Source organism: Apodemus sylvaticus, chromosome 2 (assembly GCF_947179515.1).
Source record: "Apodemus sylvaticus chromosome 2, mApoSyl1.1, whole genome shotgun sequence".
Lineage (NCBI taxonomy): Eukaryota > Metazoa > Chordata > Mammalia > Rodentia > Muridae > Apodemus > Apodemus sylvaticus.
In genome coordinates this window covers 81,780,122-81,852,210 of record NC_067473.1, presented here as the reverse complement: position 1 = coordinate 81,852,210, position 72,089 = coordinate 81,780,122, and the positions used below count along the sequence as shown (strand labels likewise).

Below are 72,089 nucleotides of genomic sequence, written 5' to 3'. Positions count from 1 at the left end.
TTGTAGAAATAAACAGTTTGTAGGTTTTAAATTGAAAATTGTCCCTTTAAGCTACATGTTTGTACTTAAGATACAAAACTATTAGTCACTTAGAAACCAACTCACTTCAGGCTTTCTGTGGCATAGAGGCACCACATTTAAGTAACTTAGACCATCATAACTTTTGATCTCCTACTTTCTAATTTATGAAATAAGCTTTTATAATAAAGGTATGAAAGTGGTATATGTAGGATTTGATACTATGCCCAGCTTGAGGTATAGCAGCCTTAGGATATGCCTGCAAATAAAGAGAAATATTAGAATTCTCTGGGGGTGTTCTTTTAAAAGCTTGAGGTAGTCAGGGCAGGAATACAGGTGCTAGGAACACCTAGAGAGTAAAGCATTGTACTTGAGTACTGTTAGCTCGGGCCTTACAGTGTAGGAGACTAAGCCCAGAAAAGCTCCAACCACTGAAATGCCACACCCCATTCCTTGGCATATTTAAAGCCTATCTTAGAGTTTCTATTGCTGAGGTAAAACACCATGACCACAAACAACTTCACTTTATAAATGTATGATGTAGGTAAATCAGGACAGGAACTAAAGCGCAGACCATGGAGAAGTGCTATTTACTGGCTTGCTCATGGCTTGCCCGGCCTACTTTCTTACTCAGTTCAAAACTACTTGCCCAAAGATGGCACAGTGAGCTGGTCCCTCCCTTATCAATCAAGAATATGCCCTACAGGCCAATCTGGGGGGAGGGGCGCATTTTCTCAGGTGTGTTTCCTTCTCAGATGAACTAAAAAACTCACCAGCACACCATTGTCTCTTGGAGAATTTTTCTATCTGGGTGTGGTTTTGTATGTCTTTAAGCAGCCGTAGGTGAACCTTGGGAGTTCTAAACCAGCCTGGTTTATGTAATAATGAGTTCTAGTATGGCCAGAGGGATCTTGTCTAAAGCAATAAAACAACTTTCAAAATTTCTGTTTGATAAATAACTGGGGGGGGGGGGCTATAATCTGTACCATATAATCTATCTATTTAAAAGCACAAACGGTTGTGTGTTTTCTAAGAATACTTAGAGTTGTACAACCATTACCACAGAGAGTTGGAAGATGTTTCATGGCCCTCATCCCAGCAGCCCCCCTGCCAAGGGCCCCTCATTGACCTCTCACCACACTGAACAGATTATCTAGAAGTCGTCTTGTGCTCTGTATCTTTACCCTTGGAATAACGCCAGGGCTTGTCTCCAGTTTACAAGGCTTGAAGCGTTTGCTCTGCTTGCTTTGCTAGCCTAGTTGGCTCGCCACATCAAAGGCTTTGCTTATCGGCCTTATTTTTTCATACAGTTGTTTTGTTCATTTTTTTTTTGTCTTAAACTAATGTTATATAATCAGATAGCCGAAATAGTTTGTGCTTGCATTCACTTTCACTCCCCAAAAAGCCCTGTTTGGTTGGCAAATTGTGTAACAACTCAACAGATTAAATTCTGTTTACATTTGGGGTAACTTCCTCAAGGAAGCATTAAAAGAAAATGTATCTTAGCCTGCCTCCGTAAACTCACAGGACTAGCAGGACAGAGGGCATCTATTACCTTTATTTAAATTTAAAATGCACCACAAATTATCTAACATTCATCAAGCTGTTATCATTACTTGTTTGACTTGCCTTCCCCACAATTAAGATGCATTTGTGTCTAGTTCTTTTCTGTCTTGGAATTAGAAATTAGTATTGAGATGTGTCTGATAGTATGAAAAGAGGACTCAAATTACCCCTAGATGAGCTGCCATTAAAACAGAGTGAAACATAGGAGCTAGAGAGGTGACTCAGAGGGATGCAAGTTTGATTCCCAACACCCACATTGTGACTCACAACTTCTGTAAATCCAGGTCCGGTGGATCCAGGACACACAGACTGTACAAACACACAGGGGCAGGAAAAAAAAAAAAAAGGAAACATGAAATTACAAAAGAAAAAACATTAAAACCCCCTGTGGGTTAAAATGGTGGCCCACATCTGGCCAGGGCTCAGGCCACTGGGCAAGACGGACACGGGAAGTTTGACTATGCACACCCCACAATGCCCGGTGTCAAGCTGTGAGAAGCTGCAGGACCCTCTTGGGGTGGGGGGATGTGCCGGAGTCGGGCTCTGGGGTCCTGGCCTGCGTGGAGGCCCAGGGCTGTATCCTCTGTGGAGAGGCTTGGGACATTGCCCTATGTGACTGATGGCCACAGAATTATGGAGAGCTGAAGCCTCGAGTCAGGAGCCTAGTGTCTGGAATAGTGGCAAACAGCCTTCTGTCCCTTGAAGGTCACCAGGGTTTAAACCTTGCTCAACCAGAACACAGGCTGCCTTGCATGTTCCCACAACCCCCTAAGCTTCTCATATCCCATATTAACAGTAAAAGAAAAACCACATGATCGTACTAATTAGCACAGAAAAATAACTTGACAAGCCCCAAGTCCATTTATGATAAAACTCAATATGGACACGGTGGCACATGCCTATAATCCCAAGGCTCCTGAATATCAGGCCAGCCTGGGCTACACAGTGAAACTTTGTTTCAGGAACAAAGAACAAAATCTAAAGCAAAATTTCAGCAAAGTCACAAATAGGAAAAATCTAGAAAGCAGCAATGGTGGAAAACTTATACAATGAATATTTAAAAAAAAAATCAAAAACTACACAGGTTTTCTACTTTGGTCTAATTGGGTCAATAAGCATGCCTTAGCCTTGAGAAGAGAACAGCATTTTTCAACCTTTTGGGGATGGAACAACCCTTTCACACGGGTCACCTAAGACCATCAGAAGACACAGATATTTACATTACAATTCATAACCGTAAAATTAGTTATGATAGCAGCAAAAATTATTTTATGGTTGGGGGTTACCAACATGAGGAACTGTATTAAAGGGTTACAGCATTAGGAAGGTTGAAAACCACTGGTTTAGAAAGAAATCAGTTAAGACACAAGAAACAACTGCCCAAATTTACTAATCAACTCTGCCTACCCACAAAAGCTACCTGCTCTTTATTTCTAGACATTGTATAATAACCTGGTACCTCAAGACACATCTAAGAAGATCACTTACCTAAAAGACCTTCCCAGGGCCAGCAGGTGGAAGCCATACCACTGACCAGTCTCAGGAGCCCATAATGGAAGGAGAGAACTGATTCTTGAAAAGTTGTCCTTTGGCCTCCACATGTATGCTGCTGCATGTATACCCACTTGTTTGAAGTGATTTTAAAGGTGAGGCTGGAGAGATGGCTTAACAGTTAAGAAACACTGGTTACTTTTGCAGAGGACCTGGCTTTGATTTCCAGCACCCAGGTACTTTGTAACCATAGCAGCTCCAGGTAGAGGGGACCCAAGGGCCTCTACTGGGCACCAGTCAAGCCTGATACACTTACATATGTGCAAGAAAACACTCACGAGAAAAGGGGCTTAATTTTTTTTTTTAAGAAAAAGCCTGTGCTATGTAGGAACACAAGTTAGTATGACACCCCCACAAGGATCATAGCTCCAGAGAAATTAAAGTGGATGAAATGTTAGAAAAAGAAAACACTTTTTAAACTCAAAGGCAAACAAACAAAACCATGAACATCATGTACAAGAGAATTGTAGAACTCCAAATACATATGATGAGAAAAGATGCTCACCAAGACAAGATAGTCAAACTACCTGAAGGTTACTACTATAAAGAATGACTTTTAAAATCTCAAATAGCACCAAATTACATTTAAAGGCAGCACTGTTAGACTAACGAGATTTTCCAGCTGGAATCCTGTAATCCTAGAGGAAATAGAGCATATTCAAGTCCAGAAATAATTACCCAGCGAAGTTAACTTTAAGAGGTAAAAGAAAAAGACATTCTAAGATAAACAGGAACTGGGGGGAATTATGACTACCAGACTGCCATTACAAACCATGATTAAGAGAGCTCAAGATCCAGAAGTGAAAACTAACCATCTTAAGTACATGAAGGTAAAAATCTCACTAGAAGAGTAGATACAGAAACAGAAATGGAAAAGAATCAAACATCTGTGACAGTAAACTATCAAACCATGGAGCTTAATAACCCAAGAAAAGAACAAAGACTATGCAAAGCAGTCAGAAGGAAACAGGCAAGTGACCCTGAGTCGATACCTCTGGGGTCTGGATGAGCATGTCTCCTACACTTACATATTTGAATGCTTGGCTGCCAGCTGGCGGAACTGTTTGGGAAGGATTAGGAAGTGTGGTCTTGTTGGAGGAGGTGTGTTTTACCAGGGGTGGGCTTTGCCATTTCAAAAGCCCATGTCTCTCTCCCTCTCTGTCTGTCTCCCTCCCTCCTCTCCCCCATCCTCCCTCCCCCCTCTCTCCTCCATCCCCCCCATCCCCCCCCCCCTCTCTCTCTCTCTCTCTCTCTCTCTCTCTCTCTCTCTCTCTCTCTCTCTCTCTCTCTCTCTCTCCTTGCAACTTTAGGATCAGATGTGTGCTCTCAGCTACTGCTCCAGTACCCTGCCTGCCTGTGTACTGCTATTCTCCTCACAATGATGATAATTCACTAACCCTCTGAAACTGTAAGCAAGCCCTCAATTAAATGCCTTCTTTTGTAGAGTTGCCTTGGTCTTGGTGTCTTTTTATAGCATTAGAACAGTAACTAAGACAATACCATTCAATAAGTGGATTAAATTCTCCACATAAAAGACAGATAGTCTGAGTGGATTAAAACAAACACAGAGTTTCAGGTAGCTCAGCTTTCCCTGAGAGCATGGGTTTACTCTCCAGTACCACAAAACCAAACATCTATAACCTCAGCACTTGCCAAGAGGGTTGCTGTGAGTTTAAGTAACCCTAAAATACTACCTCAAAGAAACTATAAACAAAAGTCTGCCAAGCCCCAATAGTATGTTTCCTATAAGGAACTCGTTTCAGTAGTGAGAACACACAACTAGAAACAATAGAAAATGATTTTCTAGGAGTATGACAATTGACTCCTAAAACCAACAGAGCAGCCACACTTTCTATCTGACCAACAGATCTTAATATAAAATGAGAGACAAGGACCACCAATGAGTCAATTAATCAAAGGTAACAGGAGCAGAGCGTGGTGGCTCATACCTGTGAGACCACATGCTCAGGAAGCAATGTAGAAAGATCGCAAGGTAGGAGCTAGTCTGAGCTGGATAATGAGTCCGTAATAAATAAAGATATAATGGTCATAAATCAATATGGACCAAATACCAAAACCATCACACTATGAAACCTGAAGACAGAGGTGTGAAGATAGTGTGTCATGGTATATGCCTGCCCATGTGTATTGCACTATTTTCATAATAGTTAAGATGCAGCGTTGGTCAGTCTAGGTACAAATAAATGAACTAAATGACTAAAAAACAAATAAATGACTAAAGAAAACATTTCATATATACATAATGGAGTATTATCCATAACTTGCAGCAAAATGAATTGACTAAAAGATATTATATTGAGCAACAATAAAGACTCAGAAAGAACAATATTGCATGTTCTCTCATATGTGAAAACAAATTTTGAAAATAAACCTGAAAGTAAATTGCAATTACTGGGCCTGAGGCATAGGGCAAGAATGGAGTAGGATCAATAGTTAGATATCATCAATTCCATGGTACATGCCATATATGTGCAGGAATATATACAATTCCAGGACATAAAATTAACATATGCCAAAAAATTAAAAAGGAGGCCCTACCAAGATGGCTTTGTAGGTAGAGCCTGCAGGGATGACGACCTGAGTTCAGCTCCTGGATTCCACTCCCAGGAGGTGTCCTCCGACTTCCCTCCACATGTGTGCTGGGTCATATGTGAGGAACTCCCCGCAAATTGAAAGAAACAGTGAAATTCTCTTTCTTACACTGATGGAGCATGTGTGGGACCATGTTTCCAACAGTGTCTAATGTTGCTAAAATGACTGCATGTGCCTAAGGACCACTGAAGCCATAATGGTACCAGAGTAAAGCGTGGCATGCTTATGAGGATACCAACACAAACCCACTGCAGTGCCAGCCATGAAAATACAACATGGAACCAGGAAAGTTCAGCACGCAGGAAAAGGACGCAGAAGGAGTCTAAGTTTAAGCTAAAGTGTTTCAATCAAAACACAAACAGCAGAGTATTGTAGTTACACAGCCTGGGAGTGTAGTGGGCTGCACCAGGCAGGTTTATGTAAACGCTTCCTAGTGCTGGCACAGTAACAGAGTGATTCTTCAGAGAACATCTCCATCCCTAAGTAATATGCTTTGAATTGGTAAAACCTGAAAGTCTGCCCTAGCATTGGGTACAGACACATAAGACAAACCTTTAAAAGGTGGTTAAACAGCTAAAATACCAGTAAATATGTGGGTATTAGCTTATTTTCTGATCAGTGTGGCCACAGGACCCAACAGATAAGAATCTCTGCCCCACACAGCAGGGAAGGCACACACAGCAGCTGGACCCCATAATGGGCACTCCCTGTACCCAGAGTGTGTCACAGGAACTGAGGCCAGACCATGGTCACCAGAGGTCATCCATCACTAGGAATTCTCATCATCTAGACCCCATACCACCTGAAGTGGTATTCCTATGGTCTTCCAAAATACAAGTATCAGCTGGGAACAAGTATTCAAAACAAGAATCTGTGTGGGGAGTGTTTCCGATTCAAACCTCAGCAGTGTAATTCCATTTAAAGGAAACGTTCAGAAAAGGCAATCCATGGACAGCACTGGCGGCTGGCAGGAGTTGCTGGGAGGGAATGACTGCTAGGGAACACAGAGTTTCCTTTTGGAGTGGCAGAAGTAGACAGTAGTGATAGTTGTAAATCTTTCTGGATATCCTGGAAGTTATCTTAATTTTTTTATTATGTTTACTTATTTATGAGTTGGGTGTGAAGGTCAGCTTTGTGGCGTAGGGACTCTTCTTCCACATGGGTTCCAGAGATCCAACATAAATGATCAGGCTTGCCCTCAAGCTGAGCGAGCACCTTCCTGTCAACTCATTGTACATGCTCCTATAAACTATTTTTAAAAGGTAAAATTTACATACCATAACTTTATGGCATATAAATTATATTACAGTAAGATATGGTATTATATCTAGCAGCATGAAGACTTGGAAGAGTTTGCTATTTTGTTGCTTGATAATATTCAGAAATTTTCATTTTGAAATGTAAAAATATTTATAAAAAACCTTCATCTTGGCCTGGGTGTGGTGGTATATATCTTTAATCCCAGCACTGGGGAGGCAGGGGCAGGCAGATCTTGGTGAGTTTGAAACCAGTCTGGTCTACAAAGTGAGTTCCAGAACAGCCAGGGCTATTACACATAAAAACCCTATCTTGAAAAACAGAAGGCAAAAAAAAAAAAAAAAAAAAAAAAAAAAAAGAAAAGAAAAGAAAAAAAAAAACAAAAACAAAAACAAAAGAAACAAACAAAACCCTTCATTTTTGGTGCTGGAGAGATGCTCTACCAGAGGATTTTGGTTCAAGTACCATCCCGACGCTTCAGTGTATTTTGGTGTAGTGAAATACACCTGTAATCCCAGCACTTGGGACACAGAAGCTGGAGTAAATTTGAGGCCATGATGGACTATATAAAACCCTGTCTCAAAAGACAAAACAAACAAACAAACAAACCAGTCCCACCCAAATCCACCACATGAAACTGAGCTCAGAGTTCCAGAAACAGCTATCTGAGCAGAAGCAAAGCAGCTGTTCTCCATCCCAGCGACCTGGTGGCTGCAGTAAAGACTTTGCAGCCAACCAACCCTACCTGTACTACCCACCCTTAGCTACAAAAACCTCAGCTCAAAGCATGTGCTCTGTGATCTAAATTCTGTTCATTGAGTGACTGGTTTGCACATCCCCATCATGGCATGACCAGAACTAGAGATTTCACGTCTCTGACATTAAATAAAGCCTTCTCTAGCTACTTGAAATCATCTAAATCTCACCTTTTATTATTCATAAAAACTTTTTGTTTTTGTTTTTGCTTTTTTGGAGACAGGGTTTCTCTGTGTAGCCCTGGATGTCCTGGAACTCACTCTGTAGACGAGGCTGGCCTCGAACTCAGAAATCCGCCTGCCTCTGCCTCCCAGAGTGCTGGGATTACAGGCGTGCGCCGCCACCACCACCTGGCTCATAAAAACTTTATTTATCCTTACACTATCTAAAACATCTTGGTTCACTTGGAGACTACTATGTGCTATAAATTACAGTATTTATGGACATGCAAATATTTTTTGTTTTTGCTCATATAGAAACATGATCATTTTTCATTATAGAAGATAAAGATTTTAAAAAATTATTATGTATACAGCATTCTGCCTGCCAGTATGTCTGCAGCCCAGAAGAGGGCACCAGATCTCATTTTAGATGGGTATGACCCACCATGTGGTTGCTGGGAATTGAACTCAGGAACTCTGGAAGAGCATACAATGCTCTTAACCTCTGAGCAAAAACAGAAGGCAAAAAACAAAACAAACAAACAAAACCCTTCATTTTTGGTGCTGGAAAGATGCTCTACCAGAGGATTTTGGTTCAAGTCCCATCCAGAGGCTTCACTGTATTTTGGGCTTGCAGCCCGAAGACAAAGATTCTAAATATTTTTTACCTCATGCTTTAGCTTGTATCAGACTATCATACTTTGGGCTGTTCTGGGTTAGAATGTAAGGTATTTTATTGGTTCAAAAAATACTTTTTAAATTTTATTTTAGCATGTGTGTTGGTACTCATGTTCTCATGTCATGGCATAAGGGAGTCAGTTCTCTACTTCCACCATGTGGGGTCTGAAGACTGAACTCTGGGCATCAGGCCTAGCTATTTTGATGCTCCTAGTTTTTTAGTTTTTGAAATAGGGTCTCATGTAGTCTATAATGGTCTTAAACTTCCTCCTACTCCCATGTCCCAAGTGCTGAGAGTACATCCCTATATTTTATGTGCCACTGAGACTCAAACCCAGGACTTCACTATATATATATAACCTCAGCCCGGAATGTTTAATTTCTAAAATAGTCATTTGATGCTGCCACCATGGGCCATATTGATATGAATGACCTGTGCTGCCATCTGAGACCTTGGTGATATTCAGGTCCATGATATTCAGGTGCCACCGAGAACCATGTCTCGGTCCATGGTCCTACTGCAGCCTGAATCTTTGTTGATGTCTGTGGCTCATGTTGCCATCAATGGCCATGAGGGTGTCCATGGTCATGCTGTAGCCTGAAGCCATGTTGAAATCCATGGTCTGTGCTGCAAACTGAAACTTTGTTGATGTTCTTGGCTTGTGTTGCACCGAGGGCTATGATGGTATCTGTAGCCTGTGCAGGACATAGGGCTGTATTGATGTCTGTGGTCTGTACTGCCACCTGAGACCATCCTGAACTCCATGGCATGTGCTAATGCCAGACACCATGTTGATGTCTGTGGTCAGTGCTATTGCCAGAAATCATGTGTAAGTTCATAATCCATTCTCTCACTGGCTGTAAAGGACAAGGAAGCTACTTTTGCCATGGTATTGATGATTACAAACTTACAATTGAGAAAGAGGACATAGAAGACTTCAGTGACAACCTCTAGCCCCACATGAAAAAAAATGTAATAGCCTAGACAGTAAGCGAGAATTCCTAAAAGTTGTGATAAAGATGGTGAAATGTCCATTACTGATGGCTTCTGACTTGGGGGCAGAGGGGAAGGACTCAGTTTTCTTGGAGTCAGTCACCAGGAGTTTGACTATACCCCAGAGAGTATATGAGCAACAAATTGGACCTATACTTTTTGTTTTTGTTTTGTTTGGCAGAAGGGGAGATCGGGGAAGGTCACAAGGATAGGGTTGAGGACCTGGGGGGACTGAGAAGTGAGAGTGCTCAGGGTATAGGATGTGAAATTCCCAAATAATCAATGAAAACATGAAAAAGTTGTTATTTGAAGGCCAGTTCCATGGCTCAGCAGATAAAAGAACTTGCTGTCAAATCTGATAACATTCTGAATGTGATCCTAAGAACTCACATGGTGGAAGGACAGAACTGACTCCTGCAAGTAATCCTTGCATCTCCGCATGCATGCTCTGGGACACACACACACACACAGTGGGGATGCTGTGGTTTGGGCAGGGGCTCCTGGGTAATATAAACTGAGCTAGTTATAGAGAGCAAAGCCAGTAAGCAGTATTCCTCCACGGCTTCCAGGTGGATATCATCACAATGGCAGGCTATGGGTAAGGTCACTCAGCAGAGTGGCAAGGGTTGCGGGTACAGTGATCTTAGTAATCTAACATCCTCACCGGGCCCATCTGTTTCACTTCTCATTCTTGCTATGCTGGGGACCAAGGTACACGAACCCTAGGCCGCACTTAAATGATGCCCAAATCACAGCATCCCCACTGCTGAATACTAAGGAATGTTTACAGTCTTGTACATCTGCAAATTTTCCATGTCTCAATTGGAAAAAAAAATGCACTTAAAAGGTTGTTGAAGACTCTCTCTCTCTCTCTCTCTCTCTCTCTCACACACACACACACACACACACACACACACACATACACACACACACACACAAGCATGTAAGATTAAATTTGCATGTAAGATTAAATTTTCTAATTCCTGTTTATCCAATAATTTTGTGAGACAATGTGTCATTATGTAGTCCAGGTGTGGTGGTATTAAGTTTGGCGCCCCACAGACTCATGTTTGAAGACTTAAACCATTGCAAGTGGCACTATTAGGAGGTGTGGCCTCATTGGAGTAGATGTGGCCCTGTTGGAAGTGTGTCACTGTGGAGTTGGGCTTTGAAGTCTTAGATATATGCGGGAGCTCCCCCTCATTGCCTGCAGATCAAGATGTAGAACTCTCAGCTCCTCCAGCAGGAAATCAGCCTGGATGCTGCCATGCTTCCTGCCATGCTGATAGTTGACTGAACCGCTCAAACTGTAAGACAGCCCCAATTAAATGTTTTTCTTTATATAAGTTGGCTTGGTCATGGTGCCTCTTCATAAAATAAAACCCTAACGCATCTAGCTTTAAAACATCTAGCAATAAAACCCTAAAGCATCTAGCTGACCTTGAACTATTCTCTGGACTCTACTGTGCTGGGGTTATATGGCTATACACCTGGCTTTTAGCCTTGTGATTTTAATATTAAAAGACTGATTGAGCTGTCAAAAGCCTACCTGGGAATTTCCATCTCACAGGCATGTGGTGTGAGCAGATGATTTATCTAGGGCAGAAGTTTCAGTTTCCAAATGGATGGATGTTACTGAACAAAGAACCAATTCAGGCCATGGCAGCAGAGAATAGTGCAACAGAACTTGCCTCAGAGTTCTATGAAGTGCTCAGCAACTGCTTTCTGGGGCAGGGCTGGCCCAGGCAGGTGGGAAGGTTACTGTTCCTCTTTGTTCACTCATCATTCTATTCCCCAGAGGAAGTACAAGCTCCTGCTTAAAACAGGCTCATGGATCAGGTTGGCTAGAAGAATCCAGATGTTATAGATGGACTTTTCACATATGCAAACTAACCCCAGGGTAAAGCATGCAGAGTAGGTTTCTTTGAGCACTGTGATTGAGCCATGTTTCTAGGGTCTCTGCTCTGCTAGAGACAGTAGCTGGAGCAGTTGCTTGGGCCCTCAATATGACGCCCCCATACCTACAGTGACTTACAGTGCCTTTTCATTAGTCACCTTACTATCTAACCTCTGGTGAAATTTAAGCCATGTTCTCACAGTGACTGGATTTTGACCGAGAACAATTGTGGGAGTTTTGTTTTGGGGCTTATTGTGTTTTGATTTGGTTGGTAGGAAGCTGAGATTGGGCCAGTAAAAAGGCTGTAGTGGATGAATTACAGATGCCAGCTGAGAAACACTGAGGTCCATAGTTCAGTTAAACATGCTGTGGTGATCAGGCTCCTGAAGAAGCTCCCGAAGATGCTGCCTGCCCATAGGAAGCCCTGTCACCTTCCAATTGCTCACACTCACCAGGCTGAAGGGATTCTCCTGGTCCTGACTTGGCCTTAAGTTTTTGGCTTTATTTCCTTTCTGACCCTTGCTGCCACTCTGAACATTTGATTTCTCCGAGACAAGCTGCTCCCTTGTTTTCATTTGTGCTGTTTGCATAGCTCTGGGGACCTGGATGTCTTCCAAATTCATCTTCAACTTCCTCCATGCTAAAACTCACAACCTTTAGGTCTCAGCTTGGGCTCATGGGACCTAAGTGTCCCCGATGCCACCCCCTAGGAAGGAATGTTGGTTCAGTACCCTGGCTTTCAGGTCAGTATGCTCTACCTTCTGGCAACTGGCAACCTAGGGCAGAAGCTATATTCTGTCAGAGATAGTGAGTGCTATCCTGTGATATACACGACACACAGAAGATAATCAAATACTCCACAGGGAAGGCAGAACACTATAATGCAGCTTGAGGGACTCAGGTGATATTAACAGTAATTTCAAGTGGCCACAGATTATAGACATCAGTTTCCTGGGGGAAAATTGAGTCTCTGGTACAGTTAAAAGGTCGTCAAAGTTTGTGGCTGCCCAGGACAGGTTTGGAAACACTGGAACCACTGTGAGACTACTTGACTTTGAAGGCATCAGCAAAGCGGAGTACCAAAACAAGGTCCCTTCATCCATCTCTACAAAGTGGTGCTGAGGTAAGACTTTGCCAAGACCTGAAACAAAATGAGACAAATATGGTTAAGTTAAATGAGAATATCAGTTAATATTTACAACTGTAAATTTACTGTTTTACTTAAAGGCTTCTCTTTAACTCTTACTCTGATTTTATTATGCTTCTCTTATGTTTTTGCATGAAATGTACAATGATGAGAAGTTAGCTTCACAAGAGTTCTTCCTTGAAGAAATAAGCAGCAGCAAGATACACTATCCTTGTACATCTTGATTTCACACAGCTCTAACAAAGGAATCCCGGGTAATCCTGAATGTGAAACACAAGACTAAATAACTTCCAACACTGTAGAGTATCTTAATGATCTTTCAGGGAAAGGGTTTCTTAAAGAAAATACAGAGTCACTAAATGTAGTTGGGTAAATGTAACTAGATTAAGAATATTATTCATGGGCTGAAGAGAAGGGTCAGTGGTTAGAAGGGCATGCTATACTTGAAGACCAGAGTTCAGTTCCCAGCATCCACTTTAGATAACCACCTGTGACTCCAGCTTTGGGGGACTAGATTCCCTCTTCTGGCTTTGATGGACATGGCATTGTGAATACCTACCCCTCAATATGCACATGATTAAAAATAATTAAAAGAAAAAAATAACTACTCTCAAGACATTGTGAAGAATGAATCATGGGAATATTTGTAAAACACAAAGTGATAAACAGTATGTAGAACACATACAGCCATGTGTGCTATAGTTAAACAATCTTGTCCTGTTGTGATAGTAAGTTAATCTTCCAGCGGCTGTGCTAGTGCTTCTCACTACCACCCCAATGTTGTGGATTCCTGAATGAAAGACACACATATAGTCTTATTTTTAATATGCCCCTAAGCAGACCAAGTATGGACCATTCCCACACTTCCACATTGCTAAGGCCTCCCCTCCATTACCCCTGAATTATTACTTACTAAAATCTAAATTCTATCTTTGTTACCCTAGACCCAAAATGGGGGAGGGGAGGGGCCGCTCTTACACGGCCGTATGCTCTCTCTTCTCCAGCTCTGGAGCCCTATCTTCCTAATTCCTCATCATGGAAATTCTAAAACCTTCTTTCCATGGTTCCCTTGCCTGGGAGTCCTGCCTCTGTCTCCCTGCCCAGCCATTGGTCACAGGTAACTTTATTTACCAATTAGAGCCAACGGGGGCAGGGACCCTCATCGGCTTTCAGGGAGAAGTTAGGTTTCCCTATGATTTGGGGAGGCGAATTAACAGAAATAGCATTAGAACCAATCTACAACAATTTACCCCTTTCATCCATTAAAAAGGCCTTTTCTCTCAGATATACATTGAACACGGTTATAACAGTTATGTAAACTATAAGGTAAGATATACACTAATAACATCCAGTCCATTAATTTTGTCAATTTAGTACATTACTACAACATTTATCCTATCTTAAGGAGTATATAATTTTCTACGTGAATTCTGGTTTGATTTTAACTTGTATTATAATCTGAAAAACCATCCTTTTAAATCTAGATCACCTTCCTTAGGGCTAAACAATTTAAAGGGCACACTCATACAAGCCCAGGAAAGGGACATTTATCTTCTTATTCCATGAACAAGTTACAATGGAGCCATGGTGCACAGCAAACATACTTGGAATCCTCAGTGTAAGATTTTGAACCTTACCAGTCCAAGCGGGAAAATGGATTGCAGTAGTGCTGTTTTCTTCTTCCCTGGCCTTGTCCATGAAGTGATTACATGAACAACCTCCTTAGAACTTGTGTAGCATTCCTTCAGAGTCCCCCAGATGCTATATAGGGCTCTTTCCACAGAGGTCACAACTAGAAAGCTGAGGTTCCACCATGAGTAACATCAGGAGGAAGCTAAGTTGGGTGTGGAGTCCTTCAGCTCACCTATGTGCTGCTTTCTTGACAAATGAAGAACACACTGTTGCCCAGTTGTGAAGGCCAGAAATCACACAGACAACACGCAGTTAAGTCTAGATCAACAGCACGTGTGCAAGAGAAACAGGATAATTTTATTATCAGATTTTCCTTAAAATAAAGGTACAATAGAAGCTCTACAGTTTAGCATAATAAGACATGATTTATAACTTGAATATGTTTTAAAAAAACAAATGACAACAGAAATGAACCAGCACAAACTACAGAGCTACTAGAGGAAGGAGAAGCTATAGCTAAACTTCCTTACAAACTATTTTCCAACCATTAAGTACCTTCACCAAGTCATTAATCAAATGCTTCCTAAATTTGGAAACAGATGATCAAATGGACTGAAACATGTAATGCGTAATCTGTTTTTTCCAGCTATACAATAACAGTATTTCAACAAAATATGCTTTAAGCAGTTTTCTGAAAACTTCAATGACCTTTTCTGGCTCAGTACCTGACTTGAAATGTTCAAATGTTTATATTGCACACAAAAGAAACTTTAGCAGCATACTATGTGCATGAGAAGCTGATGAAAAATAAGATTGGAAACCCCCCTAAATTGTGTTCCATTTACATGATTTAAATATATAGTTTTCTATATCTTTAATTAGTATAAGTAAAAAGGTAAATTTCTGAACAGCACAGAAATACAAATGTATTTAGAGTTTTACAAAATATATCCAACCCCTTAGACATGCACAATCTTTTAATTTTGGAGTGTTATACTATATGAGGGAGCCAGTTTCTTCTTCATAATGTAGGTAGGAAGTCATTTTTTATGAAGTTTTTGTATGAAAAATAAAAACACATTCCTTTTTTCTCTAAAAAACATTTTGTGGAATGTTGGAAATTATGGACAATTCCAAACTAATGAAGTCAGAAGACATGGAATGAGAAAATCCTAGTGGCACATTATATTATGAGGAATGATGGTCATCTTCAAGTGATTCAAGGAGCATTCTGTCAGAGTTAGAGGCTACCAGGAGATGGTGTGGAAAGCCATGAATGCTGGGCCATTTCTCATTAAAGAACCACAGTGTGCAAATGTTTCAGGGATCTTAAGCAATATCCCAATACATTAACAGGCTGGTGTAGCTAGTATCACATGCAGGAGCCAGCAGTTTCTGTTCTAACAGGCTGCCCTTTGTAGAGGATGCAGCAGACACTGCCTGTGGGTATAAATCAGGACACTGACCTGCAGGACTTATAAACTTATCAACATGGAAAGAAGAGAGGCCACTGGCTGTTAACTCCCATAAAATTTTCTCTATAAAATATATAGCTTCAATAATATCTACCTACCAAGAAAAGAATGTTATAGCTTCACTTAGAAATGTAAATAGCAGATTACAATTCTAACTTCTGTCTAAATTCATGCCTTTAGTAGGTTAAATACTGATGTCAAAATATTCTCCATTCAGACTTTAAATGCCCTGTTTTCTCAGCCATGTAACAGTTTCTCATTTCTGTTTTACTAATTCGCTTTTTCCTTGAATTTCTAAAGAAACATATTCTAAAAAACAGTTAACTGCTTAGTACAAAACTTGAAAAGCAGAAGGGCTGAGGAAGTCCTGTCATGCACTCTACTTTGCTGCCCAAGAAAGCCAACTGTTTCTTATTGCAAAAGGAGAGAACTGTTTTCAGACTTGTGAGCTAGTGAAGGATTTGGGGGTGGACAATTCATATTGGTTATAAATCAGATATACACATACAATTGCTCTACACCTGTTACATGCAGCTTCGAAATTTCTATTCTACTCCATAGACTTACAGCTTTAATCCCCTCCCTTATCTGTGTCATTGTCATTACACTACAGTTATAATGGGCTTCCTCAAAACCACCTGAACAGCAGTGCAACTACCGCCAATGTTTGCCTGCTGAAAACCTGAAAAACGTTGATTGATTTTCACTCCCTCAGGTCTAGTTACACTTCAGTTCTTAGACACAAAGAGCATTGGCAATTTTCAATAGCTACATCTCCTGGCAACAGTCAAAAGGCTTGGTGTTGGCTAAAGGGCTACCATGCCAGCACTGGAGGGAGACTACTCATCACAGTTGTCTAGCTCATTGGAGCCTGCAATACAGACTTCACCTGTGTGGGCTCACTGGCTGTATCTCCTATTCTCTATGACACTGGCTGCTGCTTTAGGTGATCCCCCTACCAGCAACAAAATGGCCCATGGCCCTTGAAAAGCAAACATTTCCAAGAACCTGAAGGAAGCAGATATATGCTCTTTTGACCATTCTAAGATGTTTTATATTCCCAGGTAAGTTATTTTATGCTAACCAGTTAAGTGACCATTTTCAAGAGTTAAGTTCTAACTACATTAAAAGAAAGTTCAATTAAAATACACACTTTTGCCTGGCACAGTGGTGTGCTCCTATAATCCAGGTAAGACAGGAGGGAGGACGTTGGCAATTCAGAGACCTATGTAGTGAGACTGTTATACATACACAGGGGACCTATACACACTCAAATGGGGACCGTGAAACAAACGCAGTTACATTTCCCCCCCAAGTCTATTTCAAAGTGAATGTTACATTGCTTTTAAGTGATAGCATGCATTTCCCCAAGTCATACAAACCTGGTGCACACTAAAGAACAAATCATTATCTGACTAACTTAGGCAGGGCTCCTAGCAATGTCAACTACCATGGGTATATCAGCATACTGCAGCCGCATAAAATGATATCTAACAATGAATTCTTAATAGTCTTAGCACAACATTTTGTGCCTTTCAGTTTTTCTCTTCTTCTCTTTTCAAATATTTACTGTCCAAAGAAAATTAATGGTGTTCTCTCATTAACCAATTAATTTGCTGTCACTAGATTCTCTCAAGTTATTATGCTCAATTTGAAGTAGTTCGTATTTTGTGGGTTTTGTGTGAAAATCCAACTTGCAAAGTTTTAAAAATATTGAGTTATGCCCTATCTTCTTTTTATAGTCCTTAGGGAATCTCATAGAGGATAAATGAAATGTAACCAATGTCTTTAATTAGGCCCCTTACTTTCCCAATGCTTGTTAAATCACATGTAGATATAATGGTTATTCTACATGCCTTCTATTACTGAAAAGGTAGACTGTTTCCCATAAGTACTCCCTGAGAACACCCATTCAGGATCCCCTGAAAGGCAAATGACAGTTATACATGACAAACATGAATTAAATGAGAGGCTAACAAATTCATGCCTGTGGTAACATGAAGTCAGCTGTACTGATTTACCAAGCAAGTGACTCCTGGCATGGGTGTGAATTCATTCTCTTCCTTCTTACTGTTCTTTCATTTGAGGTGTGTGTCTTTGTCTGTGTGTGAATATAAGCATGCACACATTGCCTACATGGAGGTCAGAGGACAACTTTCAAGAGTTGATTCTTCCTTTCCACATTGCTTTGAAGCAGAGTCTCTCATTCTGCCAATCCATTGTTCACTCTAGGCTTTCGATATTCTGTAGGATTCTCCTGACTGCCTCTCTCCTTATTGTGGGAACACTGGGATTACAGATGTGGCTTTTAAGTGGGCTCCAGGGATCTGGGCTCAGGCTGTCATGCTTGCACAGTAAGCACGTTTCCTCACCAAATCATCTTCTTGGCCCACTTCTTGTTTTCTAAACGTGAACTAAGTCATGGTTTGTATTTAACCTTTATTGGTCACTCAGTTTTTCTTTAGAAGGTAGCAGACCTGACTAAAGAAGGATTTTCAGTCAGGGAAGTAGGAAGGCCAAGTGCCTTTGAAAAGCTCAATGCAGAACAAGACTAAGAGAATGCCTGTGGATCCATCCAGATCCAATGGACAACCATTTACATGAAAAAACAAGGCACATATTTTCGACGACAAAGTGCTGATTAAGACAGCCACATAACTGGAGTCCACTGAGCTAGCATGTGAGCTAGGGTTATCAACGTACTGCCCTCCAGACATGTGCCAACCCTTCAGTGCTGCCGAGTCACCACTGCTGCTTCCTTGCACAAGCACTGCCAGTAGGAGAAGCACAGGAGCATCTTTGCTGCTTCACACCAACTGTGACAGGAAGACATTCATGGAAAATGACATCTTATCCTCAGCTTTCCCCTCTTGACTTTCACAGCTCTGGGAAGTGAGCTGGTATGTTTAGTGGGTGGAGGATTTCCTCTAACCCCCCCACAGAAGTCCACCCTAGAGAACTCAAGTCTGGAATGCATAGTTTCTACACCTTACAAGTACATTTTAGGGCTAACTTCAGAGATAGTGAAATAGTAATATAACTTAATTTTAGTCAATATAAATTACAATGGCCATCTAAATATTTAACCAGCAAAATAGAACAAAATAAACATATGTAAAAATTCTTCTAAGTAAACAAATGTACAATCTCAGAACTTAAAATTCACTAGAAGGTTCATTGTGTCCATTAATTAGGCTCAGAATAAAGTAAAAGTAGTCAATTTAACCCCGGACCTGAATAGCTATTCTGCTATGGTTGTGATTTCATCCATCCAGCATCCTGTAACTCTCATTTAGATAGAGTGCAACGTCCATGTAAACAGTTTGTCATCTTGGTCCCTGGGTATGGACCTTTGGATGGAAGAAGAAACCCTGGGTGCAGCAGATGGGGAGGGAGCATTACACTTCAGAAAACAAAGCAGCTTCCGCTGCTGGGCTCAGGGCTTCCCGCTGGGTGGCTCAGGGAGACTCTGAGGGGTGGACGTGGTGAAAGTAGATAGCCATGAAGACATAGCTGTCTTTGCACTGGAAAAAGCTCCTCCAACTGATTGGCCTGTGTGAAAAGGAAAAACAAAAGGAAAAATGTACGAATTTAATAAAAGGTTTAAATTTTTTGCATGCTGGGAATAGAACATAGGCAGGTCCTTTAATACTGAACCACATCTCCAGCTTATATCTAATATTTTGTTAGACAATGAAAACCCAACAAACATCAATAAGGTTAACTCACTGAAACACAGCAAAATATGTAGTTACTTAGACACTACTTACATTTTTAGCTCAGAATACTATCCATTTGAGTGTCTTGAAAACTGAGCCTACACTAGGTACTTTGTGGGGGCTGGTAACATACTTTTATAGCCACAGGACTAGCAACTCTGACTATGATCAGAATTATCTGGAGAACTTAAATAGTTAAATATACAGCTGGAAAGATGCCTCAGGAATTAGGATTGTTTACTGTTCTTCAGGACCAAGTTCAGTTCCTAGCACACCTATCAGGAGACTCAAAAATTGCCTTTAACTCCAGCTCCAGGGGGTCCAATGCTTCTGGCCTCCATGATTACCCACACATACATGCAGACAGAACAAGCACACAAGTTCTCTGAACCTACTTATATAAGAAGAATAGTACTATACTGGAAGAGAGACTTATAGGTCTTGTCATGTTGTTTTTAAATAGTATTATCTTTGAAGTTGTTGAAAATGTGAGATTATTGGAGTCACTGCTGTTAGAGAAAGGGGGCATAGAAGAGACTTGTATTGCAATTTAATTAACAGCAGCTACACTGTAAACCAAATATAGTTGTCCTTCCTGCCTGTGGTTTCAGTTCCTACACTTGAGTTCCCTGTCGTCTGAATCTTCAGACAATAATATTCAGGTGATAAATGTTCAATGGAATATTTAGAAATCAATCATTTATAAATGATAAATTTCAGTCTGTTCTAAGTAGTGATGGCCTATCACACTATCCAGTTCTGTCCCTACTCATATCTCCTTTTGTCTAAATGTATACATGCTTCTGTTCCTGCCTGCCAATCACTTGGTAAACAGATTCATTCCCATGGTGGTTTTCATTAACTTGACTGAAGTCTAAACAAATCTGGAAAGAGGGAATCTTAATTGGGAAAATGTTACAAACAGACTGGTCTGCAGGTAAATTTATAGGGCATTTTCTTAATGATTAGTGTAGGAGGATTCAGTCCACAGTGGCTGGTACCAATCTTGGGCAAGTGGTCTTGATGGTGTAAGTAGGCTGAGCAAGGCACTAAGCACACCAGTAAGCAGTGTTCCTCCATGGTCTTCTCATCAGTTCCTGCCTTGGCTTCTCTGTCCTAACAAACCTCTGTAAGTCAAACCCCTTCAACTCCAAGTTGCTTTTGTTCATAATTATCACAGCATTAGAGAGCCCTAAGATACCTGGTATCGCAGTGTCTATGTTCCAGTAACCCTAAAGGCAAGAGCAATGGAGCTGGCAATCTGAACACACCAAAGAAAAACTGTAAAGTGATTTCTTTAAATGAAAAAGTGAAAAAAAATTGAATGACAGAATATATTCATATAACTTTACTAAAATATACTGTTATAACTGTATCATTCTATTATTGCTGTTAATTTCTGTGATTAATTTACATGTTAATGTTTTATCACAGGTTGAATGTGCAAGAAAAAACATGGCATGTCTATAGTTTTGAGTATCCATTGTGATTCTCTGAATAGATTTTTTTTGGATGTGGGGGATGCTACTATAGTGATGCACATATCTTCACCAAAGCTAGTTTTTTCTATTAAATATAAGAATCCAAAATAAATCAAATGTATAACCATACATACATATATATCAAATTCCATTCCTCTGGCAATAAAAAGTACCTAGCAGTAGGGCTATGAGTTCTGTGTCTTTTAAAAGGAGTCCAAAGCATCCTTTCACCAACTCTCTGTAGGTGTAAGGAATGGTAGTTACCAAGACCATTAAGAGGCATTCTTATACCGGGGGTTCTGAGATGTGCTCAATAAGAGTTAACAGAGTTCCCATTACAGGTTAAACATAAAATGTCCCACACGGGCTCATTTGCTTGAATACTTTGTCTCTGCATGGTGGTACTGCTCTGGGAGGTCAAGGTCTAGAAGAAGTGAAGCTTTACATGGGTGTCTGAAATTGTATCTATTTCCAGCTCCAACTCCTGTTTCCCAAACTACTAGGATATAAGGAGGAGCAGCAACATGCTCACACTGTTATGAATTGCATCATGATTTGCTGACCTGATATACTGTGCCCTTTATTCCCAGTACTTGGGAGGTTGAGCAGGTAGATTTTGAGTTCAAGGTTAGCTTGGTTTATATAGTAAGTTCCATGTTACCTGGGGCTCCAACAACAAACAAGAGGCGGGAGAGAGGAAATAGGGAATTTATTCAGACACAACACAGAATAATCTTCAAAAAATTTTGGGTGAAAAACTGCTAGGCACAGAATATATGTACATGCTATGATTTACCTAGCTTTGGGTATCTGGTTAGTACTGGCCTCATAAAGTGAGTTGGAAAGTATTACCTCATTCACTACTTTATTGAAAGGTTTGTATTCAATTTATGTTATTTCTTCCTTAAATGTCTAATAGAATTTCAATGAGAAGTTTGTAATCTCAGCACTTGGGATATTGAGTCAGGAGAATCTGGAGTTTGAGACTAATCTGGACTTCAAATGAGACTCTATCTTGACAAGCAAAAGTGTGGGGTTGATAAGAGAAGAAAGAGAGGCAGGGAAAGAGAAAAGGAGGAGGAAGAAGAGGAGGAACGAAGAGGAGGAACAAACTTAAGAGCCAAGCCAACATAAATGTGGATTAAATTTGAAACCTTGCACCACATTTTAAGTTCTTCAGCAGATCTAGAGCTATTCTGTTTTTATTTTGTCTATCTGTACTTTAATCCTGGCTATCTGTAGTGTCTCTTTTTATTCTTCTACTTACTTAGAAAACAAATTCCTCTTTTTATTTTAAAACTGAAAACTTTAAAAGTCCCTTTGTATTACTATGTGATCCAGAAATCTTTATAACTTTATTGTAATGAATTGCACACTGCAGACAGAACATGGATACATATGACAAACAGCTCCTGCAGAGGGTGTGACTTACCCACGGCTTTTCCTGTTTGTACCACATTCCGGCTGGTTGTGACCATGACACTGCCAATTTTTTTGCCACGTTCACTGTTCTGAACAGAACTAAGAAAAGAAATACAATTTTTAAAAATCTCAAACATTTGAGAACGCCCATAACCAGACCACTCTATTATCATCCCAAATTAGTATTGGGAAAATAAAAAGCAAAATTATTATGAATACCCTAATGTATTTGAAAGAACACAGAAATGAGGTGAGGTGAGGACAGAAAGATTTATAGCTAACTCTCCTTGACAGACATGGTTTCTGAAAGAATATCATCAAAATAAGAATGGCAAGCCCTGTTATTATTTCATACTATTGTGTATGGACAGAGTTTTCATTTTGAAATACATGCTTTTGAGCTACAGAATTTTATACACACTGGGTTACTATTTGGAACACTAATCTATCAAGTAAACAAAATACCCAATTGGCAACATATGGCAAATTCTCAGAAAGAATAATTTCCCTTTGTTTTCTCTAAGTACTCACTGTGAGAATCTGAGTTTCATGTCTGACACCGAGTACTGGCCTTGAAAAGGATGGCTGTAAAACAAAGCTTAAGTTTATATTATGAATACATCAATAATGGTACAAAAAGCAGTCACATGAACTGTTAGCAAATCTTTTGGGAGACACAAGTGGACACGGTGCTCTGAAACTGACAGTGGGGCCCACTCATCATTCTGTATATGAACTCTCCAAGTGACTCAACAGTTTTGAGTTCTATCTTCTCTCCTTGTGCAATGAATGAATGTGGCTAGAGGTGGACACATGTGTACTAGGGGGCGGAAGTGCCAACACTACTCTGACATAGGGATTACTTCATCTGGAGTAGGGACCAAGCATCAGCCCAACTTAAAAATTCATCAGGAAATTGGGTGAGTAGCTAATTTAGGCCACTGTCACAACTTTATCTTGATCCTAGTCACCCTGTAAATATATGGCATTGGCCATAAAAATCTGCTAGTGAATCAGCAAAATCTGTAGTTTATTATAAAAGCAACTCAAAATGTAGAACTTAAAATGGCACTGTCGTTTTTTGAGAATTTCTGCTACACCAAAGGAAAAACATTTTATTAAAATCAAAACCCAAACCAACCAAACATATGACTTAAGCATAGTTAAGACTGGAAGAGAGAGGTCATAAACGACTCTTGTCTCATACTCAGGGTCACTCTGTCCTGTGTTACAGAGAAAGAAGTTCATAGCTACTTACAAAATGCTATACTTTTGTCAAATGACAGTAAAGTGCTCTGGGTCAAAGTAAGCATATGAAACAGTTCTTCCTTTTATGGGTCACAGGACTAACCTAACTAATCATACAAACGTGCTGTGCTTGTAGCTGCCTAGCATGTTCAAAGCCCCAAGTTCAGTGTCAAACACTGCAACATCACAAAAAACATCCCTCATCAGTCGTTTTTTTCCTATTCCCCAAAAAGTTTGATTTCAGGAATGGGGCATGTCTGATGCTTGGTAATTCGTCTTTAGAAGCTAAAAAAAGTGTCAGGTAGATTTCAAGGTAATTGGTTTGGAATGTTTCAAATTACACTTCCTGATAATGAAGACCATCATTTTTTTTTCATTTCTTATTTTTAATCTGGTAAAAATGTTTAAAATATGATTATCGTGACTCCCTAATTACTACTCTAATGGGCATCGCCATCCTTGATCTTTTCCCCTTTTTGTTTTAAAAATGTAAAAGCAAAGTATCTTTTTTTAATATGTACTTTTATAAAAATATTTTTATTTTTTGAAATTAAAATATAATTTTGTTTTTCCTTCTCCCTTTTGTCCCTTCAACGCTTACAATGTAACTCACCTTGCTCTCTCAAATTCACGCCTCTATTTCTCTAATTGTTGTTACATATACATAGATAGATACACACACACACACACACACACACACACACACCTTACCAGTCTCTATAATGTATAATGCTAACAGAAACTGAGGAAATTCAAAAAATCATCAGATCCTACTACAAAAGCCTATACTCAACACAACTGGAGAATCTGGAGGAAATGGACAATTTCCTAGACAGATACCAAATACCAAAATTAAATCAGGATCAAATAGATCATCTAAACAGTCCCATAACCCCTAAAGAAATAGAAGGGGTCATAGAAAGTTTTCCAACCAAAAAAAAGCACAGGACCAGATGGTTTCAGTGTAGAATTTTATCAGACCTTCAAAGAAGACCTAACACCAATACTCTCCAAACTATCCCACAAAATTGAAACAGAAGGAATACTACCCAACTCCTACGAAGCCACAATTATGCTACTACCAAAACCACACAAAGATTCAACAAAGAAAGAGAACTTTAGACCAATTTCCCTTATGAACATCAATGCAAAAATACTCAATAAAATTCTTGCCAACCGAATCCAAGAACACATCAAAACGATCATCCACCACGATCAAGTAGGCTTTATCCCAGGGATGCAGGGATAGTTCAATATACGGAAATCCATCAATGCAATCCACTACATAAACAAACTCAAAGGAAAAAAAAAACACATGATCATTTCATTGGATGCTGAAAAGGCATTTGACAAAATTCAGCATCCTTTCATGCTTAAAGTCTTGGAAAGAACAGGAATTCAAGGCCCATACCTAAACATAGTAAAAGCAATATATAGCAAACTGGTACCCAACATCAAATTAAATGGAGAGAAAGTTGAAGCAATCCCACTAAAATCAGGGACTAGACAAGGCTGCCTCCTCTCTCCTTACCTTTTCAATATTGTACTTGAGGTACTAGCTAGGGCAGTTAGACAATATAAGGAGGTCAAAGGGATACAAATTGGAAAGGAAGAAGTCAAACTATCACTATTTGCAGATGATATGATAGTCTACCTATGTGACCCAAAAAATTCCACCAGAGAACTACAGCTGATAAACAACTTCAGCAAAATGGAAGGTTATAAAATCAACTCAAGCCTTCCTATACTCAAAGGATAAGCAGGCCAAGAAAGAAACTAGGGAAATGACACCCTTCACAATAGCCACAGACAATATAAAGTACCTTGGTGTGACTCTGACCAAACAAGTGAAAGATCTGTATGACAAGAACTTCAAGTCTCTGAAGAAGGAAATGGAAGAAGACCTCAGAAAATGGAAAAATATCCCATGCTCATGGATTGGCAGGATTAATATAGTTAAAATGGCCATTTTGCCAAAAGCAATATACAGATTCAACACAATACCCATCAAAATCCCAACTCAGTTCTTCATAGAGTTAGAAAGAGCAATTCTCAAATTCATCTGGAACAAAAACCCCAGGATAGCTAAAACTATTCTCAACAACAAAAGAAATTCTGGGGGAATCAGTATCCCTGACCTCAAGCAATATTACAGAGCAATAGTGTTAAAAACTGCATGGTATTGGTACAGTGACAGGCAGGCGGATCAATGGAATAGGATTGAAGATCCAGAAATGAACCCACACACCTATGCCCACTTGATCCTCGACCAAGGGGCTGAAAACATCCAGTAGAAAAAAGATAGCCTTTTCAACAAATGGTGCTGGTTCAACTGGAGGTCAGCATGCAGAAGAATCGAATTGATCCATCCTTGTCTCCTTGTACTAAGCTCAACTCCAAATGGATCAAGGACCTCCACATAAAGCCAGACACTCTAAGCTAATAGAAAAGAAACTGGGGAAGACCCTTGAGGACATTGGTACAGGGGGAAAGTTCCTGAACAGAACACCAATACCTTATGCTCTAAGATCAAGAATTGACAAATGGGACCTCATAAAATTCCAGTCTGCTTTTCAACCCCCATAACTTTAGTTTCTTTATACATTTTTTTTTTTTTTGGTAACTTCTTTTAAAGTCCTGCCTAGCTAAACCTATGTATCAGCATTAGGATCTGCAGAGTTGGTTCAGGTTAACAGCATCAGGAGCAATGACTGAGACAGCTTCACATACTGGAAAGTTGACTAATTAGGATAACCCAGCCTGTAAAAAAAAGCCACCTCTCACATCCCTGGCAAACCACCTCACATAAATGTATGCCTCAGCACTCAGACCTTGCAACTGGTGAGGTAGACTTTTGAACTCTTAGTTCTTTCATTTAATAGCACTAAAATGTTGTGTACTTTTTAATTGTTTTTAATATACTCAGATGGCAATATAGATTTTTGCTATAGCCAAATATCACCAAAGTTAGAGTTGAACCTATTCATTTTCCTTGAGAGATAATATAAAGATAATAATAGACTTGTCCGCCAAATTTTCTGAAACTATGTTCCCTACCAAAGGCATCTACAAGTTTATATTGTTTAACCTGTACGTCAGAAAGTGTGTGTTTATCTTTTCTAGCATCACTTAAATCACATCTCTACTTTAGCTAAAAACAATAAACAATAGCTGCCACATAACATGGTGTTGAATACTAAGTTGATTCTGTCCATTTCCCACCAAGAAATAAAAGTTCAAAGTACAAAGAAAATAGCCAATTTACGCTTATATCATTAAAAGTAGTATTTAAGCCAGGAGTGGTAGTGAACAACCTTTAGTCCAAGCCCAGGGAAAGCAGAGGCAGGTGGTCCTCAGTTTGAGGCCAGCCTGATCTACAGTGAGTTCTAGGTTAGGTAGGGGCTACATAGTAAAACTGTCTCAATAATAGAAAGGCTTTCTTTGTAAAGGAACCATCTTCCATCCCATCACGTCTAGGGGAATTGCTTACTTTGGATTTATCTCTGAAAGTGCTGGATGCTTATTGCTGTTCCATACCCTGTAGTTGTGAGTATTCTTCCAGGCAGCAACAAAAGTTGTTCCATAGTCTGATAACATCTTTTCATTGTCTGCCAAGAAAATGATTGAAGAAAAGTTAAGCTGGATCACAGACATCTGGGCATGAAGATTAATAACTGTAAAGGGTGAAAGTCCCTTTACATGTTTAAGTCCCATACCCACATTGTGGGGACATAGCCTACAGATGTAAGCAAATTTGGCTTTAGCTCCAGAAACCCTGTTAAGAAGCTATGAAGCCCTTGGCAAGTCACTTAATCACTCAGAACTTCATTTTCTTAACTGGGAAATAAGCAGATTGAGCCAAACATTGCCCAAGGCTCTCTACAACGCCAAAATGTTTCCATGTTTTCCTTACTGTTACAAGGATCAGATAATTTATTAAACAGAAAGTCCAGACATGGCAGTCAGCAGACATTCTGGCTCAAGCACATGGTGAGGCAGTTAGAATCTCCTCCCAAATGTTTAAAGACGTTAAGCACAAGCAAGTAAACTACTTCTTTTACCCATGCTTGCTTTCTTTGTACTTTGTCTCAGTATTTGGTGCTTCATTCTTGAATTATTGAAGCATTGTACTGTCAAAAATACTTAAAACAACATAGGATTTTCACATTTATGCTCTTGGTTATATTGATACCATGGGGAAATGTCAACGAACATTTCTTTTGCTTGGAAGGACAGAATAGGTCTGGAGAACTGATTCAAGTGGCTACTGCCTTACATTTACACACATGAGGCTTGCTCTTTTGTTTTTGACACAAAGTCTTTCTGTGCACTCAGGCTGGTTTTGAACTCTTGTGACTTTTCTGTCTTGGTTTCCTTCTGTCCCAGCAGATGGTATCTGAGGTGTGTGCTACCATGTGTGGCTATGTTGTATGCTTTTAAGGTGAAATGCCTGCAGTAGCTTTTTGTTGCTAGGAAAGGACCAGAAGACACAGGGTTCCATTTCCAGCATAAAGGTATGCTTCCCTAAGATATTCCTGCAGCTTAACCTCCTCTGCTGGTCATGCATAAGAACGGGCTCTTGAACCAGACTGCTGAAGCCTCTCAACCAGATGGATGACCAAGTTACAGAGTATTGTTTTCTGTCTTCTGTAAATTGTAATTTCTGGGATTATTATTAAGGCCAAAATTAATTACTAGCTGTAAAGTGTTCAGAACATACCTTGCATGTATTATTATTTTTTTTTTAATTTTAAAAAAGTTGGGCTTTCTTAAGATGGCCATGGCTAAGGATAGATGTGTCTTAAAAACTGCTGCTGGAAAAGGGTGGCAGCTCCACTTAGGGTTTTCTGAAGCAGTGTTTGTGAAAAAAGTAGATTCTTTCAAGAAGCAGCCTGGTTCAGGCTGTATACAGATACAGGGTTAAAGAAGCTGGGTGAACAATACCAGAAGTATACATTTATGGAACTCAACCCTGCTCAAAAAAAGGAGGCTGAAAAGTCAGATTCCTGAAATACATGCAGAAGAAAATGGAGTCCACCAACTCAATGGAGACCAGATGCTTACTGGCAGATAACCTGTACTGCAAAGCTTCAGTTCTTCCTACTGATAATGTGTACCTGTGGTTGGGGGCTAACTTGAATATGATATTGATGAAGCTCAGGCACTGTTGGAAAAGAATTTATCAACTGCCACAAAGAATCTTGATTTTCTTGAAGAAGACCAGGGTTTATAATTGGGATGCAAAACAAATAAACAAAAAAAATAAAGATGATTCTACCAAGAATAAAACATAACACTGGCAACTGAAAATGTGATTCAGGTTTCAAAACATATTAAGTAAGTCAAGGTTTAAAGACTGATCTAACTTTGACTGATTTTTTTTCACAGCAATATTACAATTAAAAAATTTTTATTTATGAAAACAAAATTACTTTCAAATATTTTATGAAGCTAAGAGTATTTCTTTTCATATTTCCCTGAAATGCAATGCTGCTTTTGTTTTATCTGTTATAAGGCAACTCCTAACTGAAATGATCAAAAACTGTGAGCAATGCTTTGGAAGCTGCTGAATGCTGGGTTCCCGAGCAGTTTTCTTTTTCTTTATTGATTGATGTTACTCTCACTTGATGTGGTAAACCTTTTAGAGGCAGGAAAGACAGACAGTTCCAATATTTGTAAGCTTGTTCTTCTTTAGTACTTAAAGGACATTATCATCTTTTGCTGCTGTTTTGTTCTGTATATGGTGTTCTGTGCATTTCTGCCTAACTAGGAACTTTTATGATACTCTGAACTTTTCAGAATTATTTGCTTTCCTACACAGTATGAGGGCTATTGACACACATAACACTTCAATCCCAAGTAAGTGCAATGTGTCTGCAATGCCAGTGTAAGGGAGACTTGATCAATGTGAGAGAGTACTACCCATTCAAAACTTTAAGCTAAGGTCATTTTATATTATGTAACAGTTATCCAAAACACCTTGAACAGGAATAGTAACATAAATATAAATCTGCATTATCTGAAAAGAGCTGTAAGTTTTGTTATTCATGATGAAATTTATATAGAATGGATACAATCTCTGGAAAGCCAATAGTACTGACTGTAGTAAAAGAACTTGGTGATACAGATTCTGGTAAAAACACATGCATGTTATTTCATCTCTGTGTTGTAAAAAGTATACTTGTACTTGTATTTTGTATTTCATGTTATTAAAACAGTGATGATCAAAAAAAGAAAAAGTTGAATGCCGGACAATTATAGTACATGCTTTTATAATCCCAGTACTTGGGAGCCAAAGGCAAGCAGATCTCTGAGTTCCACTACAGCCAGGACTACATAGAAAAACCCTGTCTTGAAAATAAAGAATTGATTATTCTTGAGGACAAATAACTAGTAAGTATCTGGCCTTCCTTTTAAGATTAGTAATCAAATTTGGGTTACAAAGATTTAATTTTGATGCCTCCGCTGATATATTTGTATAGATGATAGACATTTAAAAATATCCAACAAATAAGTGAGGACATGATCATTACTTTTACTTATAATGAAGAACATCCCTGAAATCTAGATTTAAGACTACCCTGGCAGGCGGAAATGATAATAATGATTTAAAGAGAAACAAACCCTGCCGACACCAAATTGCAAATAGGCTGCCGCATGTGTGGCACTGCGACACGCACCTTTACAGACTGTCACAAGAAAGTGCACTGCACATTGTACATATTTCATCACTATTTTTAAAAATGGCGGCATAATTTTTCAGTAATAATAACCAAAAAATATGCTGAAATCTATTTTTGCTACAAGCCTACAGTATGTGCCAGAGCTCCAAGGTGGAAACGCTCATTGCAAAGCTCCATATTATTTGCTAAGTAGAGTGAAATAGTTTTAACCCGGAATGTATTTTCATCTGCCCCATTTTAACCATTTATCAGGATAAATAATATTTTTTTTTTACAATGGGATAAAACTTTGAAGGTCTAATCCCTCAGAATATAATTTGCAATGATTCCTTTAATTTTTTCTTTATTAACTTAAAAATATGTAAGCACTATTTATAAAGTTATCAAATACTGCATTTCCTTTGAGCAGCCAAGTTGAAGTGAAAACAATCAATACTGTCTTAACATTTTATTATAAAGAAAAGAGTAACGGTCAGACAACATGCTCAAATATACTCACTATTGTAAAGACTACCCGAAACCATAAAATCAAAGTCCAAAACATGTAAAGAAAAAGGTTTGGAAGGATATAAAGTAGTCAAAATGTTAAAGAGTCAGTATGCCTATATTGGTACCAGTGATTTTTTTTTTTTTTCGGTTTTTTTGGATTTGCTTTTTTTCGAGACAAGGTTTCTCTGTATAGCCCTGGAACTCACTCTCTAGACCAGGCTGGCCTAGAACTCAGAAATCCACCTGCCTCTGCCTCCCAAAGTGCTGGGATTACAGGTGTGCGCCACCACTGCCCGGCATACCAGTGATTTTCTAACGTAACTCAAAACATCCATAAATATCAGAACATGAAGGTTTATAGGAAGACTCGTGGCTGAGTGCGCTTACCTAACTGCAGTGTAGCAGCCAGCAGAGCATGGATGTAGACTGCGAACTGGGCCCGGATCCACTCGTCACCTCCCTCCCAGCCTGTGCCATCCAGGAAGACATCATCCCGGTTCTCTGTCACGTGCCTCACTAGGTAATCTGCGAACCTGAGGTCTGCAGTGGTTGGGTTAAGCAGCTTCCTAAGCTCCGGATCGTGGATCTGGATCAGTGCTTCTTCTACCTAGAAGAGCAACCAGGTACAAGTCAGAGCTGAGCTGGGACACAGAGATCCATGTCACTACTGGGGAATTGGAACTGGTAAGAAAAATATGAGTAACAATATTCTCAAAGGATGAATCTAAGAAAGAGGCAGGTTTGTACACTGAGGTTTCTATATACTTTCTCTTTTTATGGAAAAAAGTACCCTTTCTAATTTTAGCAATTATAGGTAGAGGAAGATAGCTGACTTAGTGGTTAAGAGCACTTGCTACTCTTGGAGATGATGGGGGTTTACTTCACAGTCTCATACAGTTGCTTATATCCACTCAGTTCCAGGGCATCTGGCACCCTCTTCTGATGCCACGGTCACCAGATGTGCACACAGTACACACACATATAAATAAGTCTTAAGAAAAGACTTACAGAAAATATATGTGCAACTAAGAACATGACTTTGAACTATAAAAGTAATTTATGCTTTTAAAATCTTTGATAGTATAATTGCTTTGGAAAATATAGACATATACACAATAAAACTTGTCCTTATATTAACATGAAAAAGAATAAACTTAGTTATAATTCCTTCAAATTTTTCCATTTTGAGGGCATGCATGCTTAAAATATATTCAATACTGTATGTGTATGTATGTATGTATATATATATATACATACACACACACACACACACACATACACACACCTACTACCTACCTACCTAACTGGCAAGGTTTTGTTTTGCTCTTTAGCTGCTGGTGATTAAACTTAGGCCCTTCATGACACTTCCTGAGGACTCTGTTATATCACTCCTGGGCATATACCCAGAGGATTCTTCAGCATGCAATAAGGACATATGCTCCACTATGTTCATAGCAGCCCTATTTGTAGTAGCCAGAAGCTGGAAAGAACCCAGGTGTCCTTCAGGGGAGGAATGGATAAAAAAAAATGTGGTATATTTACATAATAGAGTACTTATTCAGCCATTAGAAACAATGAATTCATGAAATTCTTAGACAAATGGATGGAGCTGGAGAACATCATACTAAGTGAGGTAACCCAGTCTCAAAAAATCAATCATGGTATGCACTCACTGATAAGTGGATATTAGCCTAGAAACTTTGAGTACCCAAGACATAATCCACATATGGATTGGATTATGTCCAAAAAGAATGGAGGAGTGGTCCCTGGTTCTGGAAAGACTCAGTGCAAGAGTATAGGGAAATTCCAGAACAGGGAAGTGGGAAGGGGTAGATGGAGGAACAGGGGGAGGGAAGAGGGCTTATGGAACTTGTGGGGAGTGGGGACCCAGAAAAGGGGAAATCATTTGAAATGTAAATAAAAAATATATCAATAAAAAAAAAAAACAACAAAAAACTTAGGCCCTTACACATACTTAGCAACTGCTCTACAAGTCAATTCACCCCCAATATATATCAATCAACTTCTGAATGTTAAAGCACTTTGCTTCTCCCACCTGTACCACCTGTACCCTCCTATCTGGTATAAAGTCTTTCCCTCACATATTTCGGATAATAACAAATCTGTCAGTAATTATAAAAACCTTAGTGAAATTTAAAAAAACAATATTTTTCATTTGAATAATTAAAAAACATATATTTTGATATAGTATTGAACAACTGCTCTGAAGTTCTTTAACATCAGGAACATATTAAGCAGGGTATGTGTTTAAATTATTCTTAAAAAAAAATCCCACATTTTAATAAGGCCATGAGAGCGTAATAAACCTGGTTTGCTCAGGCTGGAATCCTTGCTCAAGCATTTATCCGCTGTTTGATAATGGGACAATCATTTAACTTGTTTTCCTCAGCCTATGTATGTGCAATATGTAGATAGTACATATCTTACAGGGCTGCTAGGAAAATGAGATCAGTTAATATATATAAAGTGGCCATAATGAGGTATGCCTTTAATCCCAATACTTGGGAAGAAGAGGCAGGTGGATGCCTTGAGTTCAAGGCTAGCCTGTTCTAGTAAGTTCCATGACAGTCAGGGGTACGTAGAGACCCTGTCTCAAAAACAAAACAAAAGAAAGCACAACCAAAACCTCAAACAAATATATATATAATGACTGGAATATATATAGTAACCATTATTTAGGAAAGGAATAGTGACTCAGCAGGCCAAGTTCATATACTCAGATATAAACGTACTTCCACAATGGCATCACTGAGGTGCTTCTGTTGTCGAAAAAGGATGTTAGTAGCTCCAGCCACAAATCCCCGAACAGTGACATCAGAGAGGAGATGATGCTGCTGCAATGCCATGTAAGGCAAACACAGATAGCCCTATGGATTACAAGAGCAATAGAAAATAACAGAAACGTGAAAAAAAAAAGCTACTCCTCTTTTCATGAAAGACATGTCCATTCTTCCTGCCTGCCCATTTAATCTTTGACTCATTAAAAGAATATTCACAGAGCCATGTCTTGCCTTTACTTCAGTAAGTCCAGTTAGTGGTTAGCTAATTTTCTTCACAAATGGCCAAACCTCTGCAAGGCCATCTTATTTAATCCCTTCATTCTTGGTCCAATTTAAAGTCTGACTTTCTTTTTTAATTTAGGGAATTAAACATATTACATCCAATAAAAAGTATGTTGTCTAATAGAAAGCAGTTAAGAATTTTAAAGCATGCATCTTCACACAGCCACCAAGGTGCAGTGAGAATAGAAAAACATCCAGTTAGACACAATGCAAAAATATGTCAAAATATTTGCTACAAATTAAAGCAAAAGTTACATTGGCATTATCTGTTTAACTTTTATTTGAAAAGGCACTGCCTTAAAATTATAGTTGAATCACTAATCCTAAATAGGCATTTAAGTCTGTAAACCAATCAACCAAAAGCAAGCCCAACCCAACCCAATCCCCAGAGTTAAGGGTATGGTCAGTGGTAATGATTTGTGCATAAAGGCAGGACAGAACTGTTGAATCTCTGATCCTGTTTGTAGCCTCAGGTTGTACATAAATTATTACACTTACTGAAAACCTAATCAGTTTCAGAATTTTTATCAACAGTTTCTATTTTCCTTTGAATATTTCAACTGGGCTACTTACAAAGAACCCTGTCTTGAAAACGCACACACACACCCGTTACCTAAATTTATCCTACAGACATGCCTGCTCATCTGTTAGTATATTTTTAAATTATTTAACATAGCACTTTTTATCATAAACAGGATTCCTAACTTCATGAAAGCTAGAGTAGATACATTTCTAGCCATATAATGGAGCATTCTAAAACTATATTAAGTGATGAAGTTCAATTCTCAGAAATGTAAATGTGATCAAGGGGTAGAAAAAGATGGGTACAGACTGCTATCATTTGTGTAAATAGGGGAAAATCTATGCATTTCCTTATGCTATAAAAAATACCACCAGAAAGAAATACAATATTGGCAACAGTCCCAGTTATTAGAGAAGGCAGATAGGTAGAAGAGATGGATCAGGAGACATTTCTTTTTGGTTCCAGGGGTTGAATCCAGTGCTGGGTGTATGCTAGTCATGCACTCTACACCCTCAGTCCACCTGAGAATTTTATTACAGGTGCTTTGGACTTTTTTACTACTGAAACATGTAGAAATATTGGATATTGATACAACTGTTAAAACTAGCTATACTATGGTGTTATTATGTTTTTCATGACGTTCATTTAGCTAAAATCTTTGGAAGGTGCTACAATATGATTACAGATGAATATAGGTCTTTTTCCAAAAATGCAGATTTCATATTCAAACCTACTCCTGGTTTCCCACTTATCTAAGAGAACTCAAAATCCATACTTGAAATGGCACTATATACTGATAGAACAAGACAAAAAACACAGAACAATTAGCATGTATGATAAACATACACTAATATACAAATTACAAAAATAAAAATTACAAGCAAACATTATTGAGGTATTTGCATATCAATATTCTCAGAAGTATTCATAATAGCCAAAAGTTGGATGCAATGATCAGCTGGTGAGTGAGTTAATAAAAAGTAGGATAGACTATAATGGAATATTATTCATCTCCCTTTCATTCAAATACTAAAAAGTTCTAATATTCAGTTACAAGTTGAGAAGTTATATGACTTTTTATTTTCTGAGATATGATCCTGCTATGTATCTTGGGCTGGCTTTAAATTCAGGATCCTCATGCCTCAGCTACCAAAGCGCTAGGCCAGTCCTGTGCCACCATACATGACTGAGATAATTAAATTTCACTATTTAAAATGCCTTGCTTTAAACTGGCATATAGAAATTAAAATAAAGTAACTTTTAATCATAGTTTGTATGGTATATCAACAGATGTTTACTAAATGACTTGTGGCTGGAGAGGAAAGCTGACACAGGAAATTAAACAGAAAAGGATCCAAGTCCTTTCTAGTCACCCCAACATTTAACTATGCCGGTGTGTGCCCAACTCCAGTACTAAATCAGGAGGAAACAGAAGGAAGGCCCTCAATATTGGAATTGAACACCCCAAATGCTAGTCTGTCTCTCTTTTTCATTTATCTCACTCCATCCCCCTTTCAGTATTCCTCTACCACTCATTTACATAGCAGCAGAGCATGAGTATACAGGCATGATTTGTTTCAAATTTTTTCTATTTCTCTTGTTCTGCTGAATAGATGCTTCTAGACTCATCCTTTCCTTAGCCATTCTGTTACTTCTTTTTTTTTTAAAAAAAGATTTATTTTATATAAATGTGAGTATACTGTTGCTGTCTTCAGACACACCAGAAGAGGGTACCAGATCTCATTACAGATGTTTGTGAGTCACCATGTGGTTGCTGGGAATTGAACTCAGGACCTCTGGAAGAGCAGTCAGTGCTCTTAACCACTGAGCCCCTTCTGTGTATTTCTTAAATAAGTTCTCAGAAGAAGGTCATACAAATTAACAATCTGGTGTACCCTCTAGTGCTTATATAGTAAACCTGGTCTGTAAGGCTGACATGACATCATTCTCATCCAAGTTCAAACACTAAGAGCTGGGGAACTGGCTAAGAGTACAGGTTAAGAGTACAGGGTGAAGCTGGGAGGTGGTGGCACATGCTTTTAATACCACCACTTGGGAGGCAGAGGCAGGAGGACCTCTGAATTAGAGGCCAGCTTCGTTTACAAATAGAGTTCCAGGACAGCCAGACACACACACACACACACACACACACACACACACACACACACACACTTCTAAAAACAAAATAAAAGCAAAAACAGAGCACAGGCTATTAGCTACACCTACATAGTAGCTCACAACCTGATCTCCAGGGGATCTGACACTCTCTTCTGACCTGAGCAGGCACTATATGCACACATATACATACAGGTAAAACTTTATACATATAAGATAAAGAATAATAAGTAGCCAGGCAGTGGTGGCGCCCGCCTTTAATCCCAGCACTTGGGAGGCAGAGGCAGGTGGATTTCTGAGTTCGAGGCCAGCTTGGTCTACAGAGTGAGTTCCAGGACAGCCAGGGCTATACAGAGAAACCCTGTCTCAAAAAAACAAAAACAAACTATATAATAATAATAATAATAGTAGTAGTAGTAGTTGTAGTAATAATAAGTAAAAGAACCCCAATCCCAAGAGAAAACAGCTTAAAGACAATTTGGTTTTTAGAACATCTCATCTTCCAAGGTTACTGACCCAAAGGATCAGTATTTGTAGTTAGAAATGTGATGAAGCAACACACTGGGTTTTATTCAACACACAATAAAAAATGAAACCAAGAGGAAAAATGACTTATTTATCATAGTAATAGTGGTAAGCCTATCACATATTTAGTACTAGCATAAAGTACATAAATCTAACAACTATTATGGTTTATTGAAAAGATTCAGATCACTCTGAGTAACCTGACCCTCAAAACCAAAATTCTTCTTCAGTCCATTTGCCTCCTGGTAAAGTGGCCTTAGAGATGCAGAAAATAATGGCAGTTAAAGAAATTTTACAATTTGGGGTTGGTAGGATGGCTCGACCACTAACAGCACCTGATGCTTTACAAAGGACCTGGGTCTAGGTGCACACTAATGGTAGGCCCCAATTGTCTAGTACTCCTAGGACACTAGATACACATAGCATATGTATATATATTTTCTTAGTTAGGGTTTCTACTGCTGTGACAATATACCATAGCTAAAAGCAAATCGGAAAAGAAGGGGTCTATTTCACTTTACAACTCTCAGGTCATATCCATCACTAAATGAAATTAGAGCAGAAATCATGGAGGAATGTTACTAGTGGCTTATTTCCCATGGCTTGCTCAGCTTGCTCTCAGACTATCTAACCCCCCACCCCTACCCCAGGGACAGCACCAACCATAGGGGGCTAGCTCTCCCATATCAATATTTGACCAAGAAAATGCCCTATAGACTTCCCCACAGCCAATCTTACGGAGGCATTTTCTCAATTAAAATTTCCTCTTCCCAGGTATGTCAAGGTTCATTTAACCCCTTCTCAACTTCACACAAACATCACTTATTAATCATAACCTTTCCCTTCTTGTTCATTCCCCAAGATCTCATATTAATAATCACAATATAAACACAATAATTTTAAAAGTTCTTTAGTCTTTAAAATATTTAAATACTTTAAAAGTCCAGGTTTTCTTTAAAAGTCCAACATTTTTATCTAACAGCATTATTCATTATATATTTCCCGGTTTTCAAGGAGAATTTTCAGACCCAAAAATGTGTCCAAACACATAAAGTTATAATTAATGTCCTCAATAAAGGATACTCCATTTTACCTTTGTAAAGATGGCCAGAGGCATGCCATATTGGTCTTCTTCCAAACCAGAAATGAGCCCTGGTATCAGGACCACCTGCCTGGTATTAGCTTGAGGCTGTACAGTAATTGGAGGACTGTCTGAGGGTACAGAGTCCTTTTGGAATAAGTGTGTCTGCTCTGACCCCATCTGTTCCCTTTCTTTCAAGCTGGCATCCTCTAAGACACTAGGATCCAACGTTTCCCAGTCACTTTCTGAGGACTCTGGAGATGGACGAGGTGGAAGCTCCAGATATCGGCCAGCATCACTGGGTTCTTGTTCTTTGTTGTTGTTACTTTCTACTTTGAAGTAAGGCTTCTCCGTCTGGGGAGCAGCATCTTCTCCATGGTTTACTGCCATGATTCTCGTGACAGTTCCCAAGCTGGTATTTAAGATGTCAGAAGTAGACTCAGAAATAAAATCATCTGCAGAGTGATTACTTTCCTGAAGTCCAGCATCTTCAGACATACTCTTTCGGGGTCTATACTGAGAACAGTCACTGAGGCCATGCTCAATCATGCCTAAAATATAAAATATTGAAGAACAACTTAGCTTATAGTAATATGGAAGGTATAATTTCTGTGGAAACTACTATAATTTCTACTTTGGTGAAAATTTCATATAAAAATTTTTCAAAAGCTATATTTGCATCTTTTAAAATGAAATTTCTATTAAAAAAGAAAAAGCTGGGAAAGTTGGGTGTGATAGCACAAAAATTAATCCCAGACCTTAAGAGTCAGAGGCAGGCAGCTCTCTGAGTTTGAAGCTAGCCTGGTCGACAAAGTGAGCTCTGACAGCCAGGGCTACACAGAGAAACTGTATCTTAAAAAACAAAACAAAACAAAACAAACAAACAAACAAAAAAAGAAAAGATGGGAGCTGGCAAGATGGGTACGGGTGCTTGTTGCCAAGCCAAGTCTGATGACCTAGGGTGAATACCACAGCACACAATGGATGGTACACTCTCACAGGTTGTCCTCTGACCACCAGCATGCCATAGCTTACAGCACTCCCCTTCCCAATGTTAAAATTAAAATAAGGAAAGAAAACCAGGCTAAAGGGAAAAAAAACCAAAAACTATTGCCAAAAGGAAAATTAAAATGGTACTATTAACCCTAATGAGTTTACTTTTTGTATACTTTTATTATTAAAAGTTCAAAATTCCAATAACAGTAAGCAAAAGTAGCAATGGCTATCCTCTTACCTGGAAAAAGGGATAACACAGTCATTAGTGCACCCACCAATCTATTCACTGGAGAAATGTAAAACAGAACCTGAAGTGGATTAAAACAAAATTAAATTAGAAAATTCACAAAGTAATATATAAGGGGAGGATTCTTTGCATAAGAATAATACTTTAAAAAGTCCATGAACAGATATACAGCTTAGTCTTCATGTGGAATTCCTAACAACTAGAGCAGGGCTGTCTCTAACTCTGGGGCCTGCCCTTGGATCCTTTTCCTAACTAGACTGCCTTGTATAGCCTCAACAGAAGATGCACCTAGTCCTGCTGCAATCTAATATGGAATGGTGGGCTGATATCCACGGGAAAAACTGAAGTAAGAGAAGGAGAAGTTGTTATCAGGATACAAAGCAATAAATAAACAAACAAATAAATAAATATTACATGAAAAATAACTAGATTTGTAAATGACACCCCTAAAAATGACAGAGAAATATAACAATTGGTGATTTGAGGACCCTCCCCACAAAAAAACAAAAACCCATGAGTTATGATTTAAAACAACAACAGCAACAACCATGAAAATCAACCACCCACCATAATTCAGATAAAATTTGTCAATGAGTTCTGGTGATAATTCAAAGGATAAAAGTGCTACCAAGCTGGATGACCTCAGTTTAATCTCTGTGTCCTACATGGCAGAAGAAGAAAAACTACTTGCAAAAGTTGTCCTCTGACTTTATATGTATGTTTTAGTGACTGTGGGAATGCAAACACTCACACACACACAGACACAAATACATACATACATATACACACATACACACACAGAGACACAACTGAGTTAACAGACTTTGGGTCTAGTTAATTTCACGATTTTTTTAAAAAAAATTTCAAGTTCTTTATAATAAGGTTTTAATAAATAAATGTAACTTAAAAAATACTGCCAAGAGACACCAAATGACCATAGTAGATTGTTGAGCAACAGAATAGTCACAACATGTTAGATTCATTGTCCCACAAATTATTGGTTAAGGTAGTTTGTCAACTTAACCAAAAGAACCATATAGCTGTGCCATATTCTGAGGTCATATCATCATTGATCTATTATCTTACTAAAAATGTTTAAAGTGAAAGTAATCACAAGAAAACAATCACACATTTAATTCTGTAATATTCGACTAGATTCTCTTTAAAAGTGCCAATCACACCTACTTCAACACCACAGATACTAAAATTGGAACTAAACAAAGAAATGGTCCCTTGCAAAGATGACGTGCAAATTCATGAAGCATTCCATAATTTTAAAAAGTGCCAATCATGAGAATTGAAGTTCAGGTTCCAATGCCTCCATATAACAAGCTTGTAAATAGCAGCTCTAGGGTGGGCAGAGCTTAGCTGATTGCTGAGGCTTGCTGGTTTCCTGTATATCTGAAGAAATACAAGTCCCAGGTTAAGAGATCCTGACTCAAAATGAATAGGTGATTGATAGACGAGAATACCCATTACCCTCTGCTAGCCTCAGCATGCAGGCACGGGTGCTCAGACCTGTATATACGTGCACATACACCCATACAGATAAAGATCAAGTAAAAAGTCCCAATGACATGAAATTAAAGAAGAAATGTGAAAAAGTGGCAGGACTGGGAGGACAGTTCATGGTTAAAAAAGTATACTACTTTAGCAGAAGACCTGAGTTAGGTTCCCAGCACCCACATCAGGTGGCCCAAAAATGCTTGTAATTCCAGTTCCAGAGGATCCAAAGATCTCCTGGATTCTGAGCCTAGCTGCACTCATATACACAAATACACACACACACACAGTTAAACGTAAAATAGATCTTTAAAAAATGAATAAACAAAAGATGAAGTGATGGTGGTGCAATTTGACTTGGAGTTAGATGTACTACCAGTGTGTTATAGAGTAATTTGAGATTAGCAAGAACTAGAAATGTAATATAGGATTCTCGACTGGTTCCAAGATGAAAAAGAACAACTGTCTATACATTTTATCTATAAAGTTAATTAGAGACATTTTCATTTATTATCTCCTTACCATTCTTTAAGTCTGTACTTTTTATACAAGATAAATTACTAAGAGATTGATGGGATAGGCCAGAGAGATCAGAGAAATAAATGCAAAGGCTAAAGTGGAACCTGCCACAATTCTCTGGCTTTAGCCTTCTAAGGGCTGAGATTACAAGCCTGTAATACTATGCCTGGGCTTCTTTTCTTTTTCTTTTCTTTTTTTTTTTTAACTGTAAAACAAAACAAAACAAAACAAACAAACAAAAAACTCTATCGAGAGACTTACTGGGGCAAAGGAATAACTGGCTTAAGGTAATGAGCGTGGCTGGGCCCTCAGCATCCCCTTTACCTTAGTTGCACTGAATACAGTTAATACAGGATATAAAACTGGTCGTATTTCAGGGTTAGCTTCTGATTATTCTAAAGCACAATTTCAGCAAACTTTTTCTATAAGGGGTCAGACACATGTGCTTTGTGAGACATATAGTCTCAGAACTACTCAACTGCTCCTAAAGGGTGAAAACAGCTACAAACAATAAGCAAACAGTACATATGCCTGTTTTCTAATAAAGTTCTTACCATGGCTCAATAGTTAAGAACAGCTGTTGCAAAAGACCTGAGTTCAATTCCTAGCACTCACATTAGGTACCCTATAACCACAAGTACAGTATCTGATGTCCTATTTTCAGCTTCTACAGCCATCTGTAAGCAGATGCACATACCTACACACATACACACGAATACAAGTAAGTCTTAAAAACAACAAACTTCTATAAAAGAAAGTGGTAAGCTAGTTCATAGGCTATTAGACCTAGTTCATAGACCTGAGGTCCACAATGATCATGGCACTCTCATCTTGAAGTACACAGTGGTCTGGAACCCAAGTTTAAGCCAATTAGTATAGGCAGACTTTTGATAACTAATTGATGGGACAAATCCATATTTAATAGCTTGGGAAGTAGTATTATGTCTGAGGAAGCAAACAGTCTAATTATTGTTAACAGTTTATTGTAGACAAGGGAGATCAGCTCTGAGTAAAACTAGCTGGACTGTAGGACACAGAGAAAACCCAACACTGTGATACTCTGGAAGCACCAAGTCAACCACCAACCCTGAAGTCTCTCTCAGTGAACAAACACATTTCCTTTTCTATTTAAGTTAGTTTAAGCTTCTTATGGCGACAGTAGAATTGAATATACTACCAAACTGTCTCCAAAAAGAACACACAAATTTGTATGTGTATGACAGTAAAAAAAGAATTTTGTGTTTCATTTGATAGACAAACTAATTCCCACATTACAAAGCATGTAAAAATGCCAATAATAAAAAACCCTGTTCTTCCTTTCATCCTTCTGTATCTCACCTTCTTTTCAAGAAGAATTAGCTTAAACAGGATCAAGACCTGCAGAAAGAAAAAGAAATACTATTTTAAAACAAGAACCCAGATCTATTAATAATTTGCTATTTCTTTTTTCAAATATAATTATTCAAATATTAAATAATTATACTACTTAAGATACATGAGAAACTCTTAACTCGAACTGAAAAGTTAAACATTAGCTATATCCTCTAAAAATGTGATCATTTAATCTTTAATTGAAATAATCCTTTTTTTTTTTGAAGGAATAGTGTCATCTCTGCTTGAAAAATTTCAAGTTTCTGAAGAGGCAGAGATTTGAGGCTGGGGAATGGCTCAGTTGGTAATGTGCTTGCCTACCGTGCAGGAGAGCCTGGTTCAGAGTCCCAGAAACATGTACGTTAGGCATGATGCTGCACACTTGTAACCTCAGCACTGGGAGGGAGAGGCAGGAGAGTCACAAATTCAGGGTAAATCCTTAGCTACACAGTGAGTTCAAGGCTAGTCTGGGATACATGCATTTACATGGAGAGTCAATAAAAGTTTGGTAAATAAGTGACTATGTGTGTGTGTCCTTGGCAACTTATGTTTTGACAATAAGGACCATAATCTCTGACACCAAAACCACAACAAAAGAAAGAGTAATTCATGTAGAAAAATATTCCATTTTCAGAGAAACACCTTTGTTTCTACCCATACTAAGTAAAATTGAAGACTGAAGAATAAAGAAATCAAAAGCCAATTCTATTGAGCAAGAGGTACTCCCAGACTTTTACCACACAAATACTCCTGCCGCCTCCAGCCTTGTATAGTTAAGAAGCTGTCTTAGAAGAGCAAAACCACAATTATGCCACCAGCTGATTGTGATGCTGCCCACTGAGTTCGCAGGAAAAGGAACACAAGCACAGCCTCTCCCATTTTAGTACATTGCAAGTTGAAGGATATCTATCACACCTTGTGTCGAAAATGAAGGACAAGATCTCGAGGAGACAGACCTACAATGTAAACAGGAGAGCTAAATGTGAAAGAGAGTAGCTAAAGAAGCAAAAAAGAATATGTAAATATGCAAACATTTATGTAATATTTGGTGAAATATATATATTTAGAAAGAGTACTGTCTAACTTCATCCCCAAGGATGAAGATGTTTAAAATATTCCCTGTCATTAGCCATGTGGTCACTGAGCACTTCAAATGTGGCTTTCAAATTTTATGAACTGAGACATGATACAGTTATGTCTATATATTAGTGGATACTGTTTTAGACACTGGGTCTAACACTTCTATTCTACACACATAAACCACATAAATTTAAAAATCATAAAGCTTACACCATAATGGCAGCCAGTCTTTTAAATATGAACTCTGGTCACTACATTACATATACTACTATTTCTGAATCACAATGTTTTCCAATCACATATCTCTAACACCATAGTAAAAAGAAAACAATGTATAAATACAGTCTCAGAACAGGACTATTCAGCTGACTTCTAAGACTGCACTAGTAAACCACAACTTGGCTATTGCACACTGAAATGCAAACTGAGGAAACACAAATCACCATATCATTACAACTCTTTATCACAAAAGAATATGTACTGACTACCTGGGCTGACAATGCATTTTTTTTTTTTTGAGCTGTCAATAGTGCACATTAACAAACCCCACAAGCTGAAGAATCTCAGCCAAGAGCTAAGCAGCCCCTATGCCCATTCTATTGGAACTGAGCTGATCAGCATTAATGGAAAGAAGTCTAGTACTATTCTAAAAAGCTGAAACTTGCCTCTGTATAAACCACCAGTATAAAATAATGACCCATCTCAGTATGAATGCTGGGTATTTAAGGAAGAGGCAAACTTAAGAACTTAGAACCCATACAAAGATTGTGTGAATATTTATTAGTTGTGTAATATTCAATGGCTGTACATATGCATAACAATTCTGCTCATCAATAGTTACATACAACTCAGTTTAAAAACATAAAATTTTTGAGGATATAGCTTGACCTACAAGTTACTTACCAAGATACACCTGTGATCCTTCTAATGAGGCCCCTCCCAAGGAACTGTTCATATGTTCATAGAGCTCCTGTGGAATGCAGACCGAGTTTAGAACTTTATACTGTCACTTTAGCCACTAAGCTCCTAGAAATACAATGACCAGAAAAGGTCTGTGTAGGTTATTCTGCCACCTACTAAATAAAATAAGCAACCACGGTCTCTGAATCCTGCTAGTTTTCAGCACTCAACTCATTCCTTTTCTTGTAAATATCAACAATAACATGATAGTATCTGAGCAAAAAGAACAAAACGCTACTCAGGATATTCTCTCTCTGTCTCTCTCTCTTTCTCCTCCTTTTCAGAGCTTTAACAGTAATATAAATTACCTTCCCTCTGTCTCCTCACTAAATTCCTAACTGCCCCAACTCTCACCAATGCCCAGGACAGATAGAGAACTGTATACTGATGCCAGTCTTAAGAAAGATGTCATCTTTTTTCAATAAAATACCAGGAACTAGAAACTAGCCTCAAATTTATAGACACATGCCATAGCAAAGCACTATTCCTCCTAAGAGACACTGATAATAGTTGTTTACAGTCACTGCCTCGTCAAAGACAGTTAAATTTAGCACTTGGGTAAATCTACTAGCACTTCAATGTTTAAGGCAGATATATTTTAAATATTTATTTTATTATATATTTGAAAAATGACTTATCTTTTTTTTAAAGACTGATTTATTATATGTGAGTATACCGTAGCTGTCTTCAGACACTCCAGAAGAGGGAGTCGGATCTCATTACAGATGGTTGTGAGCCACCATGTGATTGCTGGGATTTGAACTCAAGACCTTTGGAAGAGCAGTCAGTGCTCTTAACCACTGAGCCATCTCTCCAGCCCCGAAAAATGACTTATCTTAAAAATGTTTTATCAACAAGCACGTGTGTGTTTGAAGAAGTCAGAGAAGAAGAAAGACGTCAGATCAGGGATCTAGGTGGATGTGAGCAATCCAATGTGGACGCTAGAAGCCAAAGCTGGGTCCTCTGTAAGAGCTCTGAAGCATTGAACCATCTCAGGCCCAAGCAAATGGACTTTCATGCAATGCTTTTCTTAAACTATCAGGACTATCCTTCATAGTACTGCCACAGAGCTATTTGATTCATTAAGCTACCATTTGCTAAATACATCAGTATGAAAATTGGTTACCTTTAGAATGGAAATTTGGGAAAAATCTTTCTCTTCAAAATATGCATGTGTAATGAGTTGAAGTTTTGCTTGAAGTAAGCCATAAAGAGGCTAAAGAAAAAAGAGAAACCATCATTAGGTTGATCATAGTAAACTACAGCAGCAAACAAATCCCTATAGCTTTTAATTTGAAGATATTAGGGAGGAGAGTTAACAACTACCAACTGTAGGGCCCACATTCAGAACCAGCTCTGACAGCACCCAGCCCCACTCTGGCAGCAGGTGAAAGCTTTCTTGGTAAGGCTGCTCCATCTTTCAGCCTGCTTAATGAAATGTCCTTAACCTTTCCATACCGCCTCACCAAGCTGCTCCTGTATATCAAAAGGTTACAGCTTCTGTGGCTGTTAGGGATTAGGTAAAGCACTTAGCAGTCTTCAACACAGCAAGAACATCACCAGCTACTGCATTTCATCCTACTGTGGCAACCATGCTGAAACAGTCTGGTTCTTACACCAAGTTGAACACTCACGATCTGATTTAAGCTCACATCCTTTTCCATCATCTGTGGATGGCTGGGAGTTCCTAGTCTAGGTCCTCTACCACATTATTTTGTATATTTGAATAAAGTTATTCCTCAATTCTTATTTTTTCTACCTAAGATAGATCATATACACCCCTTTATTTACATTAGAGACATTTTCTCATTTATTTCTCCCTTTTAGAATGCAAGTAGTTAATTGTGAACTAGTACCCATCCCTGTGAATATATGACTGTTATCATTAAGTACAATATCATTACATTTTTATATCTACTACAATACACTATGAACAAGGAACCTTCCTAAGTAAGCTGTTTTCATTCCTTAGTTTGTTTTAGATATGACAATTGTATTTTTACCCTATTTTTATACTTAGAGCCTCATATGAGAATTATATATTGTTACTCTAAAATATGGGTATTTGTAAAATGAGACTGGCAAAGATATCTCAACATTGTTAGGAAAATAAAAATGACAATGTTATATAAAACGTCTGGTAAGAATTAATACCAGACACACAGAAAACTCAGTTTCTATTATCAAAATTGCCCTTTGAAGGATGATTACTCAGGCAGCCTCTCGGCATGTATCTACTTACATATGTGACATTATTCCTATGTTTTGGACAACTGGCCTCATATACAAATTAACTGAGAAGTATTTTTCAAGCTATCCTTCTAAAAATCTGTTATTATTATAAATTATGATTAGAGTTATTGTGATATAGCCTGGCATGGTGATGCACACCTTTAATCCTGGTATTCATGAGGCAAAGGTAGAGGCAGGTGGATAGATGTGAGTTCTAGGTCAGCTAGGGATACAATAGTGAGACCTGTTTGCCCATGCCAAAAAAAAAAAAAAAAAAGTATATATTGCTGTAAATTATTATTGTTTGGGGTTTTTCTCTATTCACTTCTTTATCTCTTTTTACTCTTGTTTCTCTTTTTGGCTAGCAATAAAATCCCAAATAAATCCTATCTTTCCTCAATTGACATTATACAAAGCTTTTTGTTTGTTTTGAAACAGGGTCTCACTATGTAACTCTGGTTGCCTAAACCCACTATGTAGACCAAGCAGGTCTTAAACTCACAGAGATCTGCTTGCCTCTGCTTCAAGTACTGAGATTAAAAGTGTGTGCTATCACTTTGTATAGCTATACAAAGACTATTTAAACTGTCTGGGGATGAGGAAATTAGAAAAGTACCCAAGAAATAATCAGATGAAACATATATATATATACACAAGATATATATATATCTTGTAATTGGATCAACAAAATATTCTCAATTTTGGGTTGGAGCAACTACAGAATGGTTAAGACAGTAATCATAAAATATAGGTAATCAATATGATATAGTTAGACTATTCATTACCAATTTTTTGGAGGGAGGAAACTAAATTTTACTGTAGAATTAGGCATTTGATGCATAGGTGTCAATATTTCCTTCATTATCAAATACTGTAAATTATTCAACTGAGGGCTATGAAAATCAATAATATCACTGTATACAGTATTTCCTTCCTCTTTCTGACCCTCTCCCCAACTCTTCCATTGTGGTGCTGGGGATCAAAACTAGGTCTTGCATATGATAAATTCCCAAGTCATACGTTTCTTTTAAAAAAATAAAACTCCACGCTGAATGTGATCATACACACATGTAATTCTAGAAGTGGAGGCAGAAGGATCAGGAGTTCAAGGTCTTATCTATACAGAGTTCCAGGCCAACCTGGGCCATACAGGAAGAACAATGATGTTAAAACAGGGGCATGGCATTGGCTCTACTGATAGAGGTACTTACAACTTGTTAGAGCCCTGATGACTGATCCCTGGAACACAGATACAGTCAGAGGGAGGGAAGTGATACCACAGCGCTGTCCTATGACCTCCGAATGCGCACTCTGGCATGTATGCCTCCCCCTCCTCTAGCAGCACAACTAACAAATAATGTACATGTTTAAATGTGTAACTGTCAATGTCAACTTGAACACTATGCACCAAGAAGAAACACAACTCTAAATTTTGTTTTAGTACAGTCTTACCATGTCATTGGCTTTTCTCAAACATTCTAAAATTTAAAGTACATGCTAAGGCTAAATTTCTTCACTGCAATAATCATGAACTTCTGTATTATCAATAAAATTGGAGCAGTTATGATTTTTTTAAAATTAAAATAACAGTTATCCAGAGTCTTAGGAACAAACAAAAGTAGATAAATAACATATAACAGCTGTTTTGGGGTCAAATGTCAACTTGCTAATCTTACAAGTCTTCAGTAGAGTAGAAATGAGAGCACACTGCTGGATGCAGAGGTTACAAGAGCATATGCGTAAGCACTTGACTCATTTTAGCAATTCTCATACATCTCTTACTCAAAAAAAAGTTCTGCTTGAATGTTAATAGGTAAGTAAGTTACTAGAGCTCTTACCAGCTTGCTTAAAACACAGACACTTTTCTGAACAGTCTCTCTGGTGATGTCGGCTTGCCTCACTTTTAATGCCTATTATAAGCAAACAGTTATGTATTAGAAATACTTTATAGTAACATTTACAAAACAGTTTTCAATAAGAACATAACAAAAATTGTGCATTTGGTTAAAGACTGTCACAGTGAATCTCAGATATGCTAGCTAAGTGAGTGCCTGCCAGCCTTGTACTGACTGTCAGAAGCTAGGCCCTGTGGGATGGTGAAGGACAATCCCTACTCCCCCAGAATTTACTGGCTGGTGGAAACTGCACTACATACAAGTCACATTCCAGATCAACCATTTAGTGAGAACCAACTAACAAAAACTGACTGGATTAAAAAACAAGATTTGCTGTCTTCTAAAAGAACATACCTGTCAGACATCCAAAAACTGAGTTACAAGGATAGAAATCAACCTACGAAACAAATGGGAGCCTTCAAAAAAAAAACTAAAGTTGCTAGATTCATAGCTGCTAAAGTAGACTTCAAAACTAGTCAGGAGAGATAGGGAAGGATATCATAAATGTGTTTTTAGGAACTGATGCTCAAATTTACTATGGATGTATTTCCTCTTTTCATTAGTAATGCAATCGAAATGCTGTGAAATTTTGGTTTTGTACATTTCTATACATTTAACTACTATTGAATTTAATTTTAATGTGATTTTGATGCCTTCCATCTTTCACTGGTTCTCATTATGTAAATTTTAATATGCTAATAAAAATAATGCATAACAAAAAAATCGTTACAAATACTGATACCTATGTGAAGAAAGAAAAAACCCTAATCACTGCTAGTAAGGGCACAAATTGTTACAGCCATTACAGAAGTCAGTATGGTTTTCCTCAAAAACCTAAAAATGAGAAGCTGAAACAATGGCTCTGCAGTTAGGAGTACACACTGCTCTGGCAGAGGACCCCAGTTCTGTTTCCAGAACCCATGTCAAGGTGAGTCATGACTACCTATCACTCCAACTCTCTGGGGCTGAACACCCTCTTTTTGCCTAGGCACACATGTACTACATGAAAGTTAAAGACTGTGAGTCCCCAAATGACCAACATTGAAGAAAGGGTTGGAGGAGCTTTTTCCTACTGCTGTTCATCATCAACCATCATACCTTGGCTTCAATTTGTCGATAACAAGAGATACCATATACTGTGGCTCCATTTCCATTTCTGGGTGGCAAGTGAAAAAACACAGTATCTAAGAGATACACAGAAAAATGTAAGTAGTGATATTAGTTACTCATTGCTCAATGATCAAATTATAATGCAGTCATTAACACAAACATGATGACACATCCAGGAACCATGTGATACTTATTTCTGACATCAGACATTTTCCCAATTCTTATAGTACATGTCTGCCACAAAACCTAAGAGTGTCAAAGATAACAGGTCAAATTAACTATATAATTACAGAAAATGTATACAGGGACTGTTCCAGACCAAAGGAAAATCAAATCATAAAAACTGATGGCAACATATGAATTCTTAAATTTTCTGAGCAGACTCAAGAAATTTTGGGAAAAACGGGAAATTTGAACACAGATTGGATGTGAGATATTATGAAATTACTGTTAAATTGGTTAGCTACAATAATACAACTGGATGCTGGGGAATGATTACATTCTTAGAGGGTGCATGTACTTAAATATTTAGAAGTCAAGTGTTTGTTGTTATTCCAAATGACTTTAGAATAAAAAGTAACAAAACTAATAATACACACAAAGAAAGAAAAATATTCCCTATAATCTTAATTTAATTTTTCCACGAGGTTGAAAGCATCCATAATAAAAAAGTTAGGAAGAAACATTTCTGAGGTTACAAATTCTGTAATAAAACTTATTTAAACTGCATGGTAACATCTGATTTATCTTATAAGGGAAGTATTAAATAATGCATGAGGAAAAAAAGTATTCAAATGATGTTTAATCTGGTTTAACCAAGGTAGAATGGCCCTTCATCAGGTGTGACAAAGCACTCCCGCATGGTGGGAAAAGACTCAGTGAAACTGTCAGCACACTCTTCTCTGAAGTCACAAACATTCTCATGTAAGTAAGTACAGTGCTGCAGCAATGGCTACAGAGTGAAAGAAACAATCTCAACTGTATCCAAGTGGGCATTAGAGGATGGTCTAGTAAGTCTGAAACTAGAGTTTTCCAGACCATGTACAGCTAGTGCAGGCAACTCTTCATTTCTGCCACTGAGTCTAGTCTCAAGCATGATATAATTGAAGGCACACCCCATCAGCAGCTGCCCTACTCTGCTATACCTAAGAGCTCTGGGCAGGAGGTGAGCCAAGAGTTACTGACCAAGGAAATAGGTCCAGTACTCTCTGAAGCTTCTCTTGTGCATGTCTCACTCCAACACATACACATTTTATAAAGAATCACAACAGGGTCCAAAGGCTTTCATTTATCTAAAGTATTCAAGACTGCTATGAGAAAATTTCCAAAATTGCACTTAGTAATTGGTCTACTATTTAATGACATACCTTCCTGATAGTTATGTGCACCATCTGGTAAGGCAAGGAAAGGCAAATACTTCCATTCTTCAGGTAAAGTGTGGCTGTCATGACCATCTTCTGGAATTAGTGGTGGGTAGGAGAACTCAACCTAAAATAGAAAAGAATGTTAGCCAAACAGTGATAAAAAAGATAGGGCCTTACACTATTAAACTGTAATGCTCTTAAACCCTGAATGATGCTACTGAAGAGTATCAACAAACTCATGCACAGAAGTGGAGAAAGATGGGAAGGTTTATAGACTATATCCCAGATGGATCTAGTTGTAACTCAAGGTGTTACCTACTCATAAGTATGTTTAAATAGAGTTTAGGTGCTAAACATACTCAAGAATTTTGTAAGTGAAATTAAGGCTATGTCAGGATAAATTGGGTTCAGTGTCTGTAATATAGTTTCTTTGGGAAAATGTGGTCCAGACTTTAAATAGCCAACTTTGGAAACACAATTCATCCATAAATTGTAGACTACCTACCTTATGTTGGCAGTTTTAGAATTCTAGTTTCCTGCTGGTAAAATTGCTACCATTAGAACTTGTACTTAAAAATTAGATGAGTTTGTTAATTAACTTCAAAACAGTTAACTTCCTTTCCACATGGATACTCACAATTTTAATAGCTACGTACTACTACTACTTATTAGTTTCGTCAATCCTCTTGTTATATTAGGTTTTTTATAGCGTTATAAACTAGTTGTTATTCAAATGGGCATGATAAAAATACTGTTGGTTCTTTCAACAAAGATGCTAAAAGCCTTGAAAATTCCTGAGTCATAAATTATTTGTAATCAGCCCCAATATAAGCTAGCGTATACTTAAGCTATCTTTAGAATAAGGGGTAGTCACCAGAAAGTCCATTCATTGATTAGAAAGATGGAACTTTCAAGCTTGTCCTTTGACCCTAGAAGAGAGCCTGGAGATTTGAATTCAATCAGCAAATAGTCAAAATGTTAATTAATCATGCCCATGTAATGAAACCTTTAAATCCCTTAACAGTGGGGTTCAGAGAGCTCCTGAATTGCTAAATACATGAAGATGAAGGGAAGGAATGGATGCTCCTGATTTCTCCTTTATATTCTGCTTTATATACCACTCTCTTTATTTGACTATCCTTGAGCTGAAGGTTGTGGGAACCTTTGAATTTGAGGTTAAACTAAACAGTAGTTCTGGTGGTCTGGGACCTTGGCACCTGTAACTGGCTTTGTAATAAGTCTATGGATCCAAGGCCTTAAATTATGGGGTTTACTGTTAATTCTGTTTAGTTAATAATAGGCCTGAAGAGTAGGTAAGAATCTGAGATCAAAATACACAATAAGCCGGGTGATGGTTGTACACACCTGTAATTCCAGCACTCTGGGAGGCAGAGGCAGGCGGATTTCTGAGTTTGAGGCCAGCTTGGTCTACAGAGTGAGTTCCAGGACAGCCAGGGCTATACAGAGAAACCCTGTCTTGAAAAAAACAAATCTAAAAAACAAACAAACAAAAAAACCCCAAAACCAAACCAAACAAACTAAAAAACCCAACAAAAAAAAAAACAAAAAAAACAACAAAAAAAAAACCAACAAAAAAAAAAAAAACCCACACAATAAGCTTCCAAAGATTAAGAAACACTTATTCTGATTATTATCTACTAGTAAGTGTAGTTCATAGACCAAAATCTAAATAAAATGTAAGGATTAAAAAGAATGGTGAGGCATTAACACACATCAGTGTGAAGGAGATACCAATATCTCCCAAAGGATAAAGCTAAAACCAAGAAAATTTCATCTCTCTTTAAATAACCAATACATGTGGGCAGATCTATCCTGATTCCAATTATTTTACATATTTATTATGAAGTGATAACAGGAAAAAAGACAATGGCTGACTTATAAAAAATGGAAACAATAATGATGCTCTAAATAACAAGGATTAATAATTTTTTCTTTCTTATTTTATGTGTACAGGTGTTTTGCCTGTGTCTATGTAAGAACACCACATGGGTTCCTTTTTCTAGTGGTTACCAAAGAAATAGGAGGTGCAGTCCAAAGCTGGGCATGAGGCAGGGATCCACTCTCAGTAGCCTCCAACCCTGTTAATTCCTATTTAGGAACATAACAGGAAACATCACAACTGCCACTTAGAGTTTAAAATAATATATGAAAAGGTGAAAGCTATGCTGAGGCCTGTTAAGGGAAAGGTACTGCCACTGGGTCAAAATAATGGAACCTTAATCACGCAGTCTTAGGAGACATGACATTCTGATATGCTCCAAAGATTAGAACATTACATACTATTCTCTCTTAAGAATTAATCCTGGGCCAGTAAAATAGCACAGCGGGTAATGGTACGTGCAGTCAATCCTGAAAACTTAAAATTCAAAATTCAATCTCTGAAGTCCTCACAGTGGAAGGAGAGAACTGTCTCCCCAACTGATCTTCTAACCTCCACTTGTGTGCCTGCTCTGTCAATCACCTGACCAGAAGACTGCTCTTAAGAAAGCTGGTTCACCTGAAGACATTATGGAGAGTGGGAAAATGATCCTCTGAATGAGATCATGTACTTATCTCCTAGAAGCTCTACTTCCAAAAAGCTGCTTGTAGCCTTTCCATCAAGCAGTACTACTAAGTCTGCCAACATTTCCTTTTCTATTCCTTCTTTGGATACAATCCAAAACCCTAAGGAAACATGCTCATGCCTTTTTACTTTCTGTGAAGACTCCTCCACCTCCATTTATAGCTGTTTACTTACTTCCAGGGCTGAACCCTCCCGGTTTACTGGACTCTAATTTAAAAGGCGTGACTTTCAGGGCCTATGAAATAGCTCAGAGGGTTAAAGTCATCAAGCTTAATGTCTGGAATTTCCTTTCCGGAACTGCCACAGTACAAGGAGAGAAACATTTCCAATTTGTTTCCTTTAAAATTTGCCTGAAATTAGACTATTTCATATGAAATGACTTATGTATATATTTCTACAGTAAGTTTGCTAGCTATAGATCCCAGATTTTTATTTGTTCCAGTATATAAAGTATAACTGTCAGATTGCCATTAAAAAAACAAAACAAAACAAAACAAAAAAAAAAAAACCTTTGATTTATTTTTGAGACAGTGTCTTGCCTGGCTGGCACTTACTACGTAGATCAGACTAGCCTTGAAATCAGAGATCAGCCTGCCTCTGTTCCCAAGTGCTAGAATTAAAGTAATGTGCCACCAAGCCCAGCTCTTTTGTTTTTTTAATGTCATGCATGAGTATTGTATTTACATAATTTCCACCTTCTCTCTCCACTCCAACTCCTTCCATTTCCTTCCCACTCTGGATTTTGTCTTTATTATTGTTACACAGACAGAAAGACACAGACAGACAGACAGACACACACACACACACACACACACACACACACATGTTCATATAAATATAACCTGCTGAGTCTATTTAGTGCTGCTAATGTGTGCATGTGCACCTGTGTTTTGGGCTGAGCACTTGAAATGATTAACCCATCAGGGGCTTATCCCTGGAGAAGACTCAGTCTCCCTCTCTAAGCATCCATTAATTGGTTGTGCCTCTTCATAGTAAAAGAAAAGTAAAATTTCCATGCACATACAAAATAAAATTAAAATGTAGTTAAAAAAACAAGTGATTATTTCTTTCCTTTCTCTTCTCTGTCTCCCCAGCCTGGTGGATCCCAAATTTATAACTTGCTGATTATGTTTGTTATGTGTGTGTTTGTGTGTGTGTGTTTTGTTTGTTTGTTCTTTTTTGAGACTGGGTTTCTCTGTGTAGCCTTGCTGAAACTGCTCTGTAGACTAGGCTATCCTGGAACTCAAGAGTTACACCTGCTTCTGTCTCCTGAGTGCTGGGACTAAAGGTGTCAATACCGCTCTTAGTTTTGTTTTTATTTGCTTTGTTTTATCAAATGACCCTTAAACTTCTTTCTGAGTCAGTTTCTAAATTGTTAGGAAATCCCAGTTTCCCTGGTTAAGTTCCAACTGGTTTACAATTCTGCTTTTTCTTCCCTGGAAATACAGAGTGGGGCTGGAGAGATAGCTCAGAGATTAGAGTATTTGTTGCTCTTGCAAAGAGTTCAGTTTCAATTTCTAACATGTACTTTGAGGAGCTCATACTGCCTGTAACTACAATTCCAAGAAATATAACACCCTCTTCTGTATTCTACTGGCACCTGCATACATATGGTGAACATCCACACTCAGGCACACAGGCACACACACAAAGCAAACAAATAAACCTTGAAGGAAAAAAACAAGAAAAGAAATAGAGTTTGGATCTGAGATCCAGGCCAGCTTGGTCTACAAACTGAGTTCCTGGACACCAAGGGCTACACAGAGAATCTCTGTCTCAAACAAACAAAACAAAAGAAAGAGAGTGGTGGGGAGAGAGTCATAAGGCCCCACCCATCTTTGAGGAACTATTAGCATTTATAGTATTAGGGGATGGGAGCAGATCATTTTCCTTAGTGGTATAGCCATTAAGCCCAAGTTCCAGAGACTAATTTCCCCAACCTTGTTTGTGCAGTGGCTCACACAACAACAAAAACAACAACAACCAAAACAAAGAAACATGAAAATGGAAGACTTGTTGAGAAGAAAGTTCAGTAGGAGTGGAGGACATGAAAAAGAGTAATGAGAAATGTAAATGACCCAAAGACTTTACCTACTTAAGCAAGCATAAAGACCCTATGCATGTAAATGTTAAAGGAGAGAACCTACACCACAAAATTATCTTCTGACTTCTTCTACACATGGGCCATACCCCATTCTAAGCACATCATACACCCAATAAATAATAATAGTTATTATTATTATTATTATCATTATTATTGTTATTATTATTTTAAGGTTTGGAAAATAATTGTTCTGGAAAATATCCAACATTTAAAAATGTAAAACTATGAACAAAATCAAAGCTCTTGCCTGATACATACCTGATTATTTAACAAGAGATTATAGCAATCTGATTTGTGGGCTGACCCAGCCTAGTAAGTATTGCAGCTCTCACTCCTCGAAGAAGCTTTTTTTCTTCATAGAAATCTACAACTAGTCAAAATGCAGAGGACAATTGACCATGAGGTACCCAACCCAAGCTGATAATATATCTGTAGCATAATCCCTACACCTAATGCTCAGAGAACATGGTAGAAGGCAGAGTGGAAAGATTCTAGGAGTCAGAGGACAAGGACATCTGTAGGATAATATCTTCTGGATATAACAGGAAAGCTGCACACATGAACTCTCAGCAATATGGTTGTCTAAACAAGACCTACACAATGACAACAGTAGATAAGGCAAAGCAGACAGGGGAAGAAATCTCACAAGGGCTCCAAACCTAGATGAAGAGCTTAGGCAATTCAATGAGTTGAGATATGGAGAATCAGCCTTCTCCAAGGACATGTCTCTGATAGGTTACCTATTCCAAGTAGTCAACCCTAAACACATACATACCAGCAACACTAAATACAAACAGCAGGTTAAATTTATATGTGTTTATGCTTATGTGTATGCACATAAACTTGCATGTGTGTAACAGTAACAAAGATGAAATGATAAATTTGAGTAGACAGAGGGACGCAAGAGGGATTGGAAGAGGTGCAAAAATAGGTAAATAAATATTCATGTATGACCAAAAAATGAGCAAGGCATGGCAGCAAATAAATCTTTCTTTTAAGATAGGATCTCTCTATTCTATAGCCCTTGTTGTCCTGGAACTCAGTCTGTGGACCAGGTTGGCCTTGAACTCACAGATATCCATCTACCTTTTGTATTTATTAGGCAAGCACTCTAACACTGAGCTACCTACATTCTCCAGTCTAGGATTAGGTTCAATACCCTAGGCAGGTATGATTTTTTAAAAGATCAATAATTAATCAAGCTACTTTAAGCATCAATTGGGGAAAAACTCAACTAGGATTTGTTTACCTCATTGTAATTATTATATATTATCTGGCAAAAGAAACTGAGAAGGGCAAATTAGGAAGCTATTTGAATATGCTAGTCTTAAGAGTAATGTAAAATAGGCCTCCTGCTTCTGGCACAAAACTTAGTTTACAAAAGCAGTCATTTTTACCTGCATGCAAAAACCAAAAGCCAAAGGCAAAAAAAAAAAAAAAAAAAAAAAAAAAAAAAAGAGATAGCATGAAAGTTGCTCTTGTATCTTTGCTTTTAAAAAAAAACCATTCTCCCTGTTCTCTAATTTTATGTAACACTATATACTGTTTCCCTTACTAAAATTTATATTATCAATAAAAACAGTAAGAGAGGTAGAAAACATAATAAATCTTGACTTTCAAATGACAGCAAGAATCAGAAGACTACCTTATCTCCTATCAATTCTGATGTTTTCTTTCCTTTCCAGAGCTCCCTCCATTCAGTGTAGTTCTGAAGAGAGCTTCCACAATGACTATACTGCCACACACAGGAACACATATGGCACAGGACACAAGGCTACTACTTCTGACTCCAGGGCTGTTTTTCAAAACAGTTATGATCACAGCAATCTTTTTTTTTCCAGTATGATTTTTGTCATTTTGTCGCTTTACTCCTAGCTTATAAAGCAACAAGTTAGTTCAAAGGCTGTAGTCATGATGTATTTAGAAATCTTAATATCATACACAATAATGCTACTTTCTCTTTAGTGCTCGTCTATATCTTTCTGAGGATAAAATAATATCTTAAAATAGTCTCTTTTTTGAGGCAGGGTCTAACTTAAAATAATCCTTTTACCCCAGTCTCCCATTTGCTGGATGTACGCTGTGTGCCACCACACCTAGATTGAAGGTAAAGTCGACACACACCTCTACACACACACACACACCTCTACATACACACACACACACACACACACACAGAGCTAGCTACCACTTCTCTACTCTCTTCGCTACTTTTGTTATCTTCTAACAAACTGCAACTTCTGTCAATAATTCTAATGTCACATTCTCTATGAAAGGAGAGAAACCAAATGCTTTGTTTTCTGCTAGAAGTAATCCGTTATTTCAATATATATCCACTAGCACATTATGACATCATTGCCTTCCAGTGTTTGTTCAGACTAAACAAACCTATTCTATTTTGCTCCTTTGCCTTCAACACAAAGCAAATGATCTGTTCAGAAGGCAGGTTGAAGAGTCTGCTAAGAAGCTGGCTCCATTTGCACTGTCCAGGTCCATTTGCACGGTTTGGCAAATGACACTTTTTACTTACTGCAACCGATCTGGAGGGTTAACCTAATCAAAAGAAAAGCTCTGGGCAGGATCAAATCTGAAATGACACAAAGAGAAGGGGGCGGGGCCGGTCGCTAACCCTAAACTACAGACTCCAAGGCTTGCAAGAGATAAACAAAGGAAGCAGAGCGGAGCTTACAAGTGCGTCAGCCTACTTGAGCATTCGTGTGGAAACCCACAGCTCACTATGTGGCGGCGTTCAAGCACTGAGTTTCTCTCAAGATTTCCATTACGGCTAGACACCCAGCAGCTTGGTGGAGACTGACACGGAGCACCAGGCTCGCCCGCCAGCCTTTCTCTAAACCCGAACCCCCGCTGCTCGTCACGCAATTCCCAGAGGCACACCGCGCGGAAGGCCGCGGGGCGCCGAGAAGGCGCGGGCCGGTCCTCACCTGGCAGCCCTTCTTGTGGTGAAAGCCGACCACCACGATGTGCAGGACGGGCCCGCAGGGGGCGCCGTCATTCTCACGCCCAGCCTTCTCCATGGACGCCCGCCGGAGGCCCGCACCGCGACTCCAAACGCCCAGGCCCGGCCGCACGACCCAGAGCGGCGGCCTTCAGATGTCAGCCTGAGCGCCGCATCCGCGCAGCGCCACGAGCTCGGGGGACGCCAACCAGCTCCCTCACCTCCGCGAAGCCCCACCGGGCCTCCACCTCTCTGCTTCATCCGCTTCCGCAGCTTCCGGGCTGTCACCTGACGCTACAGCCGCCTCCGGCAGGGCGGGGCGGTACCCTGAGGCCCGGGTCCTGGCTGGGTCTGAGGCAGCATGGGCGGAGCCTGACCAGGGGGCGGGTCTAAAGGAAAAGGAGGCGGAGAGGGGCGGGGATGTATAACAGGAGGGGCGGGGCCTGCTTGAGAGCAGGCCTGGAGGAGGAGGACGCCAGCTGAAGGCGCGGCCTGCACGACCGGTGGGGCGGGGCGGAGCGGGGTGGGGCGGGGCTGGCGGAGCGGGGCGGGGCAAGGTAGGGCCGACGCTGACCGTCAGAGACCCTGTGCAGTGGTGGAGAGAGAGGCATAGGGGTTGGTTTGGCTGCCTCTTACACCTGCTCCTTTCTCCCTACAATCTTTGTCAAGTCACTTCCTTATAAAATCTATTTTTCCTTCATGAAATATCCATACTCCTCCTTTTACCACTTGTTTATAAATGTATTTTCTTTCCACTCTTTTAAATCTTTCGTGGAATCTCTCAGTCTTGAGTTTTAAATGTTTAACAGAGAGGCATACTTGTGAAGTTTGGTATCGCATGTATTCAACGTTGAAATTAAGTTGCTTGCTTACTCTAAATTTTCTTTACTTCAGCTCTGGAATTTTTTTCATTTAATTTTTGTGTGTACAGTCCCAGATAATAGGCTGCAAGTATGTAATGCCACAACTTGAGGGGCTGAAGTAACAGGATTGCAAGTTTGAAGCCAACCTAGGCTACATAGTGCTCACAAGGTAAAAAAAATCACTACTGCCAAGGTAATGACCCAGCAAAGCTTTATAACTTTCAAATCAGCTTTAATCTGAGCACCCCAGAGGCAGAGGCAGAGACAGGCAGATTTCTGAGTTTGAGACCAGCCTGGTCTACAGAGCAAGTTCCAGGACAGCCAAGGCTACACGGAATCCCTGAGTCGAAAAATGACAATAACAACAGCAACAATAAATAACAACAATAATGATAATCAGAAGGGTCATAGTCCAAAAACCATAGGAACAAGCACACCTGTTCCAGATGGCCTGGTGGTGGTGGAAATAGTGATTGTTGACTTTTCCATTTTAGCTGAGGTCCTACCTCAAGCTTTACTCTTAATCAACTATTTAGAATATGGCTGGAAAAGAACAAAGAGTACAGAGTAGGCAGTGTTTGAACTGTGTCCACCTGGATAAACTCCAATGAAGGACCTGAGACAGGGAGAGGAGACAAAGAAGGCACCTGGTTATTAAAACTGTAAGAAGAGAAATTTTTCACATTTGAGAGAGTGATGGCTATTCCTGGTTGTCAGCTTGACTACATCTGGAATGAACTACAATGCAGAAATGGAGGGCACATCTGTGATCAAGCTTTTGCGGCTAGAAGACACAAGCTTCTGACCTGGATCTTGACATGGAATGACAAACACTTTTGATCCAGATCTTGAGGCATAGTGACCATGAAAAGTTTAGGCCCAGGCAAGGTAGTACACACCTTTAAACCCAACAGACTAAGGCAAGCATATCTCTGAGCTGAATGCCACCCTGGAACAGAGTGAATTCCAAATCCAGGGGTGGTGGTGGTGCACACCTTTAATCTGAGATACACCTTCTGCTGGCTTGCATAAGGACAATGGAGAAAGGAAGGTTTCCTTCTCTACCTGCTTGCACTTAATAGTACATCAACAGGAAACTACTTCCTCACGATTCCAGCCTATACAGAAGACCAGCTGAAACACCTAGCCTCTTGGGACTGATCAACTACCAGATTCTTAGACTTCCCACTCACAGCTGTGCATTGTTAGGTTAGTTGGACTGCAGACTGTAAGTCAGTCCAATAATTTCTCTTAATATGTAGAGACATTCCATAAATTTTGTGATTCTAGAGAACCCTGACTAATATAGAGAGTTTAAGGTCAGTCTAAGCAAACATAATCCTTTTCAGACCTGCAAAAATATATAGATTATATACAAGAGTTTAGAAGCAACTTAAGCCTTGAATCATAATATCCTCATCAATAAAGACTTACATGTACCTACCAAAAGATTATTCCAGTGCTGTGACTAAAATATACGTATATATAGTTTCAGTGCATCTTCTGGGATTTATTGTATTTGGCACAAAATAGGTTTATTATTCCTAACATTTTCAAATCCTTTACTGAATGTGCTACTGTTTCAAAAGTAATTGTTTAAATGCTTCAAAAACTACTCAACATTTTTAGTATGTTAACACCATATCTTTTTTTTATATGATAGAATTCTTGGTAGTGATTATGGCTTCATGAAAATTATATGATCGATTTCCAGTATACATAGCACTTTAACATTTTTCACATTATCCTTTTATGTTAACTACTTGACTTTTTACTATTTTCTTGATGTACCCTGTGTTAATATTTTGCACAGTTGGCATAGCTAAAATTAAGTTTGACTTTATACTTTTCCTTGAAATGTGTGACTAGACTGTCTTCAGTAAATATCGATATTTAAGCCACTGTTCAGGAAACATAGCTATGCCTTTAGAGGTATGTATTATTTTGGATCCTAGAGCCATCATGTGAGATTAAATCATCTCTATTAAGCTTAAATGTTTTAAAAAATGTATCATTTAAAGTCATGCTCTATTTACTTTCTATTGGAAACTAAGGGAGACCTAAGGGAGAATTTATTGCAGTGTCGGGGTTAAGAAGACACAATGCACAAAAGAAGGGAGAGACACAGAAGACTTCATGATCCTTGAACTGGTTCATTTAATAGCACCTCCCTTATATTAATTTTTGTGTGTATATGTGCATGTTTATGTTGTGTATGTGTATATGTGCATGTTTATGTTTGTGTATGTGTGCATGTTTATGTTCGTGTATGCGCGTGGAGGCCAGAGGTCAATGTTAGATACCTTTCTTCAGCTGGGCAGTGGTGGCGCCCACCTTTAATCTTGGGAGGCAGAGGCAGGTGGATTTCTGAGTTTGAGGCCAGCCTGGTCTACAGAGTGAGTTCCAGGACAGTCAAAGTTACACAGAGAAACCCTGTCTCGAAAAACAAAAACAAGAGAAAAGAAAAGATACCTTTCTTCGATTGCTTCTCTACTTTATTTAATTATCGACAGGGTCTTTCACTGATCCTGGAGATCACTGATTTGGCTAGATTAGAAGACCAGCAAGCCTTAGGAATCCTCCTGTCTCTGTCTTCCCAACACTGGGACTGTAGACATGTCATTATTCCCAACTTTTTTTTTAAAAAGATTTATTTATTTTACATATATGAGTACACCATTGCTCTCTTCAAACACACCAAAAGAGGGCATCAGATCCCTTTACAGATGGTTGTGAGCCACCACGTGGTTGCTGGAAATTGAACTCAGGACCTCTGCAAGAGCAGTTGGTACTCTTAATTGCTGAGCCATCTCTCCAGCCCCCGACCCTACAACTTTGTTTTTTAACATAGGTGCTAGGTAATGAGCTCAGGTCTTTCTTCTTGGGTGACAGACACTTTACCAACTAAGCCATTTTTCCCAGAATCTGCATTAATTTTTAAGTGAATTGCTTCACTGTAGAATACATTCATTAACAGGATATTATTCACAAGGATAAATGTCTTACTGAAAAAAATTCTCTTATTTTTCAAAGTATTGGGGAGGGGATCCCAAGACTGGGAAGAAATACTAGTTTGATATAACCAAGTTCAAGTATGTTTCTATACCTTGTCTTGAAAGGAAAGTCTGGTTGTGTTCATAAATGACAGTTAACTTCAGGGGAAATTTAAAATGCTTTTCTAAATATGTAACATCGTGAAAAGCTTTTTCTAGATATGTATACTTTATAATGATTCATAAATTCCATTTATACTTGGTCTGTAAGGAAGCACCAAAGGAGGCAGGTACACTTTGAGACAAGAAGCTCTGGCATACTTTCCAACTCAGTGAAATTGTAGCTGGAATTGGCTGGTTGTTTCTGGCTGGTTTTTGCCTCAGGAAAGAACGTGGTGGAATAGAACTGCTCCCATCTAGAAATCTTGTTCATTCTATTGTGTAAATACTAAGTTTGTTTTTTAGAGTATAAAAATATTTTATTCATTTTTGTGGCATTAAAAATCGCTACTGCTGCTGAGTCCAGTGGTACAGACCTTTAAGTCCAGCTACTTGGAAGACTGAGGCAGGAGCGGAGAAATTTCAAGGACTGCCTGTGCTGCAGAGTGATTTCGAGGACAGCCTGAGAAGCTTAGTGACAGCCTTCTCAAAAAAACAAACAACACAAAACAAAATGAAAACAATGCAAGACTTTCCTGGTGTGCATCACGTCCCTGGTTTCAGTCCCAGAACTGCAAAATAAATAAATAAATAAGTAAATAAAAGTTGCTAGCATTCATATTCATTAATGGGAGACTTAAAGCATTGACTGTATTGTTCTTTTTCTGATGAAAATAAAGCAGGAATACAGATAGAAAAGAAAAACCAGAAAAGATGGGGACTTCATAAGCAAAAACCTTACAAAGATGGTAATCGCAAATACGATCTTTTTAATTAATTAATTAATTAATTAGTTAGTTATGTATACGGGTGTTTTGTTTGCATGTATGTCTGTCTTTGTGACTTTTCTGTTGATGTGAAGAGACACCATGACCAAGGTCAACACGTAATCATTAATTGAGTGTGCCAATGGGCATAAATGAGATATAAGAAATTCAAAGAGCATTGATTAGACTGGATAGTATATCTGGGAATGTGGTAGTTTTAGTGTGTCGAGGCAGATAAATTGTTGCTTTAATATGGTTTATGGTTATAAAATAACTTTTTTTTGGCCTGTTGGAGTGCCTACATGGGAATGGGAGTGCAGCGTGTAGTAGCTGGTTTACTTCTTCTACCTTGTGAGCTCCAGTGGTTGAACTCAGCTTGGCAACATTCATCTTTACCATCTGAACCATCTCACCAGCTGCCTCCAATAACATACATTTGCAAGCAATTAATAATGCCACCTGTATGCTGCTTCTACCCTAAGCCAAATATAATGTTCGTATTAGGAAACAAAGATCAATAAATAACAGTATATCACATAGAATACAGTTTGTTGGGTACTAGACCTTGCCCTAACCTATTTTCATAGGTTATTTTATTTAATCATTAAAATAATATTTTAAGTGGGTGAGAGAGATAGTTCAGTGGTTAAGAGCATTGACTCCTCTTCTAGACAACCTGGGTTTGATTCCCAACATCTGCATGGGATTCATAAGTGGAACCTAAGTCCCAGTTATGAATATGCGCCTGGTGCCCTCTCTGGCCTCCATGGACACCAGGCACATATGTAGTACACGGACAATAGGCTGGTTTGAATAAGAATAAACTCCATAGACTCATATATTTGAATGCTTAATTACCAGGATTTGGAACTGTTTGAAAGAGTAGAAGGATTAGTAGGTGTGGCCTTAGAGGAAGTATATCACTGGGGGTGGGGAGTGGGGGGCTTTGAGGCTTTCAAAAGCCATGCCAGGGCCAATCTTTTTCTCTTGGCCTGTGGATCAGGATGTAGGTCTCAGCTACTGCTCCAGAGCCATGGATACTGCCATACACCCCGCCCCCCAGAATGAAAATGAACTTAAAGTTCTGCAACTTCAAGCAAGTTCCCAATTAATGTCTAAGTGTTGCCTTGCTCATGGTGTCTCTTCACAGCAACAGAAAAGTCACAAAGACAGACATACATGCAAATGAAACACCCATATACATAATTAGTTAATTAAATAGATAAAAATATTGTATTTGCCATTGCTAACAGTGCTTCTAGTGGATAAACTAAGATTTAAAACGCTTAAATAATGTACCCATAAGAAAAAAATAACTAACTATGTTATAATAAATAACATATAATAAATAACTATGTTAGGGCTAGTGAGATGGCTCTAGGTGAAGCTGGTTCTGCCAAGCTTGTTGGACAGAGTTTGAGCCCCAGAATGCACATGATAGAAGGAAAGAACACAGTCCTTCAAATTGTCTTCTGTCACACACATGCATGAGCACTCATATGGTGCACACAATTAAATGTAATTTTAAAAACATTTTAGAAAGCTTTTAAAAACTGTGAAGTTTGGATTTGAATAAAAGTCCCTAAATTATACTATGTCCCAATGTTCTTAGTCTTGAGGAACTCAGCTTTTCAAAGGGTAGGTAGCTTTGTTGAATAATTATATTAAAAAAAACACATTCAAATAACCATGACAGCTATTGACAATGCTGCCAGTCAGCAACAGACTCCAACAAGACTACACAAGTCATGATAGGTCATCATCTCTGATCAGGGTCTTGAAAAATGAAACATCTTTACCAGGACATTGAGGTGAATCATAAAGTTAAATAGGAAAAAAATACAGTGGAGACTGGGGTTATTCAGAAAATACATTTGAAAAGGCGAGTGTTTTATGCTAAATGTGGGAGAAATGGGTATGGTTTAAAGGCAAGATCAACAAGAGAAGCTTGGAAGTGACATATACCCACTGCACACAATATTTTCCTTTCTCAGAATGCTACTTTTGCCCTGTCTCTGCTTGTCCATCCTTAATCACTGTGTGAGACTAGACTCCAACAGCTCCTCTGTTCTTCAAGCTGTTACGTGTGGAGGGTGGACAGTGTTTTAACTTGTTTTATGCACAAGGAACTTAATCCTGATTCTTGCCTGAAAGGATGGCTGTGAAGTGTGTTTGCAGTTGCCTCGGGGCCGAGTAGAACCATGACTTATGGACTGGGAGTGGAGGGAAAGCTTCCACTGGCACGGAATTGAGAATGGAGCTGAGTTTTCTCGGATACTTGGAGGCATTGCTTTCTATATTAAATTCCATAGTGCTGTGCACATGAAATGTATTAATTGTCCTTCCCACTCACTTGGTTGACGACTTTTCTGAACGTTGTTTTATATATCCAGCAAGCTGCTAGTCAAACAGTGTCTGATGGATATGTTTGTTCAATGAAGGAATGAAGGGTGCTTACCCAACGCTGTAAGAATGAATGCTGCCCATTCACAATGATCTCTTATAACTAGACTGGTTTTAAGTCTGTCACATGAGATGGACAAAGGCAAAGAATTTATCTGATTTAATATCAACAAAACAAACAAACAAACAAACAAAAACACTAGGGTCCAGACTCAGGGTCTCATGAACACCAGGAAAGCACCCTGTGGCGAAGTTACCGGCTAGCCCTTGTTAGCCTAATTTCTTATTTTGTGTCAGAGTCTAAGATGGCCATGTTGGCAACTGATGTCTCCTTCTGTCTCTCAAGTGCTGGGTTTACCGGCTACTCCACATTAAAAGCGAGCTTTTCAATCTTTTCCAAAGCAGAAGTGTGATAGCAAGGTTTCCAAACATGATGGGAGTCAACATCCAGAGTGGCATCTTACGGTTGCCTGTCAATCGAAAACTGATAATGACTTTAACGCCTGTAATAAACTAGACTCCTAGAAACGGCAAGAAGAAATTAAATAAGTAGTAAAAAAATTTTTAAAAGCTTGTGAAAAATAATGCTGCTTATAGATTTTCAGTCCTCTGGCCTTAAAAGTACCAGATTCCTTAAGAAAATGAATAGTTTGTTGGGGAATATGCAGAAGGAGTTTATGGTGGGAAATATACATTCCTACAATGATTTTATTGCTCTGAAGAAAGATGCCGGCTTGAGATGTAACCTTCTAGAGGAAAATGAGCAGATTCGGAGATCTCGTATGTTGTGATCTTCCGGAGGCAAACTATCTCTGAAGTTTAGAAAAATTTCGGGGTACCATAGGTGCCTGTCAGGTTGATGGCAGGGATAGAGGTCCGAACCTCTCTGCCGAATCTCTCGGCGATCCTTTTGGATTCGCCCGATCGCAAGATCGGCCTCTGATTAGTCTCGTCTGAACCAGCTGTGGAAAAGGGCGGAAGCGCGCTATTTTAAAGTCTGCGCCGGTGTCCTTATGCCACTTCCGGCGTGGCCATGGCGGCTAATGCAACCACGAACCCGTCCCAACTCCTGCCACTAGGTAAAAAAGTCTAGCTTTGGGGAGCGGGCGGGTTGCTGCAGTCCAGGCTCGGGGGCGAGACTGGTCCCCCGCCCCTCCGGGCCCAGCTGTCCCGCCTTTGGCGTCGCTGGGAAGGCAGACAGACCATTTTGCCTGTCGGTGGTCGGCGGAGGTCCCACTTAGTGAAGGGTATGCTCGGCCTTCTTTTTGAGCTCGCCAGAAAGATGTCATGGGTAGCAGTCCCAGTTCTCAGCTTGGCCTTTTCGGTCTCCAGATCAGGTAGACCCTGTGTTGTATCTGTTTGGGTAAGGAGTGCGCCATGGCACATAATGAACACAAGTCCGGAAACTAGCCCCGTCATTCGTTAATTCAGTAAGGTTCCCGCGCAGTTCCAGAGAACTGTTGAATAATGAACTTAAATTACAGCCATTGCTTTCAAGATAGCTCACCGGCACACATCGTGCTGAGCAATTCTAGGATGCTGGGATGCACAGGTTGGCTCGGAGCACAGAGGGTAAAGGTTAAGTGAGTGAAGTAGTGACCGGAAAACTGGTGTCTATCATAATGCTTCTCCCCTGTAATGTTTTGGGGCTGGTCAACTTAGTGAATGTGGCTGTGATTGGAAGTTTTTGCAATGTTAGATTTTGTTTATCGGTACAAACACTGATGAAGAAAAACAGTCATGGTCTCCATCCACCTCATGGTGTGTGTTTCATATATTAATCAAATACATCTAAATAAACTCTAATAAAAATCACAGCCCTATTAATTGCAAATAAAAAGTTGAGTGAAAGTTAAGGCACACATTTGTGCTAATGATTAAACAAGTTTGTATAAGAGGTAAAATTATTGAATGGCTCCAAAGACATACATAGCAGAGGATAGCCTTGTCTGACATCAGTGGGAGGGGAGGCCTTTGGTTCCGAGGAGTTTGATGCTCCAGCATAGGGAGGATGCTGGAGTGGAGGGGCAGGAGTGGGTGGGTGGTGGAGCACCCTTATAGAGGCAATTGGAGGGGGGAGAAGGCGGATGTGGGAGGGGAGTTGTGGAGGGGTAACCAGGAAGGGGGAGATCATTTGAGATGTTAACAAATGGAATGATTAATAAAAAGAAATAAAAAGTAAAAAAAATTATTGAATGTTTTTGCTTATCTTTAGTGATGAGAAAATAATAAGTAGGCCTTCAAATGTTGGTTGATTTAATAAGTGGGTAAAACTACCCTTTTCCTTCCACAGAGCTTGTGGACAAGTGTATAGGATCAAGAATTCACATTGTGATGAAGAGTGATAAAGAAATTGTTGGTACACTTCTAGGATTTGATGACTTTGTCAGTATCCTTTTTAAAAGTGGTGATGGTGAAGGTTTTAAAAGATGTATTAATATAAGTAAGAACTATAGTCAGCTGATGTATTTCTGGTTACTACATTAAGAATAATTTTGTTTTCCAGGAACTTGGTAGCATTTTAAGATGGGTGTTTGCTGAGAGACAATAAGGTTCTTGCCAAGAACAAACCTTTTGAATTTGCACTACCATAGTGTTGAACATATTTGAAACCAAACAAAGACATACACCAAAATAAATTAAACCTTGTTTATTTTCTTAACGTCAAATTTCAGATATGGTGTTGGAAGATGTTACAGAATTGTGAGTAGTATTAAAAATTAAGGAATTGGGGAGGAAATCTTTTAATTAAAGATGATGCCTTGGTTACTTTTCTGTTACTGTGAAGAGACAGCATGTCAGAAGCATCTTATAAAAGATGGGGACTTGCTTACAGTTTCAGATGGTTTGAGTCCATGACTGTCCTGGTGGGGATTGTGGCAGCCGGCAGGAAGGTGTGGAGCTGGAGTAGTTGCTAAGAGCTTATATGCTCAGAAAATAGCCAGGAGAACGAGAGAGAGAGAGAGAGAGAGAGAGAGAGAGAGAGAGAGAGAGAGAGAAAGAGAGAGAGAGAGAAAGAGAGAGAGAGAGGGGGGGGAGGAGGCGGGGGAGGGCGCTTGGGCACACATTCAAGCGAGCATTAACTGGATAGAATTGAGGCTTTTGAAACCTCAAAGCTTACAGGGTGACACACCTCCTTCAAAAGAGGCCACACCTCCTAATCATTTTCGGTCTACCAATGAGCACCAAGAGGAGGCCATTCTTCTTTAAACCTGCCTAGCAGTATGATTGTTAAAAAAAATTACTTGTTGGAAAGTATTTTAATACTGATGAGCTAAAAGTCTACAACGATTAATAAGCAAACTCATCTTAAGCACCAAAGCTCTTTCAACAGCTGCCTTGGGGCACAGATCACCAGTAAACTTTATTTACTGGTGTTTGTGAGGTCCAGTTAAAAGATTATTATCTTCATATTATTCCTGAAATTGTAAGACATTAATTTGAACAGTTTTATGGTGAATTATATCTATATAAATATTATCCAGTTGGCAGTTTGTATTTTTGAAACTTACCATAATTATATACGTTCACATTAATTCATATATAAGAATAACAGCTTTGGTACTAGGGATGGAACCCAGGGCCTTGTGTATTGCTCTGCCTTCAAGCTATTCTCCTTACCCCAGTAATAATTTTTCGGGAGGGAAAGTGTTTCCAAAGTACTGCCTTTGATTACTTGTTTATCCTGACCCCCTTTTAACCTATTTTTTTTTTTTTTTTTTTTTTTTTTTTAGTGAAATTACACCAGAAGGAAGGAGAATTACAAAATTAGATCAAATTCTACTAAATGGAAATAATATAACAATGGTAAGACATTAAAACTTTTCTTTTGAAATTATTTTACTTTTGTAGTGTAGGGATTATGGAAGTGACTTAAACTTATACTTAATTGACAGTATTCAGGGCACTGAGGTAGATGCACTGAGGATGGGAAGGGAGCCTTGGTGATCTGTGCCCCAAGGCAGCTATTGAAAGAGCATTGGTCCTTAAGATTAGTTTGCTTATTAGTCTTTGTAGACATTTAGCTCATCAGGGATCATCAATAACGCGAGCTAGTTGTTATCAGCTAGTGATGTAGGGATTACTAACAGATACCGACCCCTTGGAGAAGATGGGATGTGAGGTGGGAGAGAGACAGAGCTGGCCTTGGCCCATGAGGAACACACACTCGGGGTTTTTCGGTGGTATGGCAGTGTTATTAATAAACTCTTTTTCTCCACTGCAGCTGGTTCCTGGAGGAGAAGGGCCTGAAGTATGAATGGATTTCCTTGCCTTACACTAGATTCTGGCTTTTTTTCCCCAAACCTTTAACGTTTAGATTCCATAAAGTGAAGTTTCCGTTAAAGGGAAACTCTTTGAAAATATGCATTCATTTTTCTAAGCTAATCATGGTTATTTTGGGAAAGGAAGAGTTTTGTTTTGTCTTGTTTTTTTAAAGACTAAAAAAAATAAAGATGTTTTTGGTTAACTGTGATTTTATTTATTATGTTGAAATAGCTAGTGGAACAAATATAGTTATTTTGATACTTGGTTTCATAATGACTTCTGTTTATTTTCTCCTTCATTTATATTAATTTGATTGGGGCAGGGGTAATTTTCCTCAGGCTTGAGGGTAGGGTGGAGCAGAAGAGATTATTATCTTCATATGTAATGTGATTATCTTCATATGTGTGGCTAATGTGATGTCCTCCAATAGCTGTTCTTCCTGGCCTGTTTGCTACAAGTGAGCTTAGTTCCTGTTTTTTCAAAGGGATTTTTTTTTTTTAACTCTTTTTAATTTTTTTTTATTGGTTTTTCGAGACAGGGTTTCTCTGTATAGCCCTAGCTGTCTTGGAACTCACTCTGTAGACCAGGCTGGCCTCGAACTCAGAAATTCACCTGCCTCTGCTTCCCAAGTGCTGGGATTAAAGGCGTGCACCACCTCTGCCCGGCGTTTATTTTTATTTTATGTGTATGAGTATCTTCTCTGCATGTAGTTCTGCTTCATGTGCAATGTTTGCAGAAACCGGAAGAGGTTGTTGGATCCCTGATACTAGACTTACTGTGGGTTGTTACCTGCAATGTGGGTCTGGGAATTAAACCTGGGTTCTCTGTATGAGAAACTAGTGCTTTTAACCACTGAGCCATCTCTCCAGCTCCTGAACTTAATTCTTAAACAGCATTCATTCCAAAACAAAATGAACTTTGAGTTTGAATATATCATTTAAAAAACCTTAATGATACCTTAAGAAAATTCAGTTCAAACTCTGATGTTTCATGATGCTTTTCACATTGAATTCAGTTTTTATTAATTCCTATTAAAAACACAAACCATGTGTTCTGCATTGTACAAGTGCAAGTAAGTAAAAAGTAATTACATCTAATATTTTCCTAGCTTGAAAAAACATTATTATTTTTTTAATGTGTATGAGCACCTGCTTGTATGTCTGTGTACCACTTCTCTGCTTTGTACCCTTGGAGGCCAGAAGATGTTGGATCCCCTGGAACTGAACTTGCAAGGGGTTGCGAGCCTTAAATGGATGCTGAGAATGAATGAACTGGGGTCCTGTGCAAGAGCAACAGTGTTCTTAACTGCTGAGCCATCTCTCCAGCTCTGTCTTTTCCTATGTGTAAACCAGCAGCAACAACAATAAACATTTACTTACTATGGGTGTGAGTGTGTCCTGTGGGTGTGTGAGTGCCGTGGAGCACGTGTGGAGGTCAGAGGACAGCTTGCAGGAGGCATTCCCTTCTCTTCTATCACGTGTGTCCTGGGTGTTGAACTTAGGCTGTCAGGCTGAGGAGCAAGTGCCTGTCCCTGCCTAGCCCTCGCACCCACTCCTGTCAAAGGCTTGTTGAGTGTGTACATTTAAACAACAATGTGCTTATC

At 38.9% G+C, this 72,089-nt stretch overlaps 2 protein-coding genes and 1 pseudogene across 3 annotated transcripts; 2 read left to right on the top strand and 1 right to left on the bottom strand.

Moving 5' to 3' along the window:
• Positions 1-12,347: 12,347 nt before the first annotated feature.
• Positions 12,348-59,373, bottom strand: Avl9 (AVL9 cell migration associated). Of its 2 annotated transcripts, none has more exons than XM_052173787.1 (17): positions 59,022-59,373; positions 51,395-51,515; positions 50,016-50,101; positions 48,861-48,932; positions 45,917-46,006; positions 44,734-44,800; positions 43,666-43,706; positions 42,718-42,756; positions 39,349-39,418; positions 38,127-38,665; positions 33,541-33,675; positions 31,175-31,394; positions 27,106-27,223; positions 22,899-22,952; positions 22,378-22,466; positions 14,276-19,297; positions 12,348-12,632 (listed from the first exon to the last, which is right to left on the bottom strand). In XM_052173787.1, the coding sequence occupies exons 1-16, from the start codon at positions 59,112-59,114 to the stop codon at positions 19,182-19,184; spliced, it is 1,950 nt and encodes a 649-aa protein (XP_052029747.1). In that variant the 5' UTR covers positions 59,115-59,373; the 3' UTR covers positions 12,348-12,632; positions 14,276-19,181. The 2 variants fall into 2 exon arrangements, with proteins under 2 accessions (XP_052029747.1, XP_052029748.1); XM_052173788.1 differs by having other exon boundaries at positions 14,503-19,297.
• LOC127677204 (prefoldin subunit 3-like) lies at positions 28,390-28,909 on the top strand (annotated as a pseudogene).
• A 7,826-nt stretch (positions 59,374-67,199) lies between the features above and the next one.
• On the top strand, positions 67,200-70,688 carry Lsm5 (LSM5 homolog, U6 small nuclear RNA and mRNA degradation associated). Its single transcript, XM_052173785.1, has 5 exons — positions 67,200-67,299; positions 68,514-68,609; positions 68,896-68,923; positions 69,955-70,027; positions 70,446-70,688. Exons 1-5 carry the CDS (start codon positions 67,254-67,256, stop codon positions 70,476-70,478), a joined length of 276 nt encoding a protein of 91 aa, XP_052029745.1. The 5' UTR covers positions 67,200-67,253; the 3' UTR covers positions 70,479-70,688.
• The last annotated feature ends 1,401 nt before the right edge of the window (positions 70,689-72,089 follow it).

What these genes read in the sequence shown, in the direction of transcription:
- Avl9 (XM_052173787.1), bottom strand. Translation starts at nt 59,114, where the DNA reads ATGGAGAAGGCTGGGCGTGAGAATGACGGCGCCCCCTGCGGGCCCGTC. An exon ending in ATCGACAAATTGAAGCCAAG is followed by an intron (nt 48,933 to 50,015) that starts GTATGATGGTTG and finishes TGCTTATAATAG; the next exon opens with GCATTAAAAGTGAGGCAAGC. An exon ending in CCCAAATTTCCATTCTAAAG is followed by an intron (nt 44,801 to 45,916) that starts GTAACCAATTTT and finishes TGCATTCCACAG; the next exon opens with GAGCTCTATGAACATATGAA.
- Lsm5 (XM_052173785.1), top strand. Translation starts at nt 67,254, where the DNA reads ATGGCGGCTAATGCAACCACGAACCCGTCCCAACTCCTGCCACTAG. An exon ending in GTCCCAACTCCTGCCACTAG is followed by an intron (nt 67,300 to 68,513) that starts GTAAAAAAGTCT and finishes TTCCTTCCACAG; the next exon opens with AGCTTGTGGACAAGTGTATA. An exon ending in TTGGAAGATGTTACAGAATT is followed by an intron (nt 68,924 to 69,954) that starts GTGAGTAGTATT and finishes TTTTTTTTTTAG; the next exon opens with TGAAATTACACCAGAAGGAA.